The sequence below is a fragment of the Camellia sinensis genome, chromosome 3 (genome assembly GCF_055761805.1).
Source record: "Camellia sinensis isolate YWXY chromosome 3, ASM5576180v1, whole genome shotgun sequence".
Classification (NCBI taxonomy): domain Eukaryota; kingdom Viridiplantae; phylum Streptophyta; class Magnoliopsida; order Ericales; family Theaceae; genus Camellia; species Camellia sinensis.
This window is the reverse complement of record NC_138963.1, coordinates 81956381-82028469: the sequence shown is the minus strand read 5'-3', so window position 1 is coordinate 82028469 and position 72089 is coordinate 81956381. Positions and strand designations below refer to the sequence as shown.

Genomic DNA, 72089 nt, shown 5'->3' with positions numbered 1-72089 from the left:
GTCTTTAAAAATCAAGTCATGTTTTTTTAAAAAAATAATAATTAATAATTAATAACGGGTTTCGGGTTAATGGCCTCGGCAAAGCAAAGCAATCAACCCAACCCAACCCAACCCAACAGAACAGACGGTGGAGGCAGGCGGCAGCGAAATTTGGTATTGGTCGGGGCCGTTGGGGGAGAGCAAAGCTCCACAATGCTGTCGATTGCAAGGCGACTCCAGAGGTCTCACCCATGCCTCCACCAGCAAGCCGCTCATCAACTCCGGACCGACGCCGCGGGCTCGTCTTCTCCGGCGAGGAGGCGGCCCAAGTCGAGGGCGGTGACGCTGAAGAAGGCGGAGGATAAGTCAGAGTGGTGGGCGGTGGACGGCGAGATGCACGAGATCGGCGAGAACGTTCCTCCGAGGGAAAGGTTTGTGATCCCCCGAGACAACATCCCTAACAAGCGTCGCAAGCAGCTCCGTGAACAGTTCATGCGCCGCACTCGTCTCGTTCTCAAAGAATCGGTACCTACCTACTCACCCTCTCTAGCCCTAGGCTTTTTATTATTCAATTTTCAATCTGTTTGGTTGCTGAGAAAAGGTCGGGAGTGAAAAGAAATTGGAATTCTTAAATTTTCATATTCATTTCCGAAACGGACAGGAATTCTCAAGGAACAAAAGCTAACAGCTTAGATCATCTCCAATCCTTACACTCTTTTTTCATCAAATTTGAGTGAAATTTTAGTTAAAAGCTTTTCATCAGAACTTTTTGAAGAATTTCACACTTATCGGTCTGTTTTAACCATTTTTGACGAAAGAAAACTGTCTTATCAAATTTGAGTAAAAATATGATGGTTAAAAATTTGGTGAACTATTCTGTTCATTCATTCTTGATTTGGTGAAAAAATTGCTCTCTTCCTTGATTTAATACAAATTTAATGAAATGATTGAGCACAAGCTTCTTCTTCTTCTTTTTTTCTCTCATCAACTTAGAATTTGATGTAGGATTGGAGATGCTCCTAGGTTTGTTTAAAATATGGTTCTTCTTTTTTATCTGTCTGTGTTTTACAAGCATCAATTTGAGGGCTGCTCTGTATGCAAAACCATCTTGATGTTTGAAGTGCTTGTCTGATTTCCATTGGATGCTTTGGGTTTCTGAATTTGGGATTTTACTTGGTTTGTGGCGTGATATACTAATTTTTCTTACATAACTAAAAGGAGCATGAGCCATGGTGCAAAAGGTACATGGAACTATATCAGGAGCTTAGAGAGAACTGGGAGAGGCTTTATTGGGATGAAGGTTACTCCAAGAAACTAGCTCATGATCATGCTAACTATGACTCTGCTGAAGATGATGATCAAGATTTTTCACCATACCGGTCTGTACTTCTCACTCTTTCTGTTTTATGAAACCAACTTGTCTAGTAGCCCATTATATTTATATTAATGCTGTGATGACCAAATTTTGTTCCAAATTTTCTTATTTATCAAATGATGTCTCATCACTGCATTGGTGTAATGGACCTCACCTTCCATGCATTATGCCAATGCACAGATGACATGTAAGGTGACATGTTAGATGGTAAACAAATTTGGTCATCCTAGCATTGCTTTTATATCCATGCACATATGTCGAATGCATTTACATCCTTCCTTATTCACTTCCTTTATGTTATCTTGTAAACAGCCATATTGGACTTTTATTTTCTTAACTGATAAGGTTTACTTCTATTGTAATTTTGAATATTATGTGATGAAGATTAATATTGCATGCTATTTTGTGTGTTTCAGGATAAGGCGACCCCATGCTGAGCAAATGAAGGTGCTGATGCGAATGTTTAGTATATCTATATGATGATCTTAGTAGGTTTAGTAATATAAAATGGCTTCAGCTGTCTTAAATAGAAATGAAGTTTCTGAACAAATTTTGCAGCCTTCTACTTAGATGTAAAAAGATAAACTCTACATGCTCATGCTCTATTTTCCAATTCCATTGCTAACTTCCAAAACTTTGGACCGAATCTTCTAAATCTTTATCATAACACTTGAACTGGTGCTGGGATATGCTTTCCTGCATTTGTTCCGTTTCAATCTCTTACATTACACATGACACTCCATGTGCATTTTGCCATCTGCATATGTATTGTTTTTTCTTCTTCTATTTTTTGTTATATTTATTCATTATTTTGTGTCAACTACTACTTCCCATTTTGAGTGATGCGTTACTTTTTCTTTTTTACATAATTTATTTAGTTCATGGTGTAAATATTGGTGAATAATACCATGGGACTTTACTGAATGCAGGGCCAAGGTATGGGAAGAAATATGCAAGATGATACCAGAGAAAAGGTTAACCAGATTCGAGATAAGTTTGAATATGACAGAGAGAAAAGAATGAGAGAAAGAGGTTGGTTCAATTAGTTTGGATATTTTTTATATATCTTTTTTTTTAAAAAAAAAATAAAATTAAATAATGGACTTTTGTGTATCCTTAAGTAGTTGGACTAATGGACTCCATTAGTTAAAGGACCATGTTTGTGGGTTTATTAAGCACCAAGCACAGATTCTGTAGTATTGCTACAGATTGTTGATTTGCCAAGTGATTTCAATACAAGTGTGACTTCTGGGCTCAACCATTAAGGGTGCTAACTGCCAAGCTGCGTGATCTAAGTTGGATCATAAGATCATGAAGGAATTTGTTTGTGCACAAGTGGCAATTGGCAGGCAAGATGAGCTACATTAGAACACCATGTACAAGTAATTCGGCACCCACAACTGCTGCAAATTATGTTTATGTTATTACTACTGAAAAAGTAAAGTCTTGGATGAACCTGACATAAGTGCCAAACAACCTGACATTTAATTTATATGTTTCCTTTTGGCAAATCTTTTACTTTTTAAAAAAAAAAAAAAATTTATTGAAATATTTAAAAAATCAATTGTTTGGTGCAAAGTTTATGCAAAATAGATTCATGTTGCCAGACCCAAATATTTGGTTGAGTTGAATAGGCATTGTGCAGTAAAAGTGAGAAATAAGTTTGTGGTGCCAATGTGTGCAAATAGTGCCACGGATTAGGTTCTACCCTCTCCACCCGTTCTATCAACCCCCTTGGTGATTGCTGTTTACTTAAAACAATTCGATTTGTTTCAAATTCTGCCAGAAATTAGGTATACCCTGTACATCCTTCCAGTACCCCCTTTGTGTGATTGCCGTTTACTTTAAACATTTTTTTATAATGTTATATACCTAAAAGATATTGTTTTCAATGGCTAACTACATGTTTCGTAAGTTGAGCTCGAGCTGAAGCATACTGAACTGGTTAGTGCAGGATGGACTAAACCTAGTTGAGCTGATCTGAGCTTGAATTCTACTTACATTGTCCAAAGTCCAAAGAGGACAATGTAATATTCAATTCCGCTTTTTTACACTTCGACATCCTTAGTCTCTACTTTTGTGCTTGATTTTTCACTCTTTAACTTTTAGTTTAATATAACCGAGTCTTTTTTCTTGTTAGTCGTACATTTTCCATCAATAGTTTTGTATTATTCGGTACCCAACATCATATGGTTTGACAACAAATTTCTTCTGTGCTACAAGGACCTTTCTTTCACTCCTATTATTGTGAGCACTCAGTTTTCTCATTTTCAGTCCGAAATGTCTTACATTGTGCCAAATACCACCGTCCCTCATCTGAACTAGATTTCTGTAGGCCGCGTCATTGGAACTGTTTGTGGTATCCTTACTGGATTAGTTTCCACAAGTTACTACTTGGTTGCGTAAAAATTTAGTAGTTGTTTATGTCAGTACCTGTGGCTTTCTTATGGCAGGGCCATTATTGTAGGTGTTTAGTCAACTGTAAATCTTTTATTTCTTGAGGCTATTTTTGGCAAGAGAATTAGCTATATCTTTCCTGGCGCCTACTGCAATAGTTCAATGAGATGGATAGTTAGGATCTCATGCTTGTTCAGACTTATTTGTAAGCTTGCTGGGAAGGTGAACCTTAAGACACTGCAGAGAGCTCTGTGGAAATTGTATAATTTAATTGTAGTTTTCCAACATTTCAAAGGCTAACAATCCTTTAGCCTTTTTAGAAAATATATCCAATAGAAAAGATGCTGGCACGTTGAACGAACTTCATGAAACCCTAAAAAGGTTCACATTATTGTTCCATTGCACATTGAAAACTATGAACTCATCTTTGCAGCTGTGACTCTGTGAGAGTGAATATACGCATTAAATTGTTATAAAAATTGCTATAATAGATTTTTACTTGTATTACCCATGGACATGCCTAGTATGAATGAATTTCATTTCATTTCTAGCACCATTCTTCTTTTTGGTTTTACTATTATTTGATTTGCTATGTGAGATGGGTTGTAATTCTCACTAGTGTCTTGCTTGCAGCCTTTGCACCTATGAACAGAGGAGCGGGTTTTGACTTGGATGATTCAGCCTCCAAAACTCAGCCATTTGACACTCGGAGATACTTCCCCCAGTCTGAAAGAGGCTGAATGGAACAAGCTGTTTAACATGAGAACTGACCCGTGTCCTGCTTGTATATTGTCATGTCAAGGGACCTTAATCCTTGTAAGATGATAGCCCCGCTAGAGATCTGCAGGAAGAGCATTGAGAAGTTGCAGTCCTTGAAACAAAAACCAAGCAGCTGTATCCCCTATTAGTTGTTTATGAGTAAACGATGACGAGAACACAAACACAATCACAATCACAATCACCATCAAACAATTGTTTCCTGTTTCTGTTTTTCATATGGGCAATATATGTTTTTTTAGTGCCTTACATCTCATTGGAATATAATATTCTCCCCTTTTCATATTTTATCAAATTGGAGTATTAACACATCACTCAAAATATGTTTGTTTCTTTTTCTTTTTAATTTTAATTTATTTGGTCACATCTGTTTCTGAACGCATGACAAAATTTGAATGCATGATGTTATATCACTAGCACAAGACGCAAGAGTCATGCAAGGGGCATGTTTGGTACAACTTTTTATAAGTTAAAAATCAGTAATCAAAAACTAAAAAAGTCAAAAGCATATTTTTTTTTTTTTTCTAACTTTCAAATAATCAATTTATTTTTTGTTTAATAAGCTTTTAAAAATTGACACCAAATAGCCAACTATTAACACAACTATTCATCATTTTCTATCCCTCTAGGTACAACCTCGAAGCCAAAGGACAAGAAGAGGAAGGATAGGTGTGTAAATTGGGCTCGACTTGGCCCACCTGGGCTCCCGCCTCAGCCCACTTAGGCTCTTACCAAAATTCGGGCTGAGTTGAGCCGGTTCACGGGCCAAAAAATTAGGTCTAGGCCCAGGCTTATGGGCAAGGTGGGCCTCAAGTCGGGCCTAAATATTTTTTTCATAAAAATTTTATTCTCTTCCACTAAAAATGATATTGAGCCTTGGGCCAGGCTTTGAATGGGCTCATGGCCAAGCCGTGTTTCAAAATGATGGCTCAGGCCCAGGATCCTTGGCTGGGCTCGAGCCCGGGCCTAATCAATCTAGGCCCACCCTGGGCCACTGGCCAAATTTACACCCCTAAGGAAGGATAAATGCATAATGTCAATAGGGGTGTAAATTTGGCCCAGCCCATCCGGGCCTAGACTGGGGCATGCTCATGTTCAGAAGAGTTGGGCTGGCCCACGGGCCAAAAAATTAGGCCCAAGCCTAAGGGGTATTTCGAATCTTAGGCGGGCCTAGGCCTGGGCGTGGGCTTGAGCTTGGGCTGGGCCTAGGCGAGCCTGAACATTTTTTTTGCCAAAATATTATTATTTCCACTAAAAATGACATCGGGCCTAAGGCGGCTTGGGTGAGCTAGGCTTCGGATCTGGTTTTGAATGGGTCTTGAGCGAGCCAATAGTCGGGCCACGTGGGCCGGGCTAGTGTAGACACCCCATTTTTTACTGTCCTCAAGACTTGGACGTCATCGTTTAAACACTCGATGATTATCCATGCTCGTGTTCGTTTTGAGTATCCGAAGGTCTCGGCTACGCGCCTTGCCTTAGGATCTTTCAACTAGTCTGTTTTGTGTTTGGTTGTGAACCAAGGACTTGTGGTTTTACTTCTGAGGGAAGAGGGTGGCTTGTGGGCCATCCCTACAACCCATCGGCCAAGGCCTTGTGCCATCGGCCTTGTTTTCTTGCCATCGGCCATAAGTGGTGGCCGATCGGCACTCTTTTTGGTCGATCGGCCATATTTTCTGGCCAAGACCTTTCTATCTACTTTTTCAAATATTTTTATGCCAGCTATGACAGCTGGTGAGCACAGATTTCATCCTCCATACACGTGTATGGAGGGATTTGATTCAAGTCCTTAGCTTGTTCAACAAGCTTAGGAATTGAATTTCTATAAGAAGGGAGACCCCTCTCCCTTTCCAAAGGTTCTAAAAAATTGAGATACAAGTTATATATATCTCTCTCTATATTTCCCCTCTCTCTCTCTATATTTGTGCTTGTTTGTACTCAAAAGTGCATTTTCTTCACACTTTTGCACTAAAGCACCTAGTGAAACACCATCCTTTTGTTACTGAGGCTCTTAGAAGCTGGTTTTGGTGTTTTTGGTTTGGTTTGAGCTCAAAAGAGTTGTTGGAGTTGTAGCTTCAAAGTGGTTCTACAAAGGTGAGCCTTTAACCTCTTAAACGTTGGTTTTTGCTTAAGTTTTTGGACCTATTTGCATACTTATTTAGGCTTGACTTTCTACTGAAAAAAGTTATGATTTTGCATGCTAATAATGTTTGTTTAAGGTCACTTTTGTATTGAGGGTAGTCTACCCCCTCTTAGGCCTTCTGTGGCCTTGTTCTTGTGCCATCTTTTTAAACTATTAGGATCACCTCGTTTTGGCCTTCTCACCACTGAAACTCAGGAAAATTTCAGTGGTGGAAATGGTGTTTAAAGGTCCTAAATAGGAAAGGGTCATCCTCTCTCCTTGTGTCTTGTATGCTTGTATAGATGGTTCATCAAAGTAACATGTTTGTCCAGCATGTTTTGGTTCCATTTCAGCAAGTTTTTGGTGTTATTTTGGCATGCCTCAACTCTGTTTTAGGTTGGTTTGATAGCATCTTGCATGCTTCACATACTTGTAGTGCAATCTTGCATGCTAGCATAACATGCATCATGTGTTTGGACCATCATTCTTGCATGTTTTGGCTCAACTCCAAGAAGCTTTTAGCCTTGTTTTACCATGCTTAAGCTCTGATTTGTATTATTTTGGTCATGCATGCCATGCTTTGTATAGCCATAATGCATTCTAGCTTGTTAGCTTTGAGTTTCCAAGCCACTAGTATGCATTACTTGGACTATTTTCAAGATTTGGCATCATTTGAAATGTGATTTCAGTATATGTAGTGTGGTCATACACTCGCATTTGTCACCCTTTCAATGCTTTGAAGAGTTGGTGTTTCACGCCTTAAGAATGGGTCATTGTGTATGCCACCATACTTAGGCCTTTGGGCTATCATTTTAGTGTATTTTTTGGTCTTGTCTTGCCATAATATAGCTCTGATTTTTGTTGGTGAAGGGATCTCATGATTGGTTTTGTTGGGTGTAGTGCAATCCCCTTTGTTGGCCTTGCATACTTCATGCCTTATGCCCTTCATTTTGGCTTGTTTTGGCTTTGCTTCATGCATGTTTTAGCATCATTTTGGTATGCTCTAGGACTGTTTTGGGTAGCCTTGGCCATATGGTTCATGTATTGCATAGTTATAGTGCAAGTGCCTATGTTAGCTTCAAGCTTTGAGCCCTCTTGCATGCCATACTTGTATTGTTTGGTTGATTTGGCATCATTCCATGCATGATTTCAGAGTTTATAGTGTTATTACACTTCCACATTTGTCACTCTTTGAGCACCTTCGAGAGTTGTGTTCTTATGCTTAATTGATAGGCCAATGCATGTGCATGCATTTTCTTATTTTCATGCCATTGTTTCATCCTTTTGGCCACTGTTTTGGACCCTCTTAGGTTTGTCCATATGCAGTTTAAGTCCACTAAGTGTTGCATTACATGGTCCATTGCCATTGCATTGTTGTTTGCATATTGTTGCATGACATTATAATTTGCATGTTGTAGCATGTTGTTGCATGCTTGTTCCATTATATTGTTATTGCATGCTTGAGTTGCATTACATGGTGCTTGCATGCTCATGTTGCATTACATTGTTTGCATGCCATTAGCTTTGTTAAGTTGTGCGTGCATTGCATTGTGTTTGGTTTGGGTGTTAAGCCAAACACGAGAAACAAGGGACGTTTCATACTTGAAGTGATGAAACATGCCTCAATTGTCGATCGCCGACCCTCTTGATCATGCATGATAGAGGTTAAGGCATTTATGTGTTTTTATGCATTCATTTGGCATTGGTTTGTGCAACTCGGCCTCTTTGACCATCATGCATCGAAATACGTGATTGATGGCTTGAGAGCCGAGCACTACACACCTTTGAGCCTTAGACATGATAAGGGGTGTAGTTGCACACACATTTTCTTGCAAATACATTGCCATGCCTCTGTTTGTGCTCTGTTGCAGCAAAAATGAGAGTTTGTAGGAAGAGATGCCCGATCGGCTATCTAGTGTGCCGATCGGCTATCAATAATTGGCCGATAGCATTGAAATTGGCTGATGACCTTTATCCTTTGGCCAATGGCCATACCTCTTGGCCGATGACCTCTCAGCATGTCCATGAGGTGAATCAGAAATGTTTTGGAGATTGGCACAATTTTCAGAAGTCTAAAACAGTGCAAATAGAGGCAACATGAGGCATGGTAACGGATTTCCGAGCGAGGTGATTGAGCATGCATCTTCGAACTCGTAGAACTGAGCCGAGGCTTTGTAATTTGTAATTAGCTTTACTTGATTAGTTAGCTTTTGAATTTGTAATTAAACTAGCTAATTTGTTAATTAGTTAACGTGTTGTAACAATTAGCTTAGTGTTAGCCAGTTATTCAATTTGATTATATAATAATTAGTCTAATTAGATTATTAGATTAGTTAGACTAGTTTAGCGTACTCATTTGGACCCTTCGTCGAGAGGGCAAATTTTGTAATAAGTGTGCGTGAGTGTGTGAATGTCTTCCAACCCCACGCCTTTCTCCCTTTTACTTATCAGCTTTTGATGGTTAATTTTATGGCATATTTCAATTAGCATCCTTATGCTTCGCATGTGTGTATCATTCATCTGTCTTGCATGCACCGGGCTCGGCGCATCATACAAACCGCATTGTATTTCAATACATTTACTTGAATACGTGTTCAACAGCATGTTATCAAGTTGCATTCATATGCCATCTTAGAATAGCCGAGCCTATCTTAGTTACATTTTGCATGTGTTGCATTAGCCATTTTTTTAACATAAACTAGGATCATGCATGATTTCTATCTAGTTGTTGTTTTGGCTCGGAGTACACTGTAAGTGTTTATGTTTAGCATCTTGCATGCGTGTGAGTGTTGTCATGATAGCATGCTTGCCATGAGGCTAACTACTTAAGTGATTAATTGCATGAATGCCTGTGGATGAAGGTTGGATTGCTTGAATTGGAACAATTCATCGAAATGCGAGTTTTAAGCCCACTTTGCGAAGTGGCAAAATCTTGTTTTCTAAGCCCACTCGAGGGTGGCAAATCCATGTCTTAGCCTACTTGCAAGTAGCACCTTCAAACCATTTTCAAACAAACAAACATGAGATGCTTTGTTCCAACTTAGGCGATTTAGTCTATACTTGTATGCTGTACGCATCACGTAGTAATGATAGATTAATAAACTGGAATAAGAACACATGTTCTTTCAAAAACAAAATATCATGTTAGTAAAGGCCGATCTTTAGATTAGGCGAGCGGGGGTGCTCATTGCATGACCTTCCCCTCTCGTACCCAAGTTCCCGAGCCGAAGCAACTTTGGTGATAACGGACACGTGGCCTTAGGCACGAGTCAGGGTTTCCTAAATTTTTCAAAATAAAATGTTTAGGTGGCGACTCTGTATCTGGCAAAGCAGTCCATGTTTGGCATTTCTTTATTAAAATCAGTTTTCCAAAACGATTTGCCGGATTTGGACTCTTTGGTGATTTATCAATCTTGCATTGCACTTTGCAAGATTAGATTCAGAACCGTGACATCGAGTCCGAACTGTAGTAGCTAATGAACAAAACAATTTCGCCCCTTCGCGCATGGAGCCGGGACGTTCGGGCGGTCTACAGCCGGGCTTCAAAATGTCAATATAGACCTTCCTGTCAGAACAGATAGTAGAAGAAAGACCAAGTGTTAAAAGACTAAGCACTCAACTGGTTTCGACATAATTTAAGATTTGGAACATTTTTTTGTCAATAAAAAAGTTAGGGGGCCATGTTAATGTCACTCGAACTTGTTTGGTATCATTTGTATCTTATTCATTTTCAAGTACTTAGTCCCCTAGCAAAAAGAGAATGCCATAGATAATTAAAAAGTCCAATACTACAAAACAAAACAAAACAAAACAAGATCTTATACTTGTCAAAAAGGAAAATGGGTCTCTCTAGTAGAAGGGATCCTTGAAATGGCAGCAAAGCGAGCTAAATCAAAAGCAATGAGAAGCTAATTTTGTCACAAAATGAAGCAAAACAAGAGTGAAAAGAAAGTGCCAAAAATTCATGGAACTAAACTGACCACAATCACTTCCCTTTAGCTGTCCAAACAAAGATTTGGAGTTAGTGAAGACATTAATACGAGTATAGTCATACTTTTCAGCCTACTTTAGTGCACACAACAATGTTGCAAGGAGAGCACTCTCCCTGGTCATAAACAAAGATTTGAAGGAAGAGCCCACCAATAATGAATTAGTCATAGCAACCATACTAATACCCACCACTTCACAAGTGTTATCCATTGCATAACCACAATGAAGATTAACTAACAAGTGCTCATTAGAGTAATTAGAAAGTGGAGGGGAAAAGATAAAAGGGAGAAGATGGGAAAGAAGAGTTAACAACCCTAAGGAACACATTCAAGGAGAGTAGAGCCTGTATTTATAGAACTGGGCAATATACTTGAAGAGGAAATAGAACCAATTCTTGACATAAAAGAAAAAGGAAGCAAGATCTTAGGCTAAGAAGAGAATTTGAAGAGGAGTAACTTTCTAAAAACAAAAAACAACTTGATTATGGTATGTCTAGATGTTGGAAAATGGCTTTTGTAAAATCTTATTTTTTACGAACTTTGAGCATTAATTAAGGTGGGGCCCAAGGGTTATTTTTAACGTTACTAATTGGGTTCATGTTTAATGTCACGTAGTGAATAACATCATGTATTTGGTTGTACAAAACCATTTCGGATGAATGAGTATTCAACGCGCGTTTTTGGGTTCATGGAAATAGCTTTAGATGAGTTTCCTACACATTTATGAAATGTGTTTATCCCACATTGAAAAAGCTTAAGGACTTATATGAGTATATATATTCTAGCTTGGGATACTTGGGACGGGCCCCAAGGGGTACCCAAGTTTGTGGAAGGGTGACGTGGGCTAAACTCATTGGACCCAAAACAAAAACTACACGTCCGCGCCACCGCCGTTCGGGCAGGCTGGGCTAGGCTTGGGCACGGGTGCGTGGTGTGAGGTTAGGTTATATTGGTATATATATTCTAGCTTGGGATGGGCCCCAAGGGGTACCCAAGTTTGTGGATGGGTAAAGTGGGTTAGACCAATTGGATCCAAAACAAAAACCATACACGCGTGCCGCTGCCATCCGTCTGGTCGACTCGGCTCAGCTCGGCTTAGGCGCGGGTGCGTAGCGTGAGGTTGGGCTGGGCTGGGCTGGGCTTGTCTGACCTAATACTTATCTTTTTAAGCCAAAAATATTGTGTTTTATTTATTTGTTTTTAATTTTGGTTTCAAAAAATTAAAATAAATTGGTATAAATTGGTCCAGTTTTTCTTTCACCCAAACAGATCCCGAACAGGTTTTCTACCTATTAAATTCCATCTGAACAAGTTCATACTTGTTGAAATTCAAATCGAACAGGTTTCCTACCTGTTGATTCCACCCGAACAGATTCAAATCTATCCGAACAGGTTTCTACCTGTTCTGAAAATGCACTTCTTTTCCTATATATAGCTTGCCATTCCAACATTTTATTCGATCGAAATTCTCCAAAAACAAAACTCTTTATTTTCTTCTTTTGTTCGTCCTCCTGTGCTCCTGCATTTGTTTACCATTTAGTTTTTATGCAAAGAAAGGGAAAGAATTACAACATTGTTCGGTTCGCAAGACTTGATTTTGTAGTGCTGTAAATCAAGTAGTAGTCGTTGCATCCTGGAAAGTAGACACCATTAAAACTCGAAGCACCGATGCGAGGGCGAAATCTACTTTAAGAAGATTGTGTCCAACACAAGTCTCGACTTATAATTTCTGTAAGCAAGTAATTTAGAATTTAATTAATTAAATTATTTTATTTTGTTGTTTATTTTATTTAGACATTTAATTTACACACACACATCCACTGTGGGATTTAACAATCTTAAAGTAGATTTTTGTTTTTGTTTTTTTTTGTTTTTAATTTGTGTGTTTGATAGACAAATATTTTGTTTTGAGAAATTAAATAGTAGTCATATACTATTTAATTTCTTAAATAGTAGTAATATACTGTTTAATAATTTCTTTAATAACATGGTAGTCATATACTATTTATCATTGAAATTTTGTTACAAAATATTATTCCGTATATTTTGTGTGTAAATTGCATTCTGTATAAATTTGTGATTTGTGCATTAATTATTTCGTTAGAAATATGGCTACTAAAACAAATAGTATTGAGATTGTAATTACTCCGACCCCCACACCTGTTGTGGCAATGATAACTCCGACAGTACTGGTAAATCATGGGGAGAAGCCAAAAAAATTCAATGGAAATAATTTTAAAAGATGGCAACAAAAAATGATATTTTATCTTACGACATTGAATTTGGCTCGCTTCACTCATGAAAAAGCTCCGGTACTGAATAAGGGAGAAAATGACCGGCAAGTGGTTACTGCAGTCGATGCATGGAAACATGGTGATTTTCTGTATCGGAATTATATCCTCAATGTGTTGGACAATACACTGTGCAATGTGTATAGTGTCAAAAGCACTGCAAAAAAAAACTATGGAAATCTCTAGATCATATATATAAGACAGAAGATGCCGGTACAAAAAAATTTGTTGTCGGCCGTTTTCTAGACTTTAAAATGATGGATTCCAAGACAGTTATTAGCCAAGTTTAAGATCTCCAATTAATTCTCCATGACATACATGCATAAGGGATGGTTCTTAGTGAATCTTTCCAAGTAGTGGCAATCATTGAAAATTGCCACAATCTTGGAAAGAATTCAAGAATTATCTAAAGTATAAGCACAAAGAGATAAAATTGGAGGAATTGATAGTGCGATTCAGAATTGAGGAGGACAACCATGGTTCTGACAAGAAGTCAGGAAACCATGTCATACAAGCTAAAGCAAATGTTGTGAAACATGGACAAGGGTCAAAGTTCAACAACAAGAAGCGAAAGCATGATGGCAATGGCCCCAAACAAGGATTTACTAGTAAGATCAATAAAGGGATCAACAACGGGTTCAAAGGCAAGTGTTTTGTGTGTGACAAAGATGGACATCACGCTAAGGATTGTCACGTTCGCAAGGACGGAGGGAGAGTTTAAGCAAAAAGCCAACACAAGCTAACATAGCCGATGATTTTTATCTTTTCGATGGAGTGACAGACATCAATCTTGCTGCAGTAGTCTCTGGGCAATCCCAAGGAGTGGTGGGTGGAGACTGGAGCAACCCGTTATATCTGTGCAGATAAGAAGATGTTCACAACCTACAAAGTGGTAAAAAGTAGGGAATAACTTTTTATAGGAAACTCCTCCACATCAACTGTAAAAAGACAAGGAAAGAATGTGCTAAAAATGACCTCGGGAAAAGACTTACTCTTAACAATGTACTGCATATGCCAGAGATTCGCAAAAATTTGATTTTTGGGTCATTGTTAATTAAGAATTGGTTTAGATTAGTCTTTGAATCTAATAAGGTTATACTCTTTAAGAGTGGAATGTATGTGGGGCGAGGTTACATGAGTGATGGGCTTTTTAAGCTCAATGTACTAATTATTGTACCAAATTTAGCTATTAATAATAAGAACGCATCTTTTGTTTATATAGCTGAGCCTTCTTTCTTATAGTATGGTAGATTAGGACATGTTAATTTTAATTCTCTGCGTAAACCTGTTTCTTTAGAATATTTGCCAAACTTAGAGTTTGATCATAATCATAAATATGAGATTTGTGTTGAGACAAAACTCACTAAGGCATCATTTGATAAAGTAGAAAGAAGTACTGAACCTTGAAGGCCTTGTTTGTCATAACCTAAAAAAGTTAAAAAGTCAAAAAGTCACTATCCTATTTAAGTCATATCATCTTATTTAAGTCACATCACCTCTCTATCACATCACTTCAAACCCAACCCATACCCAACCCATATTTCATAAAAAATCAAAAAGTGCACTTATTTAGATCATCCCAAACTATCCATAAGTTTAATTCACACAGATATCTGTAATTTAAAATTTTTTCAAACTAGATGAGATAAAAAGTACTTTATTATTTTTATTGATGATTGCACTCGATATTACTATGTTTACTTATTGAGAAGTAAAAATGAAGCCTTAGAAGTTTTTAAGCAATATAAACTTGAGGTTGAAAATCAACTTGGCAAAACTATTAAAGTGGTAAGGAGTGATAGAGGTGGTGAGTATCACGCACCATTTAAGGAATTTTGTTCTGAACATGGTATTATTCACCAAACCACTGCACTCTATTCTTCTCAGTCAAATGGAGTTGTTAAGAGAAATAATCGAACTCTTAAAGAGATGATGAATGCTATGTTAATTAGTTCAGGGTTACCTCAGAACTTGTGGGGGGAGGTAATTTTGTCTGCTAACTTTATCTTTAACAGGGTACCCCATAAGAAAATCAATCAATGGAAAGGTCGACGACCTACCTATAATTACTTCAAAGTGTGGGGGTGTTTGGCCAAAGTGGCAATCCCTAGTCCTAAAACGACTAAGATATGACCAAAAACCATTGATTGTGTGTTCATTGGTTATACAAATAATAGTAGTACATATAGATTCTTAGTTCATAAATCTGAAAATCTTGATATGCATGTAAATACTATTATTGAGTCTAGGAATGCATCGTTTTTTGAACACATTTTTCCTTGCAAGGAAACTGAAGAGACAAGTTTAAATAAAAGAACTTTTGATACTGCTATAGGTGGTAATAAAGACCAAAATGATAACGAAACAGATGAACCTAGAAGTCCTGAAGCTCCATTGTAGAAAGAGGTCGTGAATAGTGAAATTGAATCAATTATGCAAAATCATACTTGGGAACTGGTGGATCTTCCACTAGGGTGTAAACCTCTTGGATATAAGTGGATATTCAAGAGAAAAATAAAGCAGATGGTTCAATTGATAAATACAAGGCTAGGCTTGTTATTAAGAGATACAGGCAGAAGGAATGTCTTGATTATTTTGACATATATTCACTAGTGACAAGAATAACATCCATTTGCATGCTAATTGTGATTGCAGCTCTATATAATCTAGAGATATATCAAATGAATGTTAAAACAACTTTTTTGAATGGCGAGTTAGATGAGGAATTCTATATGGAACAATCGGAAGAGTTTCAAGTTCCCGGGCAAGAGAAAAAAGTTTGCAAACTTGTCAAATCCCTTTATGGATTAAAACAAGCTCCGAAAGAATGACATGAAAAATTCGATCATGCTATGCTTTCGGATGGTTTTAAGATAAACGAATGTGACAAATGCGTCTATGTTAAAAGCACATACAAAAGCTATGTCATAGTTTGTCTTTATGTGGATGACAAACTCATTATTAGAAGTAATAATGACATGATTAAATCCATAAAGAAAATGTTGAACAAAAAGTTTGACATGAAAGATCTAAGAGTAGCAGATGTAATTCTAGGAATAAAAATTACTAGAACATCTGAAAGATATGTTTTATCTCAGTCTCATTATATTGAGAAAATTCTGGAGAAATTTGGAAAGCATGACGACCGTTTTGCTAAAACACCTGTTGTAAGCAAATTGAGTAGATATAACCTATGTTGTATAATTCGAACACCTGTTGCCCAGCTGCCACCACTACCCACTACCCGCCGCCACCACCACCACCACCACCACCACTCACTCGCTATCACCCACAACCCGCCACCGTCACCCACCCACCCACCACCTACCGTCACCACTTTCCACCGCCACTTGCCATTTCTCACTCTTTTTTATATTTTTAATTTTTTTTAAACATTTTGTCGATTACCAAACGCGTTTGTAGTTTATGTTTTTCTAAAAATAAACAAAAATCAATTTATAAAATTTTTATAAATATAAATTGTAGACGTAAACGTTACCAAACACACCCTTAGAAAGTAAGTTTTTTTTTTAAAAAAAATAAAACAAAAATACATAAAATAAAAAACGATAGCAAATTGCATAAAATAGTTTGCAAAAAAAGGGCAGAGAAGGAGAAATTGGTAAATTTATACATAATTCAAATTTCTCAACTCATCAATCCACAGCCAGCCAGCCAACCTTCCAAAACCATGCCATTCAAGAAAGAAATAGATTACTAGCACTAGATTACTAGATTCAATTGCTTTCCGATCTGAGCAGAGCAGAGCAGAGGAACAATGAGTGGAGCTCGATTGTGTGCATTGTTAGGGGAATTGGGTTTCCAAGGTCACGACACATTAGACCCTGATAGCTTCGAATGGCCCTTCCAATACGACGACGCTCGACCCATTCTCGATTGGCTCTGCTCTAGCCTCCGTCCCTCCAATGTCCTCTCTCTCTCCGACCTTTATCAGTTATCTCTCTCTCTCTCTCTCTATATATATATATATATATATAATTGTCAAAAGGATTCAATTCAGTTACCTAATTATGTAAAGATTGCAGATCAATACGTGCTTTCTTCTCATTTGTTTTACTTCACTTCACTACCCAACAATGTTAGGTATAAATGTTTTCTGATTCGCAGAATTATTATTTGAATTATTGGGTTCCTTTGATTTCATCATCATTTCCCAAGTTCAGTCGATTTGAAGCGGCTGTGTTGGTAGATTTATAATTGGTTTTACGACTTCTCTTCAATTTCTATGTCTTTTTTTCTTTTTTCTTTTTAATTTTTGTTTTCAGCTTTGGTATTTTCTGCATGATAAGATCTAGCTATTGGCTTACCAAAATAATTTGTTGTTTCCCTTTTCTTTTGAATATAACTTTTGAGAGAGATCAAACTTCATTTTGCATTCTTTTTCATGTAGTTTTTTTTTTTTTTTTTAATTTGGAGACCATATTTTTAACATTTTCCTTTAAATCCTGTTGCCATCTTCATGCTTCGTTTTAGGTTGCAATGCTTTTATGTTCATATATATATATATATATATATATTATGTACTATAAGTTATGACCATCTTAAAGATTGTGTGCTTATTGGGTACCTACTCATTCTAAATCGTTCTCCTTTTATTTTAGAAGATAATAGGTTTCGTTATATTGGAAGTAATTAAGGAAAATGGTAAACTGTGCACTTTTTTTGGTAAGAAAAAGAATAATATAAACTATCAAAAATTCTTCAAGGAGGCGAACCTTGTACACTCAAAAAGGCCAAAGCTTGGATAATATGTCTCGGCACCACAAGCATGTACACATCTCCTATAAACTGTACCCAAGATGAAACCAAAAGAGAAAAATCCTCTCTCAACCAAAAAATCAGAAAAATGAGCTATGGTTCTTTCAAACTACACAAGGGTAATTCAACCTCACCGAAAGATCTCTGGTTGTGCTCCCTTCAAATAGTCCACAATACGCACAAGGATGTCATCTCCCAATTCTTCCTATCACCTTCCTTGAGCAACAAGAACTGCATGAAGCAATAAACTCACTCATTGAAAATGACATCACCTATGCAATACCGAAGACTGAACATATCAAACTTCATAGTTCTTTATCTCCTTGACAATGTGAAAGGAGGTGTTTGATGCTTTACCCTACTAACTAGCTTGCACGTAGAAACACCAATCAATCAGCCCCACCTTTTGTCTCTTCATGAGGTTTTCAATGGTTAGGATGGCCTTGTGAATCGATGCCCACGCAAAGAAATAACTTTGGAGTGACGGTTGCTTACTGTTCTTCACAATTGGGTTACGATCACGGTTGATCCAGATGTGTTGACCTTTGTAGATTTTGTTGAGAATTTAATTAGTTAGTTCGGCCTTTGTAGGCTCACTTTTTATATTCTTTGCATCGTCTTGATACTTTTCTAATAAAGTTTGTTTATTTATAAAAAAAAGGAAGAAGAAATAACTTTACCGAGGCCGTACTAAGTTATTTCTCCAAATACCTTTCCAAGCATAAAAGGGACCCCCACCCTTGCACAACGCCTAATCAATCTTTTCATCCCCGTTGCAGTAGGCTTTAACACTTTATAACACAAGAAAGCAATAAAAGTTGGTCAGTTTGTTTAGATTTTTTTGGTCCCAATTCAAAATCTTTTTCTATAAAAAGAGTGCATTCAAAATAATCCTTTGGTCCCAATTCAAAATCTTTTTCTATAAAAAGAGTGCATTCAAAATAATCCTTTCTTATAATCGCTCCAAATCCAAACTATAGATACCTTGTTGTACCATATAGCAACCCAAAAAAATGCCTGCATAGACTGAATTCCCTAACCCTTCGGCGCCCTTTGAAACTGAGGAATTCATACCACTATCATCAAACATGAGATAATACTCCATAGTTCTGTTATGATTGTAACCAATCAAAAGAGATGTAGGCATTCAATCTTTAGAGAAATGTTTTAAGAACTGGACCAAACTGTCCAGTTTGACCGGATAACCCATCTACCGGTGTAGGTTCTGGTAAACCCAAGTTGAACTAGTGTGAACCAGGGTTCAACCAGACAACCATTTGAGCAAACCAGCCAAGTCCTTGGTAAAAATCATGCGTGTGTGAGGTCTCAAACGTGCAATCTTGAGGCTTGTTACTACTGCAGCTTTAGCCACTATAAAAATAATTAAATGAATAAATTTATGTAAATATATATGCATTTAATATAAAAAATACTCATTTTGAAGATATTTTCATTACTAAGGTATTTTAATATGTATGTTTTTAATTAATTTCTATTTTTTAATTTATTTGTGAGGTAATTATGACGTTACGGTTCAATTCTAGTTGACTTGACGGTTGAGTCACTGACCCAGTGACCCTTGACCTAGTCATTTTTTTGGTTTGCTCAACAGTCTGGGTTTCAAAACATTGCTTTAGAGGCCTATGACCACACCAAGGGTCCAATAAAAAACCTCACCCTTCTCCCATTGCCTACCTTAATAGAATTATTTAGCAAAGTCATTCCAAAACCTTATGATTCCTTTTCACAACCCTACCCCATAAGGCCTAACAACTGAACCTGTGGACCAGTTACCCCAATCTCTTTCTCTCCCACACTTTCCTTCCACTATTTTCCTCCACAAACTCTCATTATGTGAAGCGAACCTCCAAAGCCATTTACCCAACGAAGCTGTATTAAACACCTCCAATTTATGGACCCCTAAGCCTTCCTTTTGGGTGGCCAAGCACACAAGTCACAGAGACAAAGTCCCAATTCGCTAAATAATACTTGAACTCCTCCCCTAAAATGAATCTTTGAAAGGAAACCGTTTATTAGAATTTGTCTTTCCTTTCCATTGGTCTTTCTAAGATTTAAATTAGTTAGTCTTTTTTAAAATTTCACTTGATACAAGCCATTATTTCCCTTGTTAATAACTATCTTGTATTTGTTGTCCAGGTATGAGCAATTTTTACAAGAAGGAAAGCTATTGGAGGTACGAACATCATGATTGTTGTTATAAAGAGTATTCTATGAAAAGTTGAACTCTTTTGTGTTCTTGATGTTTCTTTACAGAGTTCTATGTGATTGCATGAAGACTTTGTTAATAAATTTAGGGGCCCTATGCAAATGTGATTTGCTGAGGACATTAAGGACTTTTTCATATTATTATTATTATTATGATGGAAAGATTTTGAAACTGGTCACTCTTTCCAGAAGACCAAACAGTGGGACTTTTGGTGGCACACATTACATAAATGGTGGTCCACCATATCAAGTCAACTTGTGGGTATCTTTGTTAGGCATAACCTCTGTGACGCCTGCGTAAATTTTTATTTGTTTCTGGTTGAAGTGTGAGGAGTGGAATAATTGGCACAAGTATGTTTGATCAAGTAGATCAATATTTGAAACTTGGAGTTCGTTGTTTGGTAGATTAGGGAGTTAGTGCGTGGAGTTTTACTTCTGTGGAGGTGTAAGTTGAGGACGGATGTTAAATTGGTTCCTAGAATTTGTTGAATTTATTGTGTTTTTTATATTGCTTTGTGAAATTTCTGTGTACCTCTTGGTGTCCTTGGTTTGCTTCTTTTTGTTTTGACAAATGAAAGGTGATTTTTTCTTCTTTTCTTCTATGAATACACTTTGATCAAATATCTTATTGATGTGCATTTAGATGCACCTTCTCCAATTACATGTGTTCAGATACGCTCATCTGCGTGTACATTTGGTGTGATGACTTAACAGGGGGAAGACTTGGATTTTGCTTATGATAGCATATCAGCCTTTTCAACTAGGAGAGACAACCAGGAGGCAGTTTTTGGAGCTGAAGAAGGATTGAAAGATATACGGTAACAGCTTTTATTGAACATATTTGTGATCTTGGCTTTTTTAAGGTTTGTTTCTTGCATTTCTTTGGGGATGTTTTTCTGTCAATAGTAGATGTTGATTGGTTAATTTCTACAGCTTTATTTTGATAATGTCAGAGTTGTGTTTCTGTGGGAATTTTGTGTTTGCAGCATCATATTTTTTGAAAACTTTAGCTTGTCTTGCTAACATGCTGGGCTATTCTCAGGGCAGATATATCACTGTTAATATAGATTTTTGAAGCTTATGTAAGTTAAAATATTTGGCAGAAAATGGCTCTTAGGTATATTTGTTTCATAGGAGTTCAACTCTTGGGAATTGTAAACTCTCGAGAATTCAAAATAAAGAAACAAAATTTTATTGGTTGGATACCCATGGAAATTAAGTTATGGAATCTTAAATTTTACTTTTAATTTACTATTGTCACAATAAATTTTGATTTGACAAGAATTTTCTATTCCTTATAATTGTATTGTAGAAATTTAATGTATAAAGAGAAATGATTGTATTATTGATTATTGTTATTAATTACAAATGGTGAGGGGCTCCTTATATAGGATGATAGAATTCATGTATTATTGATTGATGTGTATTGATTGATGTGTTGATATATATTACAATGATTCATGATTCCTATATATAGAAGAGGGTGAGTGTGAAGTAGGTAAGGAGTAGGTGAAGTGGAGGTGGTAGTGGTGTAGTGGGTTAGGTTTAGTGGAGTAGGTGAGGTGGTAGTGGTGTAGTGGGTTAGGTTTAGTGGAGTAGGTTTAAGTGGGTGAAGTAGGTGGAGAGTAGGTGGATTTTAACAGCCCCCCGCAAACTCAAGGGGGATAGGAACTAACCAACTTGAGTTTGGAGAGAGTAACAAAACAAGAAAATACATAAAATTAAAAGAGGATAAGAGACATTGTATGGTCGTGTCAGACCATTGGTGAAGACACTGGATGGTGGTGTCATAACGTTGTAGAGGACATTGTATGGGAGTGTCATAACCATGTAGAGGACACTGTATGGTGGTGTCATAACGGTGTAGAGGACACTGGATGGCGGTGTCAGACCGATGTAGAAGACAGTTTATGGGGTCATGTCGGACCGTTGTAGCAGACACTGTGTGGTCGTGTCAGACCGATGTAGAAGACAGTTTACGGGGTCATGTCGGACCGTTGTAACAGACACTGTTGTGACAGTTGTTGTGACAGTTTACGGAGTCTTGCTGGACCCTTGTAGAAACTAACCGGAATCAATGTCGGGACAGTTTACAGAGTCTTGTCGGACCCTTTGAAGGAGCGAACCGGAATCAATGTCAAGACAGTTTACTGAGTCTTGTCGGACCCTTGAAGGAGCTAACCGGAATCAATGTCGGGACAGTTTACAGAGTCTTGTCGGACCCTTAAAAAGTCGCACCCTCAAAAGGTGTGCCCAATCTTTCAAAAGGCGTGCCATCAAAAGGCGTGCCCAATCCATAAAAAGACGTGCCATCAAAATGCGTGCCCAATCCATAAAAAGGCGTGCCATCAAAATGCGTGCCCAATCCATAAAAAGGCGTGCTATCAAAAGTTGCGCCCTCAAAAGGCGCGCCCACTTCATCAAAAGTCGTGCCCGACAGAAAGCGTCGAGCCATCAAAAGGTGAGCCGGAGACGCGGCGAGGCACGTGAGCGACAGAGCGGCGTGTCGGCCGCGTCGTCAGTGTCAATATAAACCAATGCGGAGGCGGAGGAAACCAAACCAGACTGAAACCTCTGAACTTGTCATTCTGAAACAATCTGTAAATACTCTGTATCCAACCCTTCTCGGAAACACTCAGCAACCCAAAAAACATGGCCTCTTCTTCCCGTTCAGCTACCCAGAACATGGCCTCATCTTCCCGTGGTCTGCTCACTCTCTTTCCCGACCTCAACGAGTCAACAGGAGAGATAACAGGTGCGGTGGCCCGTGAACCTCAACCAAACATCTCTGGTTTTGCTCCGTTGAACTTTCCGATGCGGTCGGTGGAGCAAAAAATGGCGGTGCAAACTGATATTGAGGCTAATCAGTATACTCTGAAGTCATGTGTGGAAACCATGACTGCGGTCACAAACTTGTCGCACCGGCTGCAGAGCAGGACAAATGAGGTGCAATAGTTAAATTCCCAGCTGGCTCTGCTCCAACGCATGTATAAGGATGCGCGAGCAGAGATAAGTGTGCTAAAGGCAGAAAAGAAGGAGCTGAAGCAGAAGGCCACCGTGATGTTCCGATTTGGAGGTCCGCCATATGCTGCAGTGGAGGAGCATGGAGTAGTGATCGTGCCCAGTGGAGTGGGAAACACGGAGGCAACACCGGCAAGGACTGCCCAGGACGGAGTCAAGAAGAAAAGACCGGCGGCAGAGTAGAGAAAAAAAAAAAAAAAAGCCCGCCTGTGGATGTGGTTGTTTGGTTTGTTGGTTTTTTTTTTTTTTTTTTTTTTTTGTGTAAAAGTGTGATCGGGGTTGTTCTCGGAGATGAATAAAATATGGTTGGTTGTGCAAAGTTGTAAATTGTTTGCAATGGTGTTTTTTTTTTTTTTTTTTTGGAAAAGAAAGGAATCGAATAAAAAAAATATGGTGATAGTGATGAAATGATAAGCATGGTGATAATGAATATAGAATGAGGAATAAAAAAAATAATAAAGGAGGTAGTGGGAACAGGGAGAGCACCAAGTAAGCTTTAGAATAAAAAATAAGGTTTGGGCGGTGGTTGGGTGTGAGTAGAATAAATAAAAAAAAAAAGAGAGAAATTAGAAGTTTAGACTAACGAAGCTTGATAATAAAGAAAAGAAAGGTGAAGATGGGTTTAAAAAATAAAAAAAGAGGATGGGTGTGTGTGCAAGATTGGGTTAAAAAATAAAAAGGAGGATGGGTGTGTGGGCAAAAGGTAGTGGATGATATGGCTGCCATGGAACCTTTCAAATCGGCCATCAAAAGCCGGAGGGCCGCGCGTGCCAATGGCATCAACACCAGGCTAGACCCAAAGACCTCAGGCACTCTGAAACAAATACTGCCCCAGCCATGGGCACTGCAAAATGCATCTCATACATTGCTGGAATATTTGGAGCTAACACCGATACAACATTATTCTTGAAAATGTTTAGGGATCGAAGAGAGGAGGCGAGGCGGAGATTGTGAACCGGAAGACTGACACCGTCAGAGGCGACGGCAACCGGAGTCGCAAGTTGATTGGTCGGTGCTTGTGGGAATCGCGGTTCACGGACCGAAGGAGAGAGAGGAACAGATTCGATAGATCTAGATTTGGAGCAAGGATGTTTGGAGATACTACCCAAGACATATTGTGGAGAAGGAAACTGGAGGAACAAGTTGACTTGCAGCAAGCTATTGAGCTCCAAGGTCGGAGACTGATGGGTCTGCAACTTCTTGATGTGAAAAGGCACAATCACCACCGTACCCTCTCTACGGGTGCTGCCATTCCGTCCCTGCACTCCCCAAACTTCTTCAATCAAGATAGAAGCAGTCCTGAAGTCATAGAAGAGAATGGATCCAGCCCGACAATGGCAGTTGCAGCAACTGCTGTGGGTGATCAGCAATTGCAACAGAGTTCTTCAATAGTGAGAAGAGGAAGATGAAGTTACAGCGGAGTCAGGGTATGTGTAAAGGTCTGGCGGGCGGCCAAGGCGAGGCTGCCGCCCGCCGGGGAAGCAGAATGACCAGGTTCTTAACCTTGCTCTGATACCATGATAGAATTCATGTATTATTGATTCTGATATGTATTGATTGATGTGTTGATATATATTACAATGATTCATGATTCCTATATATAGAAGAGGGTGAGTGTGAAGTAGGTAAGGAGTAGGTGAAGTGGAGGTGGTAGTGGTGTAGTGGGTTAGGTTTAGTGGAGTAGGTGAGGTGGTAGTGGTGTAGTGGGTTAGGTTTAGTGGAGTAGGTTTAAGTGGGTGAAATAGGTGGAGAGTAGGTGGAGAGTAGGTGGATTTTAACATAGGAGATGTAGTGGAGTAGGTGGTAGTAGGTGGTAGTGGTAGGTGTGTAATAGGTGGTAGTAGGTGGTGGTAGGTGTAGTAGGTGGAGTAGGTGATGGTAGGTTTTAACAGCCCCCCGCAAACTCAAGGGGGATAGGAACTAACTAACTTGAGTTTGGAGAGAGTAACAAAACAAGAAAATAGTCTGAAAAATAAAAAATGGATAGGAGACACTGTATGGTCGTGTCAGACCGTTGTAGAAGACTGTATGTTTATGGCAGACTGATGTAGAAGACACTGGCTCGTGTTGGACCGATGTAGAAGACAGTTTATGGGGTCATGTCGGACCGTTGTAGCAGACAATGTTGTGACAGTTGTTGTGACAGTTTACGGAGTCTTGCTGGACCCTTGTAGAAACTAACCGGAATCAATGTCGGGACAGTTTACAGAGTCTTGTCGGACCCATGAAGGAGCTAACCAGAATCAATGTTGGGACAGTTTACTGAGTCTTGTCGGACCCATGAAGGAGCTAACCGGAATCAATGTCGGGACAGTTTACAGAGTCTTGTCGGACCCATGAAGGAGCTAACCGGAATCAATGTCGGGACAGTTTACTGAGTCTTGTCGGACCCTTTAAAAAGTCGCACCCTCAAAAGGTGTGCCCAATCTTTCAAAAGGCGTGCCATCAAAAGGCGTGCCCAATCCATAAAAAGGCGTGCCATCAAAAGGCGAGCCCAAGTCATAAAAAAATGTGCCGGACATGATGGCGAGGCGCGTCACCACATTGGCTTGCGCGCCCGTTTTGTCGTCTGGCGTCAAGTGGCGCGCGATGCGCGTGTCTGCCTGGGCTATTTAACCAAGACGGATGCTGAGGCTGAGGCAGAGGCTAAGACAAAAAACTGGCTAAAAATCTCTGAGAAACTCTTCGTTGTCTTGAGAGAGATACTCTGTAACACTCTGTAACCAACCCTTTTCTGACAGTACCAGTCGGAAATTGCTGCTTCGCTGAAACACTCAGCAACCCAAAAACATGGCCTCTTCTTCCCGTCCAGCTACCCAGAACATGGCCTCCTCTTCCCGTGGTCTGCTCACGCTCTTTCCAGACCTGAACAAGTCCACAAGAGAAATAACTGGTGCGGTGGCCAGTGAACCTCAACCAAACACCTCTGGTTTTGCTCCGTTAAACTTTCCAATGCGGTCTGTGGAGCAAAAAATGGCGGTGCAAACTGATATTGAGGCCAATCAGTATACTTTGAAGTCATGTGTTGAAACCATGACTGCGGTCACAAACTTGTCGCACCGGCTTCAAAGTAGGACAAATGAGGTGCAGCAGTTAAACGCCTAACTGGCTCTGCTCCAGTGCATGTATAAGGATGCGCGAGCAGAGATAAGTGTGCTAAAGGCGGAAAACAAGGAGCTGAAGCGGAAGGCCACCGTGATGTTCCGATTTGGAGGTCCGCCATATGCTGCAGTGGAGGAGCAGGGAGTTGTGATCGTGCCCAGTGGAGTGGGAAACACGGAGGCAGCACCGGCAAGGGCCGCCCAGGACGGAGGCAAGAAGAAGAGACCGGCGGCAGAGTAGAGGAAGTGAGGTCGGTGGGTGGCCGCCTGCAGAAAAGAAAACAAATCGTTTTGTTTTTGTTTTGTTTTGTTTTTTTTTTTTTTTGTGTTGTAAAATTGTGATCGGGGTTGATCCCTGATATGAATAAAGCAAGTGTGTTTTGCAAACTCGAATGGTAGGTGTGGTAATGCAGAAAAATCAATTGGAATGAAATTTGGTATTTTTTGTTTTTGTTTTGTTTTGTTTTTTTTTTTTGTTTTGTTTTGTTTTGTTTTTTTTTTTTGTTTTTTTTTTTTTTTTGTTTTTTTTTAATGTGAAAAATGAAGATAAAATAAAATAAAGAAAGTGGGGATAGTGGGATCAGACTGATTGATTAAACAATTTGGGAAAGATGGGTTGTATGAAAAGATGGGAACAAGCTCATGTGGGTTAGGGAATGGCGGTGGAGATTTTCACACAGCCAAGTCTCAGCTCAGTGGTGGTGATAAGATTTTTCAAAAAGGCGTGTGAGTGTGAGAGAGAGAGAGAGAAATTTGTGCAGACATATTCTTCTAAGGATCTTGAAGGAATACTTGTCAAAAAAGTCGAGGAATGCCCACAGACAAACTATAATCAGGACAGTGTATTGGAGTTGGTGGAAGAATCTGCAAATCACGTTTTTGATGTTGAAGGAAATGAAAGTAAAGATGTTTCACCAAACTGGTGGGGCTATAAATCTGGGTTTGTGTCAGGAGGTTATCTTGGAGCCGAATCGAGGAGAAAGAAATCCCTCCCAACTGAAAATGGTCAAAATTCTTGGAACAGGGTTGCTTTTCACGAAGAAGATCAAGAAAATCTTTACAAACTCGTCCAAGATAAAGATGGAAAAGTATTACATTGGTGAAATAGATACATCAACCATCTTGGGCTTGGCATTGGCTGTTCGGAGTTGTTGTGAAGCCTTGAAAGCTGGCATACAGTTGCAGGGATGAGGCCAGTACATCCAGCTGCTTCAAGCTCCTCATGCGTCCGACGGTAGAAGGCAGTGAACCCTGGAGGTGGTTGAAGCTAACATCAAATTGGTGTGAGAGAGGTCTTGCGAGTTGATGGAGGTCTCAAATGGTTGAGATCCGTCGGGCGGTCAAGGCAAGGTTGCCGCCCGCCGGAAGGCGGAGAACACCGAGAACACCAAGATCTTTAACCTTGCTCTGATACCATGTAGAAATTTAATGTATAAAGAGAAATGATTGTATTATTGATTATTGTTATTAATTACAAATGGTGAGGGGCTCCTTATATAGGAGATGTAGTGGAGTAGGTGGTAGTAGGTGGTAGTGGTAGGTGTGTAATAGGTGGTAGTAGGTGGTGGTAGGTGTAGTAGGTGGAGTAGGTGATGGTAGGTTTTAACAGTGATCCACCTTGCACATCTTATTTTATAATTTTATTGAAATTTTGGCAATTCTATTTTATTTTCCTAAGATAGGAACAGCTTTTCTATGTAAGCTTTACGGTTTTATAAATGAGTTCTGTTAGCTCATGATTGCATAGGTACTCTTTTGGTGTGTAATTACTTCAACAGTTTGCTCCAGTTTTTCCAGTAGATGATGACTGAACAATCACAAGTGGAATGTTGACACATGCAAATAGAAGTTTTATTTGGCTTGGTTTGAGGTCTTCATCATACGCGTTTTAATCTATTATTTGTTAAATGTGTAAATCTTAATTAAGATTATATCTTAAGCATAGGATTTTTTTTAGCACTCAAACACTCCAGTGCCTCTAAATTTCCTTTGATATGCAGAGTTCAAAAAATTTTGCTGTTTTGTTTCTGATATTTCTATATTGGTACTTTTGAAGCAAGTGATGATGATGCATTGCTATTCTTTGCTTCTGCTATTGATGGATTAACTTTATCTCTAGGGATGCTACTTTAACATACAAAGCTGAGGCTTTGGGATTGCAGAGACAGCTTAGGCAACTGCAGACTCAGTATGATATGCTCACCAGTCAGGCTTCAGCTTTGATCCAAGGAAGAAGGGCACGAGTTGCGGCAACATCGACTGTCAACGGACAACTTACTGCTATAGATGATAGCCTTTCAGTGAGAAATTTAGAGGTTTGCAGTATAAACCAAAGTTTTTATGGCCTTAGCTTTGTAGTTCAGAATACATTCTGGGCAAATTGTTCAATTATGGTGAAATGATTACCCCAGTTTCTTTAGGAGGTAGAAAATGTAAGCTATTAAGCAATGATTCCCATGTATATTGACATAATTGGTTATTGAATATGCTTGTATTAACACGAATATGTGCTGTTAGATTTCCAAAATATGGCTTTATGCAGAACATATGAGAACACTTACCTAAAGTTTGAATATATGCATTGTATGTATTTGCAACCTTGTTGTTGATATACTTGTCAACTGTCCCTCACTGTATCTGTTTTTGACCAACCACCCCCATTCAAATTAAATTCATTTAACTGGAAATTCCAACCTTACCCAAAATGAAAACAAAACGTCACAAATAGCATCTGTGTGAATGAAGTGAATTTTCATTGATAAACTCAATTTCTTTTGATGTGTTTGACGAGATGAATTTCAAATGCATTGGTTTGGACATCAAAATGTCTGTAAGTGTTAAAATTTATCAATAAACCTACCACCACTACCACCTCACCTACTCCACTAAACCTAACCCACTACACCACTACCACCTCACCTACTCCACTAAACCTAACCCACTACACCACTACCACCTCACCTACTCCACTAAACCTAACCCACTACACCACTACCACCTCCACTTCATCTACTCCTTACCTACTACACACTCACCCTCTTCTATATATAGGAATCATGAATCATTGTAATAGAAATCAATATATCAATCAATAATAATACATACAATTTATTCTCTCTCTTTCTCTATACATTATTTCTCACATGGTATCAGAGCTGGTTTAAAACCTAGTATTTTCGCTTCCCCGGCGGGCGGCAACCTCACCTTAGCCGCCCGCCGGACCTCAACCTATTCCGCTGATAAAATCAACAAAGATTTGTGCAACTGTAGTCATGTGTGAGGCTGATGGAGAAGAATTCTTCACCTCATATGACGAGACAGTCTGGAACTGGAAACACTGCAACATTCTGCTCTGGAATTCTGCAGCAGCTAGATTATAGCTTGGTTGAGTGCCAAGCTTTGGTTCTTCCACCCACTCTTGAACTTGCCCAGCAAAGTGTGAAGGTTCATGCTTGTGTTAGAGGGACTAGTGTGCGCGAAGATCAGCGCATTCTCTCCAGTGGGGTTCATGTTGTTGTTGGTACTCCTGGTCGTGTGTTTGACATGTTGCGGAGACAATCACTTCGCCCTGTTTACATCAAAATGTTTGTCTTGGATGAAGCTGATGAAATGCTGTCACGAGGTTTTTAAAAATCAGATCTATGATATTTTCCAGTTGCTGCCACCCAAAATCCAGGTTGGGGTGTTCTCAGTTGCTGCCACCCAAAATCCAGGTTGGGGTGTTCTCTGCCACAATGCCACCAGAGGCTCTTGAAATCACCAGGAAATTCATGAATAAGCCTGGAAAGAGAAAAAGCTCATGCTAGGATTTGCGAAGTGATTCGCTGCAGGAATTTTGGCTTTGGATGAAACCCTTACCATACTCCACTCATTCTCTCCAACTGTTCTAACTTTTTATTTTTATTATTATTATTATTATTATATCAAATAATCAATGCACTCATGTTCCCCACTAACAGTGTCCACTTTTGACCCAAACCATTTTCAATCCATCATTTCTCCTTCACCTTTTGCACCCCACTCACCGACTCTCTCTCCACTTTATCACATGGGTTTGTCCCTCTCTCTCCTCCATTTGATTTCAAAAATCACTTATTTTTATTTATTTTTTCCAAGTCACTTTTCCTCTTTTTTAAATACCCCACTTTATTTTGAAACAATCGCACTGATGTTTTTCATATAATCCATCTATAAATATTTTTTATCTATTTTCTTTCTCCCTTGTTTTCTTTCATTTTATTTTTATTTTTTCAACAAAACACTCCCCAAAAAAAAAAAAAAAAAAAAAAAAAAAAAACAACATTTTTCAAACTTGTCATTTCTTCATGCCGGGGATCAACCCCGATCAGCATTTTACACCATAAAAAAAAAAATAAAAAAAAAAATAAAAATAAAAATAAAAAAAACACAAAACAAAACAAAACACAACCAACACAAATCGGAACAGTGGGATTTTTCTTCTCGCCTATTCTGCCGGTCTTTTCTTCTTGCCACCGTCTTGGGCGGCCCTTGCCGGTGTTGCCTCCGTGTTTCCCACTCCACTGGGCATGATCACTACTCCCTGCTCCTCCACTGCAGCATATGGCGGCCCTCCAAATCGGAACATAAAACTGGCCTTCCGCTTCAGCTCCTTGTTTTCCGCCTTTAGCACACTTATCTCTGCTCGCGCATCCTTATACATGCGTTGGAGCAGAGCCAGTTGGGCGTTTAACTGCTGCACCTCATTTGTCCTACTCTGCAGCCGGTTCGACAAATTTGTAACCGCAGTCATGGTTTCCACACATGACTTCAAGGTATACTGATTGGCCTCTACATCCGACTGCACCGCCATTTTTTGCTCCACCGACCGCATCGGAAAGTTCAACGGAGCAAAACCAGAGGTGTTTGGTTGAGGTTCACTGGCCACCGCACCAGTTATTTCTCTTGTGGACTCGTTCAGTTCTGGAAAGAGCGTGAGCAGACCACGGGAAGAGGAGGCCATGTTCTGGGTAGCTGGACGGGAAGAAGAGGCCATGTTGCTGAGTGTTTCAGAGACGGGTTGGTTACAGAGTATTACAGAGTTTCTTTCTCAGCAAAGGAAGAGTTGTTTTCAGAGGATTTTCAGAAGTTTTTTTTTGTCTGCCTCAGCCTCAGCATCAACCTTGGTTAAATAGCGAGGCAGCCACGCGTATCGCGTGCCTATTGCCACCAGCCGACAAACGGGCACGCAAGCCAAGGCGCCCACGTGCCTCGCCATCATGTCCGGCACACCTTTTGATGAATTGGGCACGCCTTTTGATGGCACGCCTTTTGACAAAATTGGGCACACCTTTTGAGGGTGCAACTTCTACAACGGTCCGACATGACCCTATAAACTGTCCCGACATTAATTTCGGTTAGCTCCTTTATGGGTCCGACAAGACTCTGTAAACTGTCCCGACATAGATTCCGGTTAGTTTCTACAAGGGTCCGACAAGACTCTGTAAACTGTCCCGACATAGATTCCGGTTAGTTTCTACAGGGGTCCGACAAGACTCTATAAACTGTCCCGACATTTGATACCGGTTAGCTTTTTCAAGGGTCCGACAAGACTCTGTAAACTGTCCCGACATTGATTCCGGTTAGTTTCTACAAGGGTCCGACAAGACTCTGTAAACTGTCCCGACATTGATTCCGGTTAGCTCCTTCATGGGTCTGACAAGACTTTGTAAACTGTCCCGACATTGATTCCGGTTAGTTTCTACAAGGGTCCAGCAAGACTCCGTAAACTGTCACAACAACTGTCACAACTTTGTCTTCTACAATGGTCCGACATGACCCCATAAACTGTCTTCTACATCGGTCTGACACCGCCATCCAGTGTCCTCTACACCGTTATGACACCACCATACAGTGTCCTCTACATGGTTATGACACCCCCATACAGTGTCCTCTACAACGTTATGACACCACCATCCAGTGTCTTCACCAATGGTCTGACACGACCATACAGTGTCTCTTATCCTCTTTTATTTTTATGTATTTTCTTGTTTTGTTCCTCTCTCCAAACTCAAGTTGGTTAGTTTCTATCCTCCTTGAGTTTGCGGGGGGCTGTTAAAATTTATCAATAAACCTACCACCACTACCACCTCACCTACTCCACTAAACCTAACCCACTACACCACTACCACCTCACCTACTCCACTAAACCTAACCCACTACACCACTACCACCTCACCTACTCCACTAAACCTAACCCACTACACCACTACCACCTCCACTTCATCTACTCCTTACCTACTACACACTCACCCTCTTCTATATATAGGAATCATGAATCATTGTAATAGAAATCAATATATCAATCAATAATAATACATACAATTTATTCTCTCTCTTTCTCTATACATTATTTCTCACAGTAAGAATTAAGTGCATTTTATGCACTTGAGAATGAGGGTGAGTCATGGATCATAAGAACACAAGCATATAACAAACAATATAATTCAGATTTTCAATAGCCTTCATAATACACGAGGAAGCTGTTGTAGTGAACGAGAAGTAGTTTGGTTCTAAAGAAGGGTTGGTAGAACTCTTTAGTTTTTGCTCAAACTATTTAAGCCTCTAAACTCTTAAGTGATAGCAGTAATATGAGCCATAATGAGTATATCTGCTATTGTTCTCTGTTGAGCTCAGTACTAACTGCTTCTCCTCGGTGGTTCCTGCTTGTATAACTTCTGTAATATTTTCCATAATAAATAAGAATGGCGGTCAAGGTACACACTCTGCTGGGAACTAACATTTATTGCCCAGCTATTGTATTGTGCCTGTGTTTGTTTAGTTGCATGACAGTAGTGCATGTTTTTTCGTATGAATGTTGCACCTTTAAATAAAATTTGACGCAGCATTTCTTTTTTGTGTGAACATAAAAATTACTTTATTGTTTCTTGATTTCATAATTTTAAAATTTTTTCATTGCAACTTAGATGAATGCAGTTCTTGGAAGGATTGCTTCAACAGCTCAAGAGTTGGCTCATTACCATTCAGGGGATGGTAATGTGTTTTTTTCTTACACTTTGTCATTTGTGCAACCATTGTGGTTATTTCTACAGGCAATTTTTTATTTTTATTTTTATTTTTTATGTTTTGTACATTTTAAATGTGATGAAATTACTTCTGTTTTTTCTCTTCAAAGATTTCATCATGGAGATTATTCATAATGTTTTTCTCTTCAAAGATTTCATCATGTCATTTGTGCAACCATTTGTTTTTCGTATGAATGTTATCTTTGATCATGAAAATCACTTTTGTTTTTTTCTATTCAAAGATTTATTTAATTATGATGAATATGGTGACCTGAATTTTATTTAAACATCAATGGGTTGGGTTTTTGAACCGGTCTTTTGGTTTCAAATACTTTATGTTGTTATTTGGAAGTGCTATTATTTTTCCATTAATGATCTGACTGGTTAGACAAATTGGTTATGGTTGACCTTGTAAGTAGTGGAGGTTTTTTACCCAATTATCATTCACCTCAATTTCACTGATTGCCATGATGGCGTCTATGTCAGACAGAACTTGGTTGTCTATTATTTTCCAATGCCTATGCTTTACAGTAGCTTGACATATTGTATGAAGAATTAGGAGATTTAGGATGCTTGAGATAAACAAGAACAGGAAATGCACAACATAGTTTTGTTAAACTGCTTTTCCATTAATTTATCTTTTTGATGAGTTTTGGAATTCTTTTACATGCAGAGGACGACATCTACTTAGCTTACTCTGACTTTCATCCGTACTTGATTTTGGATGCTTCTTGTATGCAGGAGCTGAATCATTGGTTTGTTAAACAACTGGACACGGTATATGATCAAGGAACTGTTAGTTTTAATTTTATTTTATTTACTTGGTTATTTAGTCCTCTCTGATGGTGCATCATAGACATTTTTTCAGGACAACACTCTCTTATATGGCTTGGGTTTCTTAGTAAATGCTAAAATTTACCATCACCTACCACCAATTTACCATCACCTACCACCACCTACTCCTCACCTACTCCTCACCTACTACACTTCACCTACTCCCCTTCACCTACTACCTTCTTCTCTTCTATATATATGAATCAATGTAAACATAACATAATATCAATCAATAATACATCAGTTTTTTTACTTGGTATCAGAGCAAGGTTAAGAACTTTGTATTTTTCGCTTCACCGGCGGGCGGCAACCTCACCTTGGCCGTCCGCCGGACCTCAACCTAGTCTGCTAGAATTTTCTACACATACCTTCTCCTCTTCTTTGACCTACCCCTTTTCTTCCTATCCCTAGAATCTAACTCATCATCATCATCCGAATCCTTTTTCTTCTTTCTTGATGAGTTCAATTTGCCACTACCCTTCTTTCCATACTTATTCGCAATAGCCTTCTCAATTTCGGAATCATAGTCAGAATCTGAACTCTCGCTCTCCTCCTCCTCGGAACTTTCCTCTGAGCTCTCAGCTGCAGTTTTATTCCTACCCCCATTACCCTTCAACTTATCCAACCCCGACAAAACTGCTGCCTCAATTGCATCCGGGTCTTTATCCTTATTATCATCCTTAACACTAAGAAAATTCCGACACTGAAAGGTGAGATGCCCGACACGCCCACACTTCTTGCAGGCTCCACGAGCCTCATCAGCATTAGAACCAGTTATACGGGCTAGTGCGAGCAATCCCTGGAAGCTGGCATACGCATTCTCACCTTCCGGTTCTGTGGTAAAAGACTTCTACTGGGTGCTCTTGTTGTCTTCCTTATTGGGAGCATAAGGGTCATACCCAATGGCACTCTGCCATATACCGTGAGTCTGTAGGGCAGCACTACTGTGCACCCGATTGTTCGCGGGCATACGAACCCTACCTGCTGTTGCTGGCATCTTGAAATCCGAAAGAACAAACTCAACCCTGTATTGTTCTCTGAGATTCGAAAGACAGCAAGAGAAAGTCGATGAATTGGAGAGAAACAGAGATACGGCAATTGGCAAGAGAGTCAAAAAAATTTCTTTTCTTTCTTTTATGTTAAAAGTTGGGCCACGTGCTTCTCTTCTTTTCTTTCTTTTCTTTTCTTTTTATTTATTTATTTATTGTTTTGCTTCTACCACCGCCCAACTTTTGTCCCCTTCTTTTCTTATTTATTTATCATCACACCACACCAACTTTTGTCCCCCTCTTTTCATTACTCTTGTTCCCCACTTTCTTTATTATATATATATATATATCTCTTTTTATTATATTATATTAAAAAAAAAAAAAAATTAATTATCATCTCTCCTCCGTTTGATTTCCAACTCCATTATTTTTCTTTATTTTCTCCAAACCATTTTCCTTATTTCCCCCATCTTTCATTTTTGATTTCAAATATATTTTTATTCTTTTTTCTTTATTTTTCTTTCACATTATTTTTAATCTTTTTCTAATTCCATTCATACCATATAGCTTTGCACACCAAACCATATTTTATTTATCTCAGGGATCCACCCCGATCACAATTTTACACAAAAAAAAAAACAAAAAAAAAAAAAAACAAAAAAAACAAAAAAAAAAACACCAACAGCTTTGTTTTCTTTTCTGCAGCCGGCCACCAATCGACCTCACTTCTTCGCCTATTCCGCCGGTCTTTTCTTCTTGCCTCCGTCCTGGGCGGCCCTTGCCGGTGTTGCCTCCGTGTTTCCTTGTCCACCGAGCACGTTCACTCCTCCCTGCTCCTCCACTACAGCATATGGCGGACCTCCAAATCGGAACATCACGGTAGCCTTCCGCTTCAGCTCCTTGTTTTCTGCCTTTAGCACACTTATCTCTGCTCGCGCCTCCTTATACATGCGTTGGAGAAGAGCCAGCTGGGAGTTTAACTGTTGCACTTCATTTGTCCTGCTCTGCAGCCGGTGCGACAAGTTTGTGACCGCCGTCATGGTTTCCACACATGACTTCAGAGTATACTGATTGGCCTCAATATCAGTTTGCACCGCCATTTTTTGCTCCACCGACCGCATCGGAAAGTTCAATGGAGCAAACACAGAGGTGTTTGGTTGAGGTTCACTGGCCACCGCACCAGTTCTCTCTCTTGTTGACTCATTGAGGTCGGGAAAGAGAGTGAGTAGACCACGGGATGAAGAGGCCATATTCTGGGTAGCTGAACGGGAAGAAGAGGCCATGTTGCTGAGTGTTTCAGAGACGGGTTGGTTACAGAGTATTACAGAGTTTCTCTCTCAGCAAAGGAAGAGTTTTTTTAGAGGATTTTCAGAAGTTTTTTGTCTGCCTCAGCCTCAGCATCAACCTTGGTTAAATAGCGAGGCAGCCACGCGTATCGCGCGCCACTTGACGCCAGACGACAAACGGGCGCGCCAGCCAAGGCACTCACGTGCCTCGCCATCATGTCCGGCACATCTTTTTATGACTTGGGCTCGCCTTTTGATGGCACGCCTTTTTATGGATTGGGCACGCCTTTTGATGGCACGCCTTTTTGAAAGATTGGGCACACCTTTTGAGGGTGCGACTTTTTATGGGTCCGACAAGACTCTGTAAACTGTCCCGACATTGATTCCGGTTAGTTTCTACAAGGGTCCGACAAGACTCTGTAAACTGTCCCGACATTGATTCCGATTAGCTCCTTTATGGGTCCGACAAGACTCTGTAAACTGTCCCGACATTGATTCCGGTTAGTTTCTACAAGGGTCCAGCAAGACTCCGTAAACTGTCACAACATCTGTCACAACATTGTCTGCTACAACGGTCCGACATGACCCCATAAACTGTCTTCTACATCGGTCTGACACCGCCATCCAGTGTCTCCTACACCGTTATGACACCCCCATACAGTGTCCTCTACAACGTTATGACACCCCCATACAGTGTCCTCTACAACGTTATGACACCACCATCCAGTGTCTTCACCAATGGTCTGACACGACCATACAGTGTCTCCTATCCTTTTTTATTTTTATGTATTTTCTTGTTTTGTTACTCTCTCCAAACTCAAGTTGGTTAGTTTCTATCCTCCTTGAGTTTGCGGGGGGCTGTTAAAATTTACCATCACCTACCACCAATTTACCATCACCTACCACCACCTACTCCTCACCTACTCCTCACCTACTACACTTCACCTACTCCCCTTCACCTACTACCTTCTTCTCTTCTATATATATGAATCAATGTAAACATAACATAATATCAATCAATAATACATCAGTTTTTTTACTGTAAATGTTGTCCACACCTGTCACTTGGCAAAATTATAAAATCTCTGGTGGTTTTCAGGAGTCATGTCTCTGCTGTCTTAAGACATTAATAGAAAGATATATAGAGACAAGGTTTGCCATTTTGGCATAACCTTTTGGCTTTTTCAGTAGTTGTTGTCTTGTAATTGTCTGTCTTAACTCTCTTCCTTGATATATCTGTAGAATCTACTGTCAAAACCATCCTAAATATTCAGCATCCTTGCAGTCTCATAATAATGACATGGGTTGTTTTGATACAAATCATCCTACCTAATAGATTAAAGCTGCATATTTGATGATGGGAATACTGAAAGAAAGGGATGACCTATATAAGGCCTGAGTTTCAAAGGTGTTATATCAGTTTGTTTTATTATATAGGTTTGGTTCCTTTATTGAAAGTACTGTGCACTGTCCCCCGCTTCCCTTTGGAAGACGTGAGTTTGGAAGGTATAGTACCGGTTTGTTCTATTATATGAGTCTGGTGCCTTCATAAAAAGTATTGGTTACAACCCCAAGGGGTTGGCCTAGTGGCAAGGCATTGGGTCTTGGAGATGTGCTCCCTCTAAGGTTCAGGGATCACAACCTCTTAAGTGCTAACAATTTCTTGGGGCCATTGGATTCGGGGACAAATCCTTGAATTAACCGTGATGCACTTGCAGGAAATTCCTTGCTGAGGGCCTGTGCACTCCTAGGGATTAGTCGGGCTTTACTTTGGACACCCTGGTGCCAATCAAAAAAAAAAAAAAAATAGTATTGGGTACTGTGGCTCCTCTTTGGAGGAGCCATATGAAGCACCTTTCATTTCTTGCCTCCTTGAGATGGACAACATTTTGTGCTTTAATCTAAAAGAGCAATGCTCCAGTCTTTCCTTGGCAGTGAATGGGTATGAATTCTGTCAAGGCTCAGTACCGCTTATGATGTTCTTTAATAGCCTTATATTTCCCAGCAAAGTAGAGGCAAATAAATTAGACTTTTTCCACTTTTTGGCAGAAACAGTTAATCATTATGTTCATTATGTATTTGGTTGTTTTTGTGTGACATGGTGGCTTGAAAAAAGTTGTGTTGGGGTTTATTCTGCTGCCCACTTGATGACTTATTTTATACCAGAATGAACCATATTGAAAAGCTTCTATGGGGAGTTCGTTATTATGAACTATATTAAATGCTGTGTGTAAATTTTCAGATATCTCCTCATGGGATTTGTATCATATTAGTTTTGGTGGTCTTATTCTGCATTTTGATTCAGGGTCCTTATCGATTGGTTGCTGAGGAGGGCAAAGCTAAATGTTCATGGGTGAGCCTGGACGACGTCTCAAATATCTTAGTACGAGGTAGTTTTCTCTCTTACTTCTATTGCTTAGATTATTCTTTGGTCCATTTTTTTTTTTTATCTTTCCCTTCCAGATAAGTTGTGCCTTCTATTCTCCTATATTGGGGTTATGTTTCTTGTGTCAGGTAACAATCTGCTTCTTGCTCAAAATTAGAAACTATTTTTTTGTTGCACGGATTATATGTATGTGCTGATAACCCTTGATAGAGCAGAATGGAAAAAAAGGATTCATATCTGGCCCCACTGGATTGGGACACAAAACTTAGTTTGGTTTGGTGTTTTGTCTCCATGGTTTTGCAAAATTTTATTGTTTGAAACTAGGGGAAGGATTTTGATGAGATATTTGAGGCAGCCTTTTACTTGATATATTTATGGCTTTTGAGGTTGAACATATCTTAAAGATGCATTATCCTCACACCTCCGGTGTGGGAGGGATTGTCATAATTTATTGTTTACAAACCACTTATTGTCGTAATTTATTGTTTACAAACCACTTATGTTTCTTATAAAATGATGGTTGAATTTAAGTAAAACTTAAGCAGACAAGTATGTGGTGTGCACTATATCAAATTTGTTATTTGTTCCTTTTCTTGTTATAGTGCTCTTTATTTGGTTATATTTGATTTGTTTCTGCAGCTCATCAGATATTGAGAATTTTTTTTTATCAATGTTTTGTATTGGCACACCATCTAAATTTTGATTTGCATGGGGCATATGTCATCAAGTCTACTCACCATCAATGTAATAAAAATTAGAAAGATTTTCTTATAATTCTCCTTTGCTGATGCAGCAGATTTAGAGAAGTCACATCATCAACGTGTATCTGAATTACAACGACTTCGCTCCATGTATGTAATTTTACTTCTGCAGCTTTTGAAAGCTTTTTGGTTCTTTACCTTTTCAATTGGAAATGTCTTTGGGCCTTCAAGGGAGGTTATAATTTAATTGAAGATAGGTTTTTAGGAGTTTTAGTCAGGAGAAAAGATTTGTAGATTTTATTTTTGTGCAGAAGAAAGAAATAATAGGCAAGGTCACCGGTAATCATGATCTGGTTCTCTAAAGAAGTTTAGTGTGTTACTTGCTTTGAGATGTGACTGTTGTCGGTATTTATATTTGACTTTTCCATGTAGCATCACAATCTAATTGCTGTGACAGCATGTTGCTATGTGTTAGCCTCATGAGTGACACACAGGTCAATCCTGTGCCTCAACATGCTCCCGTATGAGGTCAAGATATGCCAATTGAGGACTAATCTTGATCCTAGGCTATTAGGGATGAAGTGCTCTCCAGATTTCTTGCAACACCTCCTTGACTTGAACAAGCATCCTCTGCTCGAGTTTGTTACCTTCTCTGCTCATTATTGGCATGCTCGGCACACTTTGGTTTGATTGAATAGCTCTCTGCTTGTCTTAATATTAAGTATATTCGCTCTCCGCTTGATCACGCCCCTTTCTTGTCCACTCAGTCCTTTGATGTCTTATACAAGTGGCACCTTGGTGCTACCAATATGGGCCTAGGTTAGGAGCAGGGCTTAAGAATCCCCTCGGGGTTGGTGTCATGGTCATGGGGTGCTCTCAAGCAACCTCATGACCCCCACTTAGAATCACAAGAAGACTTGTTTGGAGACTAGAGTGGAGGGTCATTAAGGTGCCTCATTTTTCTCTTCTCAAGGGGACTTGCATATTGACTGGTCTTAGAAAGGGATAGACGAAGATGTTGACCAAGACATGTGTCTCTATACTCTTAATATAGCTACCCATTGTAGCTTCCTGATATGACTTTTACATATAATAGTTCCGAATCGAATCTCTTTAGAGAGAACATGGTAGCCTTCTCCAGTCCCCTTACTAAACTTCCGTTATTGGACTCCTTTGGGTCTTCCAATATCAATAGATTGATTGTTTCGCCCCTGTATCTTCCAAAAGGAAAAAAGATCTCTGTGAGTTGTTTCCTGTGAGGTTTAACATCCCTACCCACTGCAACCAAGGATACAATTTGAGGTCTGATCTTTGTTGCAGTTGGTAGTTGATAAACTTTCAAATTGTCAAACCAGGGAAGGTGACCCACAGTATAGGATGCTGGCCAGGGGTGAGGTGGCCCCCATGGCCTTGCTCACCTATAAAAGGGAAGTTTCCATCTCTATACAAGATAAGAGAATATTACATAGGTCATCTCTTCTAGCAAGCTTGAACCGACACTGCCACTCTCTCTCTCTCTCTCTCTCTATATATATATATATATATATCCAAGACTGCCTCACCTCACCTCTTCCAATTTTGGTGGTCTTGCACCAACACAATGTCTACCATCTTCCTAAAAGGCCAACATGACCAACCTTCCCCTACTATTGTTTGTTGTCACCCAAACTTTTTTAATTCTCTCTTATTTTAATATATATCCCCCTTTCTGGTTATGGTCAATTTGACGTGCTCATATATTATGTCTATTTTTCAAACGTTTCTGATTAACGATATTTTTACTGTGGGATGGCATAATTTGAATCTTAGTTGCTGGAACCTCCTACTGGGGGTGACGGTGACGAATCCTCTCCTGAACTGCAATTCTGCGATTCAGAGTAGAAATCTAGTTAGAACTGTGTTCCTATCTAGAAAAATTGTGTTCCCAACTAGGATGGAAATTCTCAAACATATGAATCTCAAAGAAACAAAAGAAAAGCTACCAAATAAGAGAATCTGTAGCAACCATTAGATTTTGGTGAAAAAGTAACTCAATTTGTTTGAGTACTTTGTATTTACATAGTATTTATTTATATTTAAAAAAATGTAATTAACACCAATTTCCAATATTTATTCATATTTTAACTTATATCTTACAAGTAAGCAAAAAAAGTATTTCTTTCAATATATTATTAAATTAATATATTAGATATAAAGTATAAACATGCTCGTGCTACAATTATCCCATGCGTACTCCTAACCTTAGACTCTTCTATGAGTCCTCACTCTCCCACTTCCTGCTCCTGCTCCTTCTTATCAAATAAATGGTGATAGACTCTCTCTTGTACTCCTCAAATGTGGTTATGAGAATGGGTGATACTGGTAGTCCATTAGCATAATCAGTTTCAATAACTTCCACCCACACCACAAGACACCTACATTTCTCTTGACATGCTTCTTTTACTCTGCCTTTATGATTGTTCAATATTGTGACAGATTTGGTACGAGTGAAAGACAGTGGGTAGAAGCTCAAGTTGAAAATGCTAAGCAACAAGCTATTCTCATTTCCCTTAAAGCTCAAGTAACATCAGATGAAGCTCACATTCATCTCGATCTTCATTCTCTTAGGTAGATGATCTCAATTTTGTATTTTATTCTGGATTGTTAATAATTAGTTGTTGATTGAGCTCCTTCTCAACGCTTTTAGCAAGATATAGTACTTGAGCTGAAACGATATTGCATTTATGAAAATGTTCTATGATGTTTTTGGTGAATGACATTCTGCTGGCAAAGGAGGATTCTTCACAGTTTTTTTGTTCTTTCAATTGTTTGGAAATGAGAGTCGGTCTTAATTTAAGGGAATTGTTATTCCCACTCCATGCCATCATAAATACACTCAAAAATTTGTTTTTAATGTTTAAAATTACACAAGACAAGATTCCCAATACACACTAAAAGACAAATTTGGGAGTGTATTTATAAATAAGTGGAATGGGAATAACACTTCCCTAATTTAATATGTTTCCCTCGATTAGTTAGTATATTTATATTGTGGTGGAAGTGACTCCTTTAAAAAAAAGTGATTAGCTTGGTCTTTTAAGAGAAACCTAGATTTTATGTCCGAGTTGTGTGAAATAAGTTGACATGTAATGCATTATTTATAAAGAGTCTTTTTCTTGTGGTGCATGTAGATAAGAAATGCTGTAATTTAGATAGGAAGGGTTGTTATAAATGTTCGTGAATGCTCAAACATTCCTGTTTTGATATCTAAAGTTCTTACAGTTGTCAAATGATAGATTTACAAGGGATCAATTAGAAGCCCTGCTTATATTAGTAAGTCTTTATAAATAATGACTTAGTGCCACACATGGATATATGTGATCAGAATTAAGTTTTAGTATTTGGTTAATGTTAGAAGTAAGATTCACAGCTAAATGTTGGGCATTAAGCACATATTGTCCACAATCAATCTTGGACAGTAGTCACCCATTTGAGGTGGCTGTGAACACGAACTAATGTCCAATGCATTTTATGGAGCTGTGGATTAAAAAAATTCCAATGTCTAAAGATTATCGGTTTGGTGAAGTTCAAAAAGTAAAAATGATGTTTTGGCGCCTTGTCTTTATCTTAACTAGAGGTTGGACATGCGCGATCTGCACATGTTCCTCACTTTATTGTATTGTAGCTCAGAAGGAATTTTTTCCTACCAACTATCTTGTGTCCATTATCTACAGATACAAGCTGTCAAACTCTCTGTTAAGTTGTCAAGTGGCATCATTTTAAGGAAATCTGATGAAATCTACTCCCACAACAATACTGCCTACTATATCAACTTGAGAGTTCACTTTATATAGTAGAATAGATTTGGATCATATTGTGACTGTGTCCAGTGTGATGCATTTGGATGGATGAAACTTGTGCTTTGTTGTTATGCTTGCTCACAGGCCTCATAATGAGGTTTCCAAGCTCTGTAGATGATTAAAACTATCCATTTTAGTCATAAAAAGCTTTGAGTACTTCAAAAAGACTAAAGTTCCCATAACTACTGTGTTGTATTTAGAGCATTTCATATTTGGGAGTGATTTACTTATATGGGATGCTGAAGCTATTTGCAATAGTGAGACAAATAGGCTAAAGGTTAAAATGTTCCTTTTTGGGGAGGGAAGCAAGGTTGCAGCCTTTGAACTTTATTGGTTCTTCACAAGGCTGACTTTTAGCTTAAGTCATTTCAAATTCAAACCCAAAAAGTGTGCTTTCTCTTTTAGTATATTTTATTTTATTTTTTATGGATAGAAGAAACCCTAACAAAAAGCTTAAGCCTTCCCAAATAAATTATGTGAACTTGCGATCTCATGGGAAAAAAAAAAAAAAAACTTTGATAATGCTTTGATGACATATCTATCAAAGAGTGCATATGTAATTCCCCATTAATTTTTTTTGATAGAAAAGTAACTTCATTGGCAATGAATGAAGTACAAGAGTAGTTATGTTTTAAAGTTTATTGTCTAATGAGTAGGAGAAAGCATGCTGAACTGGTGGGAGAACTTTCAAATCTTTATCCCAAAGAAGAGAAGTTGTTATCTGAGGTATGAACCTTCATCATATAATCTGATTTCTACACTATGCTTGTTGTGACCTAAATTTCTGTATGTAGTTTCTTCTGATCAAATAACTCCATCTTTATTGGTCATGTCAATCAATTCCCTGTTTGCATGTGCTTTCTATTAATTGCATGCTGATCTGGAACATTTGAAACATGATTCTTTGCCTTTCGTGATGTGACCTGGAAGTCATTTCTGTTGTCAGCTATCACTTTTTATTTTTTTTAGGGCAACATCCATTCTACCCCCTTGTGGTATGCCCATGGAGCGCTTTAACCCCCTCACGTTCAAAAATAGCAAAGACCTCCCATATGGTTTTGACCATTTTACACTTTACCTCCCTCCCTACAGTTATTATTTCTGTCTAAATTAACAGAAATTGTGCAAAACGGACCTAATTTTTGAGTTGGCATGGATAAAAAAATTTGAGGAAAAAAAAAATTTACAATGTAAAAGGACAACTATGCCTTTATCTTTATCTTCTTTCCCAAATTAATATGAAAAACCTAACCCTGACCTCCCTCTTCTACCTATCATGTCACAGCCACCTTCCCACCTCCATAGCACCCACCACTTTCCTACCATCCACAACTACCTCCCGCCACCCACTCTTCGCTCCTCCATGACCCCTGCCACCTCCCCATCACACAGTCACCTACCACCACCCCGTTTCCCCTCTTCTGCAACTAAACAACATTGGCAACAGCTACTACCACAATAACAAATCAAAACAGAGGTATATAGAGCATAACAAGTTAACAACAATGAAAGATTAAAGGGTATATATGATGCCTTTTGTGGCCATTCCTATGAATTTGAAATTGCTACTCAAATCCAAATGGTTCCCTACCACAATCAAATTGAAATGGGTTTACCTATAAATTATAGGGCAAACTTCACTTTGCCCCCTTGTGGTTTGGGCAAGGTGCGGATTACCCCCCTGACATTCGGAAATCACCACATAACCCTCACGTGGTTTAAGGACTAAAATACACCATTAGTTTTTCTGTCTAAGATAACGGGCTGTGGGAGTCACACGCCTATAGAGAAAGAGAGAGAATAAATTGTATGTATTATTATTGATTGATATATATTGATATTACAAGATTGTTATATTATTACAATGATTCATGATTCCTATATATAGAAGATGGTGAGTGTGTAGTAGGTAAGGAGTAGGTGAAGTGGAGGTGGTATTGGTGTAGTGGGTTAGGTTTAGTGGAGTAGGTGAGGTGGTAGTGGTGTAGTGGGTTAGGTTTAGTGGAGTAGGTTTAAGTGGGTGAAGTAGGTGGAGAGTAGGTGGATTTTAACAGCCCCCCGCAAACTCAAGGGGGATAGGAACTAACCAACTTGAGTTTGGAGAGAGTAACAAAATAAGAAAATACATAAAAATAAAAGAGGATAGGTGACACTGTATGGTCGTGTCAGACCATTGGTGAAGACACTGGATGGTGGTGTCATAACGTTGTAGAGGACACTGTATGGGGGTGTCATAACGTTGTAGAGGACACTGTATGGTGGTGTCATAACGGTGTAGAGGACACTGGATGGCGGTGTCAGACCGCTGTAGAAGACAGTTTATGGGGTCATGTCGGACCGTTGTAGCAGACAATGTGGTGACAGTTGTTGTGACAGTTTACGGAGTCTTGTTGGACCCTTGTAGAAACTAACCGGAATCAATGTCGGGACAGTTTACAGAGTCTTGTCGGACCCTTGTAGAAACTAACCGGAATCAATGTCGGGACAGTTTACAGAGTCTTGTCGGACCCTTGTAGAAACTAACCGGAATCTATGTCGGGACAGTTTACAGAGTCTTGTCGGACCCTTGTAGAAACTAACCGGAATCTATGTCGGGACAGTTTACAGAGTCTTGTCGGACCCATAAAGGAGCTAACCAGAATTAATGTCGGGACAGTTTATAGGGTCATGTCGGACCGCTTAAAAAGTCGCACCCTCAAAAGGTGTGCCCAATTTTTCAAAAGGCGTGCCATCAAAAGGCGTGCCCAATTCATCAAAAGACGAGCCAGACATGATGGCGAGGCACGTGGGCGCCTTGGCTTGCGTGCCCGTTTGTCGGCTGGTGGCAAGAGGCGCGCGATGCGCGTGGCTGCCTTGGCTATTTAACCAAGGCTGATGCTGAGGCTGAGGCAGAGAAAAGCTGCGAAAAACCTCTGAAAAAAAACTTCGTTGTGCTGAGAGAGAGAGTCTGAAAAACTCTTCGTTGTGCTGAGAGAGAGAATCTTTAACACTCTGTTGCGAGAGATATTCTGTAACACTCGGTTACCCAGAAAATGGCCTCGTCTTCCCGGAGTCTGCTCACTCTCTTTCCAGACCTCAACGAGTCAACAAGAGAGAAAACTGGTGCGGTGGCACTGGAACCTCAACCAAGCGCCCCGGAGTTTGCTCCGTTGAACTTTCCGATGCGGTCGGTGGAGCAAAAAATGGCAGTGCAAACGGATGTGGAGGCTAATCAGTATACTTTGAAGGCATGTGTGGAGTCCATGACGGCGGTCACAAACTTGTCGCACCGGCTGCAGAGTAGGACAAATGAGGTGCAGCAATTAAACTCCCAGCTGGCTCTGCTCCAACGCATGTATAAGGATGCGCGAGCAGAGATAAGTGTGCTAAAGGCGGAAAACAAGGAGCTGAAGCGGAAGGCCAGTTTTATGTTCCGATTTGGAGGGCCGCCATATGCTGCAGTGGAGGAGCAGGGAGTAGTGATCATGCCCAGTGGAGTGGGAAACACGGAGGCAACACCGGCAAGGGCCGCCCAGGACGGAGGCAAGAAGAAAAGACCGGCGGCAGAGTAGAGAAGAAAAAATCCCACCTGTGAATGTGGTTGTTTGTTTGTTTGTTTTTTTTTTGTTTTTTTTTTTTTTTGTAAAATTGTGATCGGGGTTGATCCCTGAGATGAATAAAATATGGTTTGGTGTGCAAAGCTAGATGGTATGAATGGAATTGGAAAAAGATTAAAAATAAGGTGAAAGAAAAATAAAGAAAGAAATAATAAAAATATATTTGAAATCAAAAATGAAAGATGGGGAAATAAGGAAAGTGGTTTGGAGAAAATAAATAAAAATAATGGAGTTTGAAATCAAACGGAGGAGAGATGATGTTTTTTTTTTTTTTTTTTTTTATAATAAAAAAAAGAGATATATATATATATATATATATAAAATAAAGAAAGTGGGGAAAGTGGCGGTGGATGCAAAGTGGGTTGGAAAGTGAAAAGATGAGAGAGAGAAGGCATGTGGGTGGTTGTCCATTGTGGAGGACAAACATAGTGGGTTATATTATATTCAGAAAGTTGTCCATTGTGAATGATGGTTTTGATGATGGTGATGGAGGAGTGAGTGTGGAGAGTGAAGGGTATTGAAGAAGAGTGAGGAACGATGGGTCTGTGAGACATATGCTTGTGAGAGAAAAGGAATCTGAAAGAAAGAAGAGATGGGTGTTGTAGCTTTCTCTCTCATCCTGGCATTACCGTAAGGGATGAGCTCGGAAAATGGAAGACATGAACACGACTGGACATTCAGCACTCCACATGTCAACCTTGGCATCATATTGCTGAAATTGCAGAATTTCTGGGGCCATATACAGTGGAGACCTGCAAACTGTCTCTGCGTGATCATTAGGATGTAAAATTCTTGAGAGACCAAAAACAGCAATCTTTAGCACTGCATCACTGTGAGGGCTTGAAAGCAAAATGTTCTCTGGTTTCAAAGTGAAGGTATGTGTTGTGTAGAAAATAAGCGGAATAGGTTGAGGTCCGGCGGGCGGCTAAGGTGAGGTTGCCGCCCGCCGGGGAAGCGAAAATACTAGGTTTTAAACCAGCTCTGATACCATGTAAGAAATAATGTATAGAGAAAGAGAGAGAATAAATTGTATGTATTATTATTGATTGATATATATTGATATTACAAGATTGTTATATTATTACAATGATTCATGATTCCTATATATAGAAGATGGTGAGTGTGTAGTAGGTAAGGAGTAGGTGAAGTGGAGGTGGTATTGGTGTAGTGGGTTAGGTTTAGTGGAGTAGGTGAGGTGGTAGTGGTGTAGTGGGTTAGGTTTAGTGGAGTAGGTTTAAGTGGGTGAAGTAGGTGGAGAGTAGGTGGATTTTAACATAGAGAGTATGTTTACTTTTAGGACGAAAATGCCCTTTATACATCTTCAAATTTACCAAAAAATGCCATTGTTTTTTCCTCTCTCTGTACTCCATTTCTTTTCCACCAGCACAACCTATTTATGCTAGTATGTTTCTGATAAATTAAACCCCAAAAAAGTACCACATGGGCTCCAATAACAATAACCATAGAGTTTTGATTACCACCATGATCAAAACGATTTGTTACTATAAGATTTTTGGCCACTTCTTTGCTGTAATGTTGTTTGATTTGTACAGTATGTATTTGTGTTTTATTTGATTGATTTGTAAATATTATTCCATGAATCTGATTCCATGGATGGGTCTTCTTATGAATCTGATTCCATGATTGATTTATCATTCTTAGACTTTATGGATGGGTCTTCTTTGATTTTATCATTCCTGAATTTTTTGTAACCCTTTGATCTGGTTTTAATGGCTTTAAAGTTGGAACAAATAATTCTCTAAGTGAACTAGTAAATAGTTCTCAGTGAAAAATTATCCAGTCCATCTCGAAATTGAATGACCCTTCTTGAATTGTGCTAGCTGCTGGGAAGGGTATATAGCATGTGTGTGTTTGGTTGACTGATTTGAATCTAATTTCATGGTGTTTGATGAATCCATTATGTTTATAGCACATATATATATACATATAAATTATGAATGTGTATATGTATTATATTATGTTTATAGTCTGTGATATATGTTAGATATATTTGTGGAATATACAATCACTGAAACCTGTATTGATTTATATATATACATATATATACCCTTCAAAATTCAAACTATTTATGAATCAAAATAGAAAAATATAGCAAGAATTAGGTGATCTTCAAGGGTAAATTTTTTAAGAAATTAAGGGGGAGAAATGGGAGAAGTTAAAAATGGGTTTTGTTGTGCGTTTTGTGCGAAAGGCAGCACTCAGATTCCATCAAGCAAATAGATACAAGGGCTCCAATAACAATAACCATGGTTGCTGCCATAAGAGAGAGAAGATGCAAGAAGAACATAAGTTAAATGAAAGGATGAAGAAGACAAGCTAAGAAGCATGGACACGGACACGTGACATGACACGGATACGACACGGACACGCTGACACGTTAATTTTCAAAAAATGAAGGACACGACATGTAGGGGACACGCATGAAATATGTAATTTTATATATTTATTATATGTTGTATATATTAATATATCATTCAAGGATAATAAAAAGTCCAATATGACACTAATTCTTATAAATTTATATGATTTTTGTTTTATTATTGTATCTTAAGTTATTTTGTTTAAACTTATAATTAGTTTCACATGTATCCAATCGATAGACACGTGTGTTTATGTGATTGACATGTGTGTCTTCTAAGTATCCAAAGAGTGTTCAGCTGTTTAAAAAATTTTTAAAATTAGGACACGTTTTGAAGAGTGTCGGACACTTGTCCTAAGAGTGTCCAAAGAGTGTCGGTGTCCGACACGGACACGACACGGATACGTCACCTTCTTAGAAGTGTCCGTGCTTCTTAGAAGACAAGGGTGGGTATAAAGGTCAATTAACCATTGTTGTTAATAGAAGTTAGACGTGCACTTTAGTCCATAAACCATGTGGGGGTTATGTGGTGATTTTTGAATGTCAGGAGGGTAATCCGCACCCAGTTCAAACCACAAGGGGGTAAAGTGAAGTTTGCCCTAAATTATACCTAGATTTTTAACTTATATGTCTTTAAGTATATATGTATATCCATATCTATTCAGATGTGTATGTGTAAGAAATAATGTATAGAGAAAGAGAGAGAATAAATTGTATGTATTATTATTGATTGATATATTGATTTCTATTACAATGATTCATGATTCCTATATATAGAAGAGGGTGAGTGTGTAGTAGGTAAGGAGTAGGTGAAGTGGAGGTGGTAGTGGTGTAGTGGGTTAGGTTTAGTGGAGTAGGTGAGGTGGTAGTGGTGTAGTGGGTTAGGTTTAGTGGAGTAGGTGAGGTGGTAGTGGTGTAGTGGGTTAGGTTTAGTGGAGTAGGTTTAAGTGGGTGAAGTAGGTGGAGAGTAGGTGGATTTTAACAGCCCCCCGCAAACTCAAGGGGGATAGGAACTAACCAACTTGAGTTTGGAGAGAGTAACAAAACAAGAAAATACATAAAAATAAAAGAGGATAAGAGACACTGTATGGTCGTGTCAGACCATTGGTGAAGACACTGGATGGTGGTGTCATAACATTGTAGAGGACAGTGTATGGGGGTGTCATAACCATGTAGAGGACACTGTATGGTGGTGTCATAACGGTGTAGAGGACACTGGATGGCGGTGTCAGACCGATGTAGAAGACAGTTTATGGGGTCATGTCGGACCGTTGTAGCAGACAATGTGGTGACAGTTGTTGTGACAGTTTACGGAGTCTTGCTGGACCCTTGTAGAAACTAACTGGAATCAATGTCGGGACAGTTTACAGAGTCTTGTCGGACCCATAAAGGAGCTAACCGGAATCAATGTCGGGACAGTTTACAGAGTCTTGTCGGACCCTTGAAGGAGCTAACCGGAATCAATGTCGGGACAGTTTACAGAGTCTTGTCGGACCCATAAAGGAGCTAACCGGAATCAATGTCGGGACAGTTTATAGGGTCATGTCGGACCGTCGTAAAAGTTGCACCCTCAAAAGGTGTGCCCAATCTTTCAAAAGGCGTGCCATCAAAAGGCGTGCCCAATTCATCAAAAGGCGTGCCATCAAAAGACGTGCCATCAAAAGGCGCACCCATATTGTCGGCGAGCGTCGAGCGGCGCATGATGCGCGTGTCTGCCGCTTCGTCAGGGTCTTTATAAATCGAATCGGAGGCTGAGGTTGGGAAGCATAACAAACCAGTCTGAAACCTCTGAACCTTTGCAGTCTGAAACACTCTGTAACCAACCCTTCTCTGAAACACTCTGCAACCCATAACATGGCCTCTTCTTCCCGTCCAGCTAACCAGAACATGGCCTCCTCTTCCCGTGGGCTACTTACGCTCTTTCCAGAACTGAATGAGTCCACAAGAGAAATAACTGGTGCGGTGGCCAGTGAACCTCAACCAAACACCTCTGGTTTTGCTCCGTTGAACTTTCCGATGCGGTCGGTGGAGCAAAAAATGGCGGTGCAGTCGGATGTGGAGGCCAATCAGTTTACCTTGAAGTCATGTGTGGAAACCATGACTGCGGTTACAAATTTGTCGAACCGGCTGCAGAGTAGGACAAATGAGGTGCAGCAGTTAAACGCCCAACTGGCTCTGCTCCAACGCATGTATAAGGATGCGCGAGCAGAGATAAGTGTGCTAAAGGCGGAAAACAAGGAGCTGAAGCGGAAGGCCAGTTTTATGTTCCGATTTGGAGGGCCGCCATATGCTGCAGTGGAGGAGCAGGGAGTAGTGATCATGCCCAGTGGAGTGGGAAACACGGAGGCAACACCGGCAAGGGCCGCCCAAGACGGTGGCAAGAAGAAAAGACCGGCGGAATAGGCGAGAAGAAAAATCCCACTGTTCCGATTTGTGTTGGTTGTGTTTTGTTTTGTTTTGTGTTTTTTTATTTTTATTTTTTTTTATTTTTATTTTTTTTATGGTGTAAAATGCTGATCGGGGTTGATCCCCGGCATGAAGAAATGACAAGTTTGTAAAATGTTGTTTTTTTTTTTTTTTTTTTTTTTTTGTTTTTGTTTTTGTTTTTTTTTTTTTTTGTTTTGGGAGTGTTTTGTTGAAAAAATAAAAATAAAATGAAAGAAAACAAGGGAGAAAGAAAATAGATAAAAAATATTTATAGATGGATTATATGAAAAACATCAGTGCGATTGTTTCAAAATAAAGTGGGGTATTTAAAAAAGAGGAAAAGTGACTTGGAAAAAATAAATAAAAATAAGTGATTTTTGAAATCAAATGGAGGAGAGAGAGGGACAAACCCATGTGATAAAGTGGAGAGAGAGTCGGTGAGTGGGGTGCAAAAGGTGAAGGAGAAATGATGGATTGAAAATAGTTTGGGTCAAAAGTGGACACTGTTAGTAGGGAACATGAGTGCATTGATTATTTGATATAATAATAATAATAATAAAAATAAAAAGTTAGAACAGTTGGAGAGAATGAGTGGAGTATGGTAAGGGTTTCATCCAAAGCCAAAATTCCTGCAGCGAATCACTTCGCAAATCCTAGCATGAGCTTTTTCTCTTTCCAGGCTTATTCATGAATTTCCTGGTGATTTCAAGAGCCTCTGGTGGCATTGTGGCAGAGAACACCCCAACCTGGATTTTGGGTGGCAGCAACTGAGAACACCCCAACCTGGATTTTGGGTGGCAGCAACTGGAAAATATCATAGATCTGATTTTTAAAAACCTCGTGACAGCATTTCATCAGCTTCATCCAAGACAAACATTTTGATGTAAACAGGGCGAAGTGATTGTCTCCGCAACATGTCAAACACACGACCAGGAGTACCAACAACAACATGAACCCCACTGGAGAGAATGCGCTGATCTTCGCGCACACTAGTCCCTCCAACACAAGCATGAACCTTCACACTTTGCTGGGCAAGTTCAAGAGTGGGTGGAAGAACCAAAGCTTGGCACTCAACCAAGCTATAATCTAGCTGCTGCAGAATTCCAGAGCAGAATGTTGCAGTGTTTCCAGTTCCAGACTGTCTCGTCATATGAGGTGAAGAATTCTTCTCCATCAGCCTCACACATGACTACAGTTGCACAAATCTTTGTTGATTTTATCAGCGGAATAGGTTGAGGTCCGGCGGGCGGCTAAGGTGAGGTTGCCGCCCGCCGGGGAAGCGAAAATACTAGGTTTTAAACCAGCTCTGATACCATGTAAGAAATAATGTATAGAGAAAGAGAGAGAATAAATTGTATGTATTATTATTGATTGATATATTGATTTCTATTACAATGATTCATGATTCCTATATATAGAAGAGGGTGAGTGTGTAGTAGGTAAGGAGTAGGTGAAGTGGAGGTGGTAGTGGTGTAGTGGGTTAGGTTTAGTGGAGTAGGTGAGGTGGTAGTGGTGTAGTGGGTTAGGTTTAGTGGAGTAGGTGAGGTGGTAGTGGTGTAGTGGGTTAGGTTTAGTGGAGTAGGTTTAAGTGGGTGAAGTAGGTGGAGAGTAGGTGGATTTTAACAGTATGGTACAGATTCACCATTGAAATTGGGTCTTCATTAAAGCTATAGATTGGAGTTGTTTCAGCTTCTTCTTTCCACCATACTCACAATTAGATCAATACATATGTATGTGTGTGAATAATGGATTTTTATAGTTTTTATGCTCTTGATTTTTTTTATTCCACTTTCTTTTTAATAGACTATGTTCTGCAAACATTTGATTCATTAGAATTGATTGTGGTTGTTGAATTGAATATGGCGGTGGTGGTGGTTGCGTTTTCTGTTAATAGAGATGGAAGAAGACAATGTTATAGTACAAAGGGCATAAAGGTCTTTTTACATTTTCTGTTAACAGAGTTAATTATGCATTTTAGTCCAAAATCACATGGGAGATCTTTGTCTATTTTTAAACGTGAGGGGGGCATAGTGCTCTAGGGTCATACCATAGGGAGGTAAAATGAATTTTACCCTTTTTTTTAACTGTAGTGGAGGCAAAAAAGCAACAGTATCTACCTGTCCCTTCTAAGTTAATCCAATTAGAAGTATCCATATTGCATATATGATGTGTGCTATTGCCATCTTTAGTGGAAATCTACACTATAATTCCTTGGAAACCTCTATTTTACGACTGTTCTTGATTACTGTTAGAATTTCCCATCTTTACCTTCACCTACTCCACTACACACTCCACTTCACCTACCTCTACTCCACCACACACTCCACTTCACCTAACCCACTATCACCTCCACTACACCTACTACCACATTACCTTCACCTACTCCACTACACACTCCACTTCACCTACCTCTACTCCACTACACACTCCACTTCACCTAACCCACTATCACCTCCACTACACCTACTACCACATTTTCTTCTATATATAGATTGTATAGGAATTGTAATTAATGCATCTTGTAATCTATCAATCATGTAATACATCAATCAATAATATACTTCAATATTGTTTACATGGTATCAGAGCAGGTTTAGAACCTAATATTTTAGCTTCACCGGCGGGCGGCAACCTCACCTTAGCCGTCCGCCGGATCCCAACCTATTCCCCTATCATCTCTATCATTCTATTATTCTCGATCATGGAGTCGTCTTACAACAAACAGGTGGTCCTCATCACAGGCTGTACCACTGGCGGCATATGCCACGCGCTCGCACGAGCCTTCGCCGCCGAGAAATGCGTGGTGGTGGCGACGAGTCGGTCTCGGTCGTCCATGGCGGACCTGGAAGAGGACTCAAGGTTCTTCCTTCAAGAGCTCGACGTGTTGTCCGATGAGAGCGTCCAAAACGTTCTCTCCAATGTTCTTCAAGAGTTTGGACGCATCGATGTCCTCGTCAACAATGCTGGGGTCCAATTCGTAGGACCTCTTGCTGAGATCCCTCTTTCTGCAATTCAAGCTACTTTCAATACCAATGTTTATGGTACCATGAGATTGATACAAGCTGTGGTGCCTCACATGGCCTCTAGAAAGAAGGTTAAGATTGTAACTGTGGGAAGTGTTTCTGTTTTGGCCCCTCCACCATGGGCAGGTGCTTACACTGCATCTAAGGCTGCTCTGCATGCACTAACTGATTCCTTGAGATTGGAACTTAGGCCATTTGGGATCGATGTTATCAATGTTGTCCCAGGAGCCATTAGATCAAACCTAGGAAATTCTGCTGCAGCTAGCTACAGTCGAATGCCTGAATGGAAATTATACAAGCAATTCAATGAAGCAATCCAAGCAAGCCCTCAACAGCACCTTGAAACTTATTTTATTTTATTTTCTTATCTCTTTTTTTGACTATTACAACACAGCACCAGCACACTTGTTCCCACCTTTCATCATGGTCTCCACTTTCTTTTCTTTTTTTTTATTTTAATCCATCTTTTTGAAAACAAAACCGCATCACCAGCTTTGCACACCAACCCAATTTCCATCTCACATTTCTTTTTTTAATATATATATATATCTTAAAATAATGCATCATCAAACCACACCCATGTGCACCCACGTTCTTTCCCCCTTTTCTTTTATTTAACTATATATATATATATTTATTATCATATATTTTCACTACTCCTATTTTTATTTTATTTTATTTTATTTTATTTATTCTCTCTTTCTTTTTCTATCCATTTTCCTTAAAAAAAAAAAAAAAAAAAAAAAAAAAAACAACAACAACAACAACAAACCAAGGAAGACGACGAACTGCTACCACACTCATTTTATTCATATTGGGGCTCATCCCGATCATCATTTTACAACAAAAAAAACAAAAAAAAAAAAACAAAAACAAAAACACAAACCAACACAAACCATCCACACCCACAGTGGGATTTTTCTTCTCTACTCTGCCGCCGGCCTCTTCTTTTTGCCTCCAGTCTGCTCCTCCACTGCAGCATCTGGCGGTCCTCCAAATTGGAACATCACGGTGGCCTTCCGTTTCAGTTCCTTATTTTCCGCCTTCAGCACACTTATCTCTGCTCGCGCATCCTTATACATGCGTTGGAGCAGAGCCAGTTGGGAGTTTAACTGCTGCACCTCATTTGTCCTACTCTGCAGCCGGTTCGACAGGTTTGTGACCGCCGTCATGGTTTCCACGCATGACTTCAGAGTATACTGATTAGCCTCAATATCAGTTTGCACCGCCATTTTTTGCTCCACCGACCGCATCGGAAAGTTCAATGGAGCAAAACCAGAGGTGTTTGGTTGAGGTTCACTGGCCACCGCACCAGTTATTTCTCTTGTGGGCTCGTTCAGTTCTGGAAAGAGCGTGAGCAGGTTCTGGGTAGCTGGACGGGAAGAAGAGGCCATGTTTTTGGGTTGCTAAGTGTTTCAGCGAAATAGCAATTTCAGACTGGTAATGTTCGGAAGGGTTGGTGACAGAATGGCAACAAAGTGTTCCACAGTTTCTCTCTCCGCAGAGGCAGAGTTTTTTCAGCGAAGGGTTGGTTTCAGAGGTTTCAGAATGGTATGCCTCAGCCTCAGCCTTCGTCTTGGTTAAATAGCCGAGGCAGCCACGCGTATCGCGCGCCTCTTGCCGCCCGACAAACTGGCACGCCTTTTCATGGCACATCTTTTGACAAAGTGGACACGCCTTTTGATGGCACGCCTTTTGATGAATTGGGCACGCCTTTTGATGGCACGCCTTTTGACAAAATTGGGCACACCTTTTGAGGGTGCAACTTTTTAAGAGTCCGACAAGACTCTGTAAACTGTCCCGACATTGATTCCGGTTAGCTCCTTTATGGGTCCGACAAGACTCTGTAAACTGTCCCGACATTGATTCCGGTTAGCTCCTTTATGGGTCCGACAAGACTCTGTAAACTGTCCCGACATTGATTCCGGTTAGTTTCTACAAGGGTCCAGCAAGACTCCGTAAACTGTCACAACATTGTCTTCTACAACGGTCCGACATGACCCCATAAACTGTCTTCTACATCGGTCTGACACCACCATACAGTGTCCTCTACAACGTTATGACACCCCATACAGTGTCTTCACCAACGGTCTGACACGACCATACAGTGTCTCCTATCCTTTTTTATTTTTATGTATTTTCTTGTTTTGTTACTCTCTCCAAACTCAAGTTGGTTAGTTTCTCTCCTCCTTGAGTTTGCGGGGGGCTGTTAGAATTTCCCATCTTTACCTTCACCTACTCCACTACACACTCCACTTCACCTACCTCTACTCCACTACACACTCCACTTCACCTAACCCACTATCACCTCCACTACACCTACTACCACATTTTCTTCTATATATAGATTGTATAGGAATTGTAATTAATGCATCTTGTAATCTATCAATCTTGTAATACATCAATCAATAATATACTTCAATATTGTTTACAATTACATTGTGTTTTTCTCCAAATTAGGGGTGAATTTCATGCGCATAAAGGCCTCGTTTGGGAACTTGGCTGTTTTAGTTTGTGCCTGTTTGGCAGAAATTATAATCAGCTTATTTCAGCTTTCAGCTTAATTTAAGCTATTTTGATGTGTTTAGTTTAGCTTATAGCTTATAGCTTATAGCTTTTTGGAAGTCAGAAATCAGCTTATTCTTTGAGTGGAGCAGGAGATGCTTTAAGAATAAGTCAGAAATCAGCTTATGTTCATAGTTATAAGCTATAAACTGTTTAGACATAAGCTATAAGTACTTTCCCACAGCTCTACCAAACAGGGCTTTTGCCTTTTTGACTATTTTATGAGATGAAAAAGAGTTGTGTTTGGGATGATTTGTGGATTTTTTTGTAGTTGAATAGATGGTTGTGAGAGAAAAAGTTATTGATAGATGTTGTAGGATCTGACATTTTGTTTTATTGGCTATTTTAGCCTCTTTTATTTTTTATTTATTTTTATTTTTTGTCTTTATTGGCTATTTTAGCAAAAAAAACTGTTCCCAAACAGGGCCAAAGTTTGCTAGCCCCAAGTTATATCTGAAAGGTGTTACAGAATTGGGGAAAAGAACATTAAGAAAATTGGAAGATTCCCATTTACTCAGGGTTATAAATCTTCATCTTAATAACAGACATAAGAATGTAAGTTATGCGTGTTCAAGAAGCAAAACACCGAAAGTAGGATATTTGCCATGGGTTTTTCCTTCATTTGTGTTGTTGTGTGATATAAGTGAAGTTTGAGATTTATTGTGGGGAAAAAAATTGTTGAGAACAGTTGAAGCACCTTCAGTAGCAAAGACTGGATGTAGTCAAGGGACATTTTCTTCAGCAATGACAACTATGTATATAATTACTACCAGAATCAAGAATGTTTACACATTTTGAATAACATCACCACCTAATTATCAAGCAAATGAATTAATAATCTCAAGATACCTTGGACCAGATAAGATATTATAACCATTGATAATGAATAATAATGAGTAATGTATTTCTCTGTCTCTCTCTCTCTCTCTCTCCCAAAAAAAAAAAAAAAAAAAAAATGAAGGGTATTACGCTATGTATATTGTTTGAATATTCAGATGGCCTTGGCGTGATTAATCTTGTAGGTGTTTCTATCCTTATATTTTGACAGAGGTTATGATGTTTATCTCTTCACATGTTATATGAAGACTGTTGGTTTGGTGCAAATTAGAAATTTTTGAAGACAACATAGCATGGTTTAGGAAATTAGAATCATCACTATATTATGGGTATTGCATGATGCTCAAGCCTTTCAGTGACAATTTTTAGTAGGCAAACAAATGTTTTGAGAAAGTTAGAAAGCCTTTGCAGATGTAAGTTTTTAAAACTTTTATTTGCTATCATCAGATGGAAATGTCTTGTATCACTTGGTTAATTGGCTTTGACGTAGTCATATTAAATTATCTAGGGCAAAATTCATCGCTTGTGGTATCACCTCAAAGCACTTCGTCCCCTCTCTTTTAAAAATAGCCAAATAACCCTCAAATGGTTTTGGACTAAAATATAACACTTAACTTCGTTTATTTTGTTTGTGAAAGGACATTTATACCCTTAGTTCTCCACCAGTCTCCACCAGTCAACTCAATTTTTCCGGCTATCATTTATCACCAAACCCATTCCACCACCAAATTCAAATCCAATATAATTTTTATTTGCAAATATTTTTAGATATATAGATATACATATTATATACACAAATATACATGTAATAGATATATATCCTAAAGAACCAAAAATGTGGGTTTTGGTTTGGGGGGGGAAGGGTGTACCTTGCTCTTGATATATGTGATTGATGTTGCTTTTTTCTTAATCTTCTTCAACGTGTATGTGTGCTGTGTAGCAAATGAGAGTTAAAAGTTCGATTTTTGAGAGGCTAGAGAGGCGGTGGGTTGGCTGGCAAAGGCTGGGGAGGTGATGGGTGGTGAGATTAGATCACGACGGTAGGTGGCCTGGTGGCGGGGATGGCTAGAGTTAGGGTTTGGTTTTGGGGAAAAATATGATGATAAGGGTAAATTTGTTATTTTACAATTTTTTTTGAAGTTGAATGTGTTTTTATTTTTAGTTTTTTTCATGACAACTCTCGATTTAAGTGTGGCACAAATTCCATCAATTTGGACGAAATTATTAACAGCAAGGAGGTGAGATGCAAATTGATCAAAACCACATGGGGGGTGTTTGGCTATTTTTAAAATACCTTGCTTTGGGGTTAAACCACAAGGTGGTAAAATAGATTTTACCAAATTATCAAATACTGATAGTGCTCCTCACTATTGGCGTTCACTACACGTAGTATGTACTTGCTGACTTCAACAGATTGGACTTATTTCATATAACAGATAGCACCTGACCGTAGAGCATTTGTTTACAGTTACTTTTGTATGCTATCTCAACCAGTTATTCAAGCTGTTGCCCAGGTTTCTTGTTGTCCCAGCCTGCTTATGTGCTTGTCATGATGACTCACGCTGATGCACATGATCTTAACCCTTTCCAGTTTACATGTATTATGTGCTGGTAGACTGTCAGGCAATGAAATGCTATGTTACATAGACTCTTCTATTTCCCCCAAAATATCTGTGTCCACTGGATATGACAAAGATAAGGGTGTGGAATATGTGTCTAACACTCATACCCAATTTAGACACTTGGATCCTCCAACTTTTACAATGTTTGAAGAATAAGAAAAAAAACTCACATTTACTAGAAAAGAAACATTTATAACCTCAGACATAGGCAAGAAATAAAAATTCGACATTTTTCTAGTACAATACTTCCGCAGATTTGGCTTCATTTAATATTTAGTTCTGTTTTAAATTTTATTCAATTGCAAGTACATTTTTACATTATTTACAACATTTTATCTAAGAATATTATATAATATGTGATATATATGTGTATCCATAACAAGTCTCCATACCCATATGTTATCTTGGATACATATCCCAATAGCTTAAGATTTAAGTTTATGAAGGTCTGACACTTAGACACACACTCATACCCAATACTCGTACCCGAGTTCATGTAACATAGATGAAATGTGAATCTTTGTTTATATGACTTGTTTTATCTTCAAGAATGGTCATTATATCTTTTAGCTATTAACTGTCCATTGTTCTAGTGTAATACAAGTCAGACAGCTGTCCTAAAACTGCCTTAAATATGTTTTCTATTCCCCAAAGGCCTGATTTTTGTAATTGTACTTTTTTTCAGACTTTATGTGAGGGTGATTGATATAAATTCTAATTATGAGTGCACATCTTTTGTTTTCCCAGACTATTCCTGATCTTTGTTGGGAGCTAGCTCAGCTTCAAGACACATACATCCTGCAAGGTATTGGAAACAACGATTTTAACTTGTGAAGTTCTAATAATTACTTTATATATATTTTTCTATTTTTTCTAATATAATTTTCATTCTTGAATATGCAGGTGATTATGATTTAAAGGTCATGCGCCAAGAATATTATATTAATCGCCAAAAAGCGGTATGTTTAGGTACATGATAATTTAACATTTGGCATGTCTCTATTAAAAATTTCCTTGTCGAGGATGTTGATAATATTATTTAAATCACAGACAAGAATGGTGTTTAAGTTTGGTCTTTTTCAGAGACGCAATTTGTTTGTTTCTTAGCAAGGCTGAAGTTTTTCAAGGTTAGAAAACCAGATTTTTGGCATGTAGAATAATGAATTGGCTTAATTACATGCTTGACACCTTAATTGTTTGACCGGTTCAATCACACTATTTGAATTTGAATTTCCAAATTAGAATAAGTACTTCAGACATGGCTATTTTTGGACATCGTAATTTCTTTTGTCAATAGACTGCTACTCGTTGTGCATCGTTTGTTTTTAACATGTCAAACAATCATAAATGAAACTAATGTGATTGGATTGGCATTATCTAGGGTGTGTAGTGAGTTTCATTGAATACCCCAATTCAACACCGAAGAATTTCCTTCTGCTCCTTGTATGACTTGTTGGAAAACCCATTGTCGGACTAAATGCTCTTTGTTGTTCAAAATGAATGGTTACATTTTTGTAATTTTCTAATTGTTCAGAAGTCTTTCTCCAGTATATCACTGGCAGTCCTTCGTGAGTGGGGCATGCACCTTTTTGTTTGTTTTAGAGCCGTTTTGGCAGGGCGTACTAAACCCACTACTGGCACATTCTGCAGCTCTAATATTATTGTTGTGTTCAGTGTTAGTTCACGTCATTGTTCCAATTGTCATTGCTTTTGGCAGTTTATAAATCATCTGATTAATCAGCTAGCAAGGCATCAGTTTCTAAAAATAGCTTGTTGGTTGGAAAAGAAGACTATGCTTGAAGCTTATTCATTGCTCAAAGTTATTGAGTCAGAGCTACAGGGATACCTGTCTGCAACTAAAGGTCGAGTGGTATGTGGGTGCTTAAGCTTTTTAGAAATCACCTATTGTACATATAACTCTTGAGAAACCTGAGCCGATAATTTCTCAAGCTTCATTATTTTCTTTATCTTATTTGTTACTGTCTTTATTTTGTGTTATAATCTTTATAGGGTCGTTGCCTAGCGTTGATTCAAGCCACATCAGATGTACAAGAACAAGGAGCAGTGGACGATCGAGATACTTTCCTGCATGGTGTTAGAGACCTCTTGAGTATTCATTCAAGTAATGACAGTTCTTCAACTTATCAATATGATGCTTCTTGTTCGCTCTGTGGAAGAAAGATAAATGATTGCTTTCTCTTGTTTCCCTTTGGGTAGATGCTCAAGTCGGGTTGTCAACAACATATGTATCAGCACCGGGCATCGTTCAACAGACATCTGGCCTTCAGTCAGACTTGATGATCCTTCAGTCTGACCTAGAAAATGCCCTTCCTGAGGACAGAAACAGATGCATCAATGAGCTGTGAGTTATCCTTCCTAAGCTCAGGCAAATAATTTGCTCTCACCTAGAATGTATTTATCAATTTCTCATCTACCAGCATCAGGATGTGGATTTGGTCAATTTGATTTTGTTGAGTTTTCCTGTAAAATTCCAAAAAAAACCTCTGGCTCTCATTACTGACTTTGAGCGAACCTGACGTCAAGTACTAAAGTGTAATAGATCGTAAACTTTGGGTACCAAAATGGAACACTAAAAAGATTAGGAATAAAATGTGACAGAACATGTACTTTGGGGCCATTAATGTAATTAACTCTGGGTTCAGACAAACTAACTTATAAAACAGAAACGTCCAATTACCATTAATTGTGTTTGGGATATAACAGAGGATTACTGTATGGAAGCTCAAAAATTTACAGCATTTCTTATTTTTCTTTTTGTTTATATGTTAGGTGCACTCTTATTCAAAGTTTGCAGCAACTACTTTTTTCATCGTCAACAACGGCACAACCAATCCTGACACCTCGAGTATACATTTTTACCTTTTGCCATTAATATTTGTTTTTTCTTTACACTTTTCACTTCCTGTTAGTCTTTTCATTAAGTTCTCTTGATATTGTCGGCATTCTGAATTTTCCTGAAACCGTTCTCTCTTAAATATGAACTGGAACTGTATATGAAATCATGCACTCCCTGCATAATTTTTGCACCTTTTAAAGCCATGTTTATCCATTATTCAATACTCATCTAATCCTCTTTGGCAATATGACCATACTGGGGTCTTGTATCAAATTCAATATTTCTGATTTTGAAATATTTGGTTCCCTATAGCCATTAATGAAAGAGCTTGACGAAATGGAAAAGATCAATGCAAAACTCTCTGCTGCAGTTGAAGAAGTGACACTGCAGCATTGCAAGAAGAATGAGGTAATTTCTCACCTATTCTATTTGTTTTTGGATCGCTTTTAAGTCTGATATTCAGTTAAGATTGGATTATTATATTTATATATAAAATATGTATTTGTTTGGAAGAAAGATCATTAGATCGTGCTCTCATCCATGGTACATTGCTTTCTGAACACAGATTGTAAAACATCATTCACAAGAGGTGGGCTTTCAGAGGCGGGTTTTTGTTGATTTCTTCTGCAATCCTGAGCGTTTAACGAATCAAGTTAAAGAACTGACTGCTCGTGTCAGGGCTTTGCAAGCTTCATAGTTCACTCGAATGCCATCACAATATGCATAGGGCAATCAATCCTCATCAGTGAACCGATGTTTCTAAGATCTTATGTATGTTTTCTTCATGTGTTATGGATGCTGAAAATTTTGGGAGCTCATTGCATCATTTGTTTATAACCATTATTGTACCATTTTTTAAAATCACATTCCCACCTGTGCCACCTTGTGTGTACACTTGTATAGGAGATATCATAACACTTTGTGTCATGTTTAATCAACAAATTACTTGAGATGACATATGTAGAAGATTTGTGCTCAGAACAATCAAAAATAGAAAAGAGAAAAAGAGTGTTCAAACAAAAACCAACAATATGTTAAAAAAAAAAAAAAACAAAAACCAACAATTTTAAAATTAAAGTACATGAAACATTTGAAGAATATCAACACAATCTATCAAGAACAACCATCACTTGTGACATCAGAGGAATTCAAGACTTCACTAGGGTGTTCTTCACTTTAGGTGCTGATACTGTGCCGAAGCAGGTCTGCCAAACCTGGATAGCTGATGTTGGTTACACTTTGTGTTTGTCGCGTTCATGGAGTTAATGCTTTGAGTATTTCCCTTGCTACCATTGTCTTTTGATAAATTCAGCGATGATTTTTTAGGGGGCACCATTGCGGTGCAGGTGGCAATGGACTGATCCGGGATGGGTGGTCGGAGTGCATATGCAGCTATTTTTGGATGCCACATTCGGTTTGCTGGCTATCACATTCTTCTTCTTCTTCACTATATTTTGCATTGCTTTAGCTAATGTAATGACTCCCTGATTTGAAACACCAATACTCATCTTAGGCCTGTGTAGTTCATAAAACAGGTGTACAGATGTACATTCATTACAAACAATAACAATAAGAACATAATTTTTTTGGTAAAATAAACTGATATCTCTTGAGCTTTAGAGAAATTATTGTAAGTTCTACAATTTTTGTATAATTACAATGATATGTTTTTTAGAAATGTTAAATAGACTGAAACTAATGGAAATAATATGAAGATAAAAAGATAAGTGTGCGATGCCACTTGATGCTACTTGGTAAGTCGCAATGAAGAAGCAACCCAGTTAAGTGTCTGTAGCAATCACATGACCACTTGACCAAATACTAGTATAAACAAACAAGAATAACTATAGAAAATAACATCACCACCAACTCCTGCAGTAGGCAATGCTAAATTTATACAAACAATATAGGGAAATTCTGACATACACACCCATAGGAGTGCAACTAGGGTGTAAAAATGGGCCACGGCTCGCCCGGTTCGGGTCCGAGCCCAGTCCGAGACCTTAGGCTTGGGCTGTCATTTTGAAACCTGGCTCGACGTATCGGCCCGCTCAAGATTCACCCAAAGCCCGGTCCGAGACCCAGTCCACTCGAGGCCTAGTTTCATTTTTAGTAGAAAAGAATAAAATTTTGCTGGAAAAAATTAAAAAAAAAAATGTTCAAGTACGCCTAAGCTTGAGCCCAAGCCCAGGTCTAGGCCCGCCGGCTTGCCCAAGGCCCGAATACTCCCTAGGCCTAGGCCTAATTTTCTAGCACATGGGCTGGCCCGGCCTAAATTTTTGCGGGAGCCTGTGCAGCCCAACATGAGCTGGGCTAGGCCAAATTTACACCCTTAGGTATACCATATGTATCCCTAGTTATGTCATTTTCTTCTTTAGTTCTAATCAATTTTTTCTTTAGTTATAATATTATTTTAGTTATGCCTTATGTTATGTTTAATTATAACATTTTTCTTTTTTTAGTTATGTCTCAAAAAGTATTTTCCCAAAGGTTATATTATTTTATTCTTTAATTATAAGGTGCAAATATATAGCCAAATTTGATCATTGATGTACATAACAAAACACAACAAAAATAAATAAATAAATAAATTACAAAAAACAAATAAATAACAAAAAAAAAAAACCAGTAATATCATACCAATATGGGTACAAAATTTGAATTACCTTTACACTTCAAATAGTGAGATACTAATACATTAGTAATACATCATTGATTCCATATGTTTTGATGTAAAATATATTATAATTAAATAAAATTTTTATAAAAATTAATTATTTATTCAAATTAATAATTTAAACATAACTTTAGAGACTTTGAAAACCAAAGTCATTCTACTTGACTTTGGTGAAAATTATATTTTTACAAAAATATTTTACTTAGTTTTTATGCAACCAAACAACGATTTTTGGTAAATTTTTACATCAAAATAAAAAAATTAAAAAAAAATGATGAAAACAGTCTTAAGATTTTAGAAGAGGATTTTCTCCAATACTTTTTATCCAGTTATGCTGTTAAATTGTTTACCTTTGGATCATCTGCAAAGGTGAACAATTCAATGGTGCTGGTTGGTTGCATGAAGAAAGTGTCAGAAAGGTTTCAGATCTCAAGATTCTGCACAAAGTACTGTGAGATAAGTGTGTGTATAGAGGGACAAATGCAAGATTCTAATATAGGAGGGTGAACGTCAATTCTAACAAAAACATTAAAAAAAGTGTAGATTACAATATCAATGTCTACTCACGTAAAAGGTGATAATAGCATAAAGAATATATATAAATAAATATATTTTTCTATACTCTTGTTGAGTTATATAAAATCAATATAAAACATTTACATTCCTACATTTTATATCAAATCTTCTTTTGACCCCTATATATGAAATCATGACATTTGACTCTTTGAACTTCTTGTCAAATCCCATTTTGACCTCTACACATGAAACAGTAACATAGTCTTTATCTATTCTTATTTCTTTCTCTTCGATTTTTCTTCTACCTTTTTTTTTATTTTTTTATTTCAAAAACTCTTGAATTTTCATCCCAATTAATTTTCAGCATACAAATATATATATATATATATATTATATTATATTATATAACTCTCACGTGCTTATCACGTAAGACAGAGTATATTGGTGAAAAATATTGATGATATTCCTCTCTTACCATCATTTCATAATCACATTTTTGTTATATGACTGTATTCTATTAAAGATTTAAATAATGAAGTAACAGAATGAGAACATTAATTGACACATTTGTGGATATTATAGTGGAATTCAACTAAAAGTGTAGAGAATTGACTGTCACAATTTTATGTGTAGAGCTAAAATAAGATTTGACCAAAAATGCAGGAGGCTGACTGCCACAATTTTATGAGTAGATGCCAAAGTGAGATTTGACGAAAATGTTAAGGATTGACTATCATAATTGAAAATGAAATTTGATACAAAATATAAGAGTGCAAAGTATAATTTACCCTAAAACAATCTGTTGGCACTAATTGTGAAACACCAAATTTTATTGTTATGTTTAGTGGAAATTGTTAAATTCTTTTTTTAAAAAAAAAATTTAAAAGAAGGCAATCCAATATAATTTAAAATAATTAATATTAATAAATAAAGCACTTTTTAAAATGGGAGGAGGGGATCACCCTTACTCCCTCGAAATTCATATATATATATATGTATCTCTTTTTTTTCTTTTTTTTTAATCGGGCATATATATGTATCTCTTTGAAAATAGAGTTTTAAACACTTGTCAATGAAAAAAAAAATAGAAGACATAAATATCACTATCACTGTAGGACTTACACTATTAGAGCTCTACTATTTGCTCCCAAATATTATTCATGTATGTATGTGCGTGTGTGTGGAGTGAGTGGGAATGTAAAACAATGGAAAGTAGAGAGAGTGAACATACGAAAGGTTTGAGGATGTTGTCAGTCTCGTCCCAGTTTCTCTGTATTAACTCAGACGGCATTCTTATTCCTTCATCCAAAGTACGTACTTAAAAACAAAAAAGACAAGCTAGGGCCACTGGGCGCAAAAGATTTCAGAACAATAAGAATTAATATATACATATATATATACATATATATATATACAGAGAGAGAGAGAGAGAGAGACAGAGAGACAGAGAGAGAGTCCAAGTAGAAGAAGAATAAGATGATGATGAGGGTGGTGGGCGTATTGATTTTTTTTTTGGGGATTAGCATAAATAAAATTATGGGAAGATTATGAATTTGGCGCGTGCTAATAGATAGTCCTAACAAACTGCTTATATTGGTATTTGGATAAAACTTTGGGATTTAGAACCAAAGAATTAACCCAACTATAACTTGTTAAACAAATTAGGTCATATTTGTTTGGATGGACGTGAGCTTAAGATTAGACTAATAATCTAATAAAATTATTAATCTAATATTTAGTTAAATAATTAAAGTACGGACTAACAATCCATCCGGGTATGATATCCCACATATGATGGACTATTCAATCCCACAGAGGGGGTGTGATATAAATTGGAAGACTAAGCTAAAGTCTAGACTATTAGTTTTTTCTTATAATCCTACCTCAATCCAAACATAGGATGAGATACATATTTCAAAGGGATTCGTAATTCTAAGATTATTAGTCATGGGATCCTGTTGGAAATAGTTATAAATTCTGGGTAAAACCAGAATTTTATCCTAAGTTCGGTCTATTTTTTAGGTGGGCCCCGTGCGTTGATTTTCACAGGTCAAAGTGGTAACACGTTCTATGCCGCGTTGAGATTCACGTGGTATATTTGGTTGCTCAAAACCATTACCGAGTGAATGGGAAATTGAAGCCAAAGTGTGCTCCATGGAAATGGAGTTTTGGTGGAAATTTCTTAAAGTTGTAAAATAGCTTGTCCCACATTGATTTGGTGGGACGTTTTGAAAGGGTTTATAAGGCTTGTGTTTGGTACTTGGGTGTGTCCCAAGGGGTACCCAAGTATTTTAGAGGGAGAGGTTATGGACAAAATGGGCTAGACCCATTGGACCCAAAAATCACCACACGCGCGCCGCCGTCCGCCCGGGCGGGCCGGGCTTGGGCACGGGTGCGTGGTGTGAGGTTGGGTTGGGCTTGTTCAGCCCAATACTAATCTTTTTGGGCCAAAAACATTTGAATTTAATTTTATTTTTGGTAAAATAAAATCCAGAATTCAAATTAAACTGGTTTGGTTTTTCTGTACATCCAAATAGGGCCCTTCCCGTATTAAACCGGAAATAATCTGATCCGAATTTACTGTACACCCAAACAAGGCCCTTCCCATTTTTGTTATCTGTTTGAATTGTAACCCAACAGATTCAACTCTGTTTGAATTCAAAACCAACAGGTATCATACCTGTTCAATTCAAAAACCTAAAGCCACCATTCCATCTATAAATAGGACAGCCCTCATTTGAATTTTTAAAACTCGAATTTTCGTCCTTCATAATTCTGCAAACATCCTCTTCATTTTGTTGCATTATTTTCTTGTCAGAGAGAGTATAAACACTTTGTGTATTCGTTAGACAAACAATTTGTAGTGCTGCTATTGTTTGTAGTAGATCATTTTATCCTGGGAGATAGACGTCCACATTCTGAAAGCACCGTGGAGAGGACGAATCTATCTTAAGGACACAGTGTCAAACACTGGACTTGATCAGATTATAATTCGAAGAAATTAAATCAAGTAAGTTATTTAATTAATTTTTGTGTTATTGTTATTTATTTAAATCATATTTTAATTTTGTTTTTGTAACAAAATAAAATCTGTTTTTATTTATTTATTTATTATTTCGAGTTTGATTTTTGTAATCAAACAAATTCTCTCATTTTCTTTATTTCTTTAAATTTTAGTTGTTGTTTTGTACACAATAGAATTAAATCTTTTAAATACAGTGAAGATTGTCCAACAAATCCAACCTAATCTAGTCCGCCCAAATAAGCATGATTAGTGTTCTAAGTTCCAAAAAAAAAAAAGTTTCCTAAGCAATGTGGCATTTTATGATTGGCTACTTATTACACAAAACAAAATCTATCTAGATATTGAAGGAAGGTTGTATCTTGTTGTAATTAAAATTTCTATCTAACAAAATATTTTTAACTTCTACAAAAACTCCATAATGCTTATAGGTTAACTCAACCAGTACTAATAGGATCCCCTGCAAGTAAGGTGGTCAAGAGTTTAGGGTTCAAGTTGCGGTCGTTTGTCCCAAAAAAAGAAAAAGAAGCACTAATTGGGAAGTACAATTCTAACAAAATTTGATCCTATAAAATAAATAAATACATAAATTCTATCCAAAAAACAAATAAAAAAAGAAAAAGAAAAATGAAAGAGATTATTTCAAGTGAAATAGGTCATCAACAAATACCTTGATTCAACTTTTTATCTTTTTAAAAGGTAACATTTTTGCAACCATAGAATTCAATTGTTGAAGAAAAATAATTTGCCCAATGACTGTAATAAAAATAGGAAAATGTTTTACACCTCTAATAAAACTTTCATTATTTTATTTCTAATGCGGAATGATAGATGTCAACTTTTAATTTGTCACATATTCACTCTACTTCCTTACTATATCATTAGAGGTACAATTGAGAGTGATAAAATGAGAAAATGTAGCAAAACTCATAAAAATAATATTATACTAGAAATTTTGTATTTTATTATTGAAATTATTACACTAAAATTGAAAGGCTCGTATCTACCAACTATTGGTATTTATTCTACCAAAAATATGATTGGTACAAAGTAATAAGCAAAGAATTACAATATGTTGTTTATGGATATCATGATATATTGGAATATATTAACTTTATTATAATTAAATTGGTTTCTTACGAGTTTATTTGGCATCTCTAAAAAACATCTCTATTCGATACTTTAAATATGATGTGACGTTTCAACGGTCATATTTTGACATCAAGTATCAGCTTTACTCAGTGTCAAAAGTTAATGTGGCATTTGACATTAACTTTTCATGCCAATTTTGACATGTACGTATTTCATACCTTTTTCTTTTTTTCTTTTTTTTTTTAAATAGAAGAGTTTCTATGTAAAATAAAAGAATTTAAATTTAAATTTAAAAAATAATAAAATAATAAATTTGACATATCGGGTGGAGAGTTTTCATGTCAAATTGACATATACTAATTTGCCACTTAAACTTTTAAAAAAATTTGACATACCAAATCTTGAAGGTTTTGGTAGAGATATTCTAAATAAGTGCACTTATTTAGGTCATCTTATCTCTACTTACACTTATTTAAATCATTCTAAATAACCCCTAGGTGTTTGAAAAGGGCTAAAATAGCTCATGTGAGGCTAAAATAACTAATAAAATAAAACATTTCATCTCATCATATTTTCATAAAGACTAAATAACAAATTAAAATAACATATTACCAAATGGGGAGGGAAACGTTTATCGGGTAAAAGAAGTAGGAATTTTAAGCAAAGCTAAACGGTTTTGTTCCTTAACAAAGAATTTACCACGCAAGTTTTTCAAGACTAAGATCAAACAACTAATAAATGTTGTTAATACACTTCTTTGGTAAAGATAAATATGTCCGCGCTTTTAGAGACCCAAGTACAATGAAAAAAAATAGAAAAATTGCCACACAATAAAAAAAAAAAAAAAAAAAACAACGAATCTTAGAATTTGACTCTTCTAACAAAATAATTTTTAATTTTTTCAATTTAAATTCTGAACTTTTGATTTGTCTTCAATTTAAACCATTTACTTTTTTTGGTGAAGTAAATTGACCAAAAAAAAATAGTCATTAAACTCAGGCCAAGTTTGAAAAGACTAAATAAGTGAACTTTTTGACTTTTTATGAAATATGAGTTGGATTTTGGTTGAGTTTGAAGTGATGTGTTAGAGAGGTGATATGAGTTAAATAAGATGATGTGACTTAAATAGGATAGTGACTTTTTGACTTTTTTGATTTTTTGGAGGATGCCAAACTTGACCTCAATGAAAATTGGTACTTTAAATATTTTATGTTACATTGAATTTATTGATTAAAATATTATTATTTTTTCGTCGATTTTAGTTAACAAAAATAAGCAAATGATTTAAATTGAAAACAAATCAAAAGATTATAATTTAAATTGACTAAATTGAAAAACGAAATTTTATTTTGTTAAAATTGTCAAACTCTAGGTTTTTTTTTTTGTTGTAATTGTCCCAAAAAATTTAGAAAGTTCAAGAATAAATTTTCAGATAAAGATTTAAATTAAAAATGAATAAATAAATAGATAAATTACCTAAAATATCTAGGATTCTTAAATGAATAAAGCTATACGCGTCAATTGGTATATTAATTTGTATCAATGGATGATGTGACATAATTTTAGAAATTTTAGATTTTTATAGTTTATATAATGGGTGGACTCCATAGTTTTTAAGTGACAATATTATAGTATATATTAGTACACTAATTGGTATATCGATAGATATATGTAACACCATACATGTTTCTTAACAATAAAATTAGGTTTGACCAAAAAAGTTGTTGAGGAATTGAATATATTTTGGTTTGTATAACAAGTGTCAATCATAGATTGTTATATTGTTTGGGATGTACTAGCTCCTTCATAATGAGTTCGAACAAAATCTTGTCCAGATCAAACAAATTTATAAATTTTATCCAAAAAATTATTCAGAAATACTAATATATAGTTTAAATTCATTCTACATATTAACTTCACAATACAATATCCACCACAAATTTTGACAGCTCTGTGGTCCGTCCCCAGTGTTTAGCTCTTTTTTCCTTCGCAGTTGTTTTGGTAACTAACTATTTTAATTGATGTTTGAATTTTTTATGAAATGACGTCCAGAAAAATAGGAAAAAAAAAAAAAAAAGTTAACATTTTGGTAATAATTTTTTGATTATTTTAACTAATTTCCAAACTTGAGTGTGATATATTTCCTCTTGGGGATGACTTTAGTTTTTAGGTTTTTTTACATTATATATATATATAGATACAAGCAATATCTAACTGTAGGTACAATTTGATAAGGTTTACAGTTTATCATTATTTTATTTAAAATATATATATAAACATGTCTATGTTTATTTTTGTAAAATAAAAATGTGGTATATACATGTATTTTAAAATTAATTTTTG

The 72089-nt window shown here is 37.9% G+C and overlaps 3 protein-coding genes and 1 pseudogene across 9 annotated transcripts; 3 read left to right on the top strand and 1 right to left on the bottom strand.

Moving 5' to 3' along the window:
• The first annotated feature begins 56 nt into the window (after positions 1 to 56).
• On the top strand, positions 57 to 4849 carry LOC114266365 (uncharacterized). The gene is made up of 5 exons (XM_028207246.2): positions 57 to 504; positions 1198 to 1358; positions 1771 to 1801; positions 2284 to 2386; positions 4385 to 4849. Exons 1-5 carry the CDS (start codon positions 70 to 72, stop codon positions 4489 to 4491), a joined length of 837 nt encoding a protein of 278 aa, XP_028063047.2. The 5' UTR covers positions 57 to 69; the 3' UTR covers positions 4492 to 4849.
• Positions 4850 to 16549: 11700 nt separating this feature from the next.
• LOC114266363 (AUGMIN subunit 3) lies at positions 16550 to 63396 on the top strand. Of its 6 annotated transcripts, none has more exons than XM_028207243.2 (18): positions 16550 to 16881; positions 19864 to 19900; positions 20647 to 20750; positions 28174 to 28369; positions 32999 to 33065; positions 33771 to 33874; positions 38512 to 38596; positions 39386 to 39443; positions 41769 to 41900; positions 43789 to 43858; positions 60330 to 60387; positions 60486 to 60541; positions 61300 to 61452; positions 61593 to 61704; positions 61800 to 61944; positions 62373 to 62448; positions 62752 to 62847; positions 63005 to 63396. In XM_028207243.2, exons 1-18 carry the CDS (start codon positions 16706 to 16708, stop codon positions 63134 to 63136), a joined length of 1857 nt encoding a protein of 618 aa, XP_028063044.2. In that variant the 5' UTR covers positions 16550 to 16705; the 3' UTR covers positions 63137 to 63396. The 6 variants fall into 6 exon arrangements, with proteins under 6 accessions (XP_028063044.2, XP_082776303.1, XP_082776305.1 ...); XM_082920177.1 differs by having other exon boundaries at positions 16582 to 16881; positions 61324 to 61452; XM_028207244.2 differs by having other exon boundaries at positions 16583 to 16881; positions 39389 to 39443.
• Positions 34270 to 35051, bottom strand: LOC114317025 (CAX-interacting protein 4-like; annotated as a pseudogene). The gene has a single exon (XR_014364224.1). The product of XR_014364224.1 is annotated as a CAX-interacting protein 4-like (transcript).
• On the top strand, positions 53920 to 55117 carry LOC145822632 (short-chain dehydrogenase/reductase GME11361-like). The gene has a single exon (XM_082920180.1). It carries the CDS (start codon positions 54048 to 54050, stop codon positions 54936 to 54938), a length of 891 nt encoding a protein of 296 aa, XP_082776306.1. The 5' UTR covers positions 53920 to 54047; the 3' UTR covers positions 54939 to 55117.
• Positions 63397 to 72089: the final 8693 nt, after the last annotated feature.

Coding starts and splice junctions, on each gene's coding strand:
- LOC114266363 (XM_028207243.2), top strand. CDS start 16,706: ATGAGTGGAGCTCGATTGTGTGCATTGTTAGGGGAATTGGGTTTCCAA. Junction 38,597..39,385: donor CTCAAATATCTTAGTACGAG/GTAGTTTTCTCT, acceptor TTGCTGATGCAG/CAGATTTAGAGAAGTCACAT. Junction 60,542..61,299: donor ATATTAATCGCCAAAAAGCG/GTATGTTTAGGT, acceptor TGCTTTTGGCAG/TTTATAAATCATCTGATTAA.
- LOC145822632 (XM_082920180.1), top strand. CDS start 54,048: ATGCATCTTGTAATCTATCAATCATGTAATACATCAATCAATAATATA.
- LOC114266365 (XM_028207246.2), top strand. CDS start 70: ATGGCCTCGGCAAAGCAAAGCAATCAACCCAACCCAACCCAACCCAAC. Junction 1,359..1,770: donor CAAGATTTTTCACCATACCG/GTCTGTACTTCT, acceptor TGTGTGTTTCAG/GATAAGGCGACCCCATGCTG. Junction 1,802..2,283: donor CCCATGCTGAGCAAATGAAG/GTGCTGATGCGA, acceptor TACTGAATGCAG/GGCCAAGGTATGGGAAGAAA.